We start from the raw sequence: 72,089 nt of genomic DNA on the forward strand, positions 1-72,089 counted from the left end.
GGGGTGGGGGGGAGGGGAAAAATAAAATAAACATCATTACCCTATGTAAATGTAAAAAAATAAAAAAAAAACTCAAAAAACTCTACACAAAGAATACAAATAATCCAATCAACAAATGGTCTAAGGAAATGAACAGACACTTCACAGAAGAAGAGATACAAGTAATCAACAGATATATGAAGAAATGTTCAACATCCGTAGTAATAAGGGAAATGCAAATCAAAACTACCCTAAGATTTCATCTCACCCCAATTAGAATGGCGATTATCAAGAATACAAGCAACAATAGGTGTTGGCAAGGATGTGGTGAAAAAGGAACACTCATACATTGCTGGTGGGGTTGCAAATTAGTGCAGCCACTCTGGAAAGCAGTGTGGAGATTCCTCAGAAAGCTTGGAATGGAAACACCATTTGACCCAGCTATCCCACTACTTGGCCTATGCCCAAAGGACATAAAATCAGCATACTACAGAGATACAGCCACATCAATGTTCATTGCTGCTCAATTCACCATAGCCAGATTGTGGAACCAACCTAGATGCCCTTCAGTTGATGAATGGTTAAAGAAACTGTGGCATATTTATACAATGGAATATTACTCCGCAATGAAGAATGATAAAATTATGGCATTTGTAGGCAAATGGACGAAATTGGAGAATATCATGCTAAGTGAGATAAGCCAATCTCAAAAAACTAAAGGACGAATGATCTCGCTGATAAGCGGATGAGGACATATAATGGGGGGTGGGAGGGGTTAGCATTAGGTTTAGGGTTAGGTTTAGGGTTAGGGATAAGGAGAGCGGTAAGAATGAAGGAAAGAAGGACTGTATAGAGGGAAAAGAGGGGTGGGAGGGGTGGGGGGGAAGGGAAAAAAATAAACATCATTGCCCTATGTAAACGTATGATTACACAAATGGTATGCCTTGACTCTATGTACAAATAGAGAAACAACATGTATCCCATTTGTATACAATTAAAAAAATAAATAAATATAAAAAAAAACTTATAATTTTCACAGGGATAGAAAAGAATTCTTAGGCTTGATTCACATCAAATATTTAAATCTAAAACATTGATGACATGTCCCTTTGGTGTTTGTCTAGAAATAATTTTAATGTATTTCCATATATTCCATTCTATTGATTTATGTTTATTATAGTTATAATAAAATATTATCAACAAAAATATGCACATAAAATTTATCTTACTAATGCACACTATATTTTACTTATTTTTAGAAAATAATTCTACTCATAAAAATGGCCTCCTTTAATACATACTATTTTATGTATGTGGAATTTGAAATACAGTATTACTTTAACTTTTATTCAACAAATATTTATCATATACCTGTGAAGGATACTATTTTAAAAAATTATTTTCTCTGAAATACTGTATTTGTTATGTATATAAAGTTTTGTTATCCTTGACTATATTGCAGTGAATCAGTGTTATGTAAATAGAAACTTTAAATTTTGTCTTCCCCACATTACAAAAAAATAAATTCCTAAAATAGTCTAAATTTGGTATATGCTGGGCACAGTGAATTATAGTATGAATTTAGAAATCTAAACCTACTTGTATTTATATAAATCTCACTAAAAAGTGGTTATTTGAATGTATAACTTGATTCTGTTGTAGTTATATGTGACATAATGTTACTCTACTCAGGAATTAAAATGCAAAAGTTCTTTTTTTTCTTTGCAAAAATTCTTATTTATAGAAAATGATAAAAAAATTTTATTGAGTACCATAAAATGTATAAAAATATACTATATATGTTATAATTTATCATAAATTGGTTTTATAAAATCTAATGAGAATTTAGAAGTTAACCTACATATCTTTTGACCTCTGATAATTAGAAATGTGTGAGTTTTGAATGATTTATTCAACTATAAAAATTAAAATTTAATAAATGCTATATACAGGAAGTTGAGTTGTGTTTTCTCTTTAATTTTTTCTGGTAGTATTACAGGCATTAAAAACTTCAGCACTGTGATTACAACTAAGGATATTCATTAATTTAGACATTCTGCATTTATATTCTAATTCTAAAGTTTACACTTTGCTCTTCAAAATGTCTATTATTCCTCTTTTGCCCATTTTATTCATCTTTAAATTTATGGGGTTTATGAGAATAATGCTTGTTGAGAATTCAAGTGTTTCTGATTGCTGTTGAAAAAATTATTACTTGTTTACTAGATTAAAATAAGGCCTAGAGACTGAAGAAAGAATCTCAAGCTTTGCTATTTCTATCTTCTAGGAGTTAGTGGCTTTCTTGGCCTGTGGCGTCTGAGGATCCTTTAACCTAGGACAACCAGAATGAGGCTTCACTTTGCATGATTCCAACTTTGCCTTCTATCATGTTTTCTCTTGTATCTTCTAAAATCTTTCAAGTTTGAAAATCCCTTGCAATTACACTGAGTTAACCTGGCTGTTCTAGGGTGATCTATTTATCATCTCATTGAAAACTTAATCCTCCCTACAGCCTTAATTTCCTCTGATCATATAACACTGAATCTTCTCTAATTTTGGGGAGTAGGATGGGAACATCTTTGAAAGGGTAATAATTTTATACCTGCCACAAATGCAAATGATGCAAGCACTATTCTATATCTTTTTATGTATTATATTTAGTTTAATTTATAAATTCACATAAATTTTATTGAGTAAAATTTCAGAGTGTAATTGTGTATTTCATATCCACAAGAACTTACTTTCTTGCTACTATTATCTCCACTTTACAGAACATTCAACTGAATAGTAATAATAATAATGGATATCTCAGAGTAAGCACAACTATTACTTGAGGAATGCTGTCAGCATTTAATAAACTGACCTTTGCAAAATTGTTAAATGGTGTTTAACATTCAGTATATTTTAATTATTAATACTGCATTATCTTGACTTTTATTATTGTTATTCCATGTTCCCTAGGATACTCTTCTCAAATACGAATATTCTGTCAGAGAAATGAAAAATTCTACTCCACTTGTGTACAAGAAAGCAAAATGCATTCTGCTATCATGTATAGCTAAACAGAATAAACAATAAAAAATCAAATCATGTTTATAATCTATCCCTCCTGAATCAATTCTGAATATTAAATGGACAAAAAGAGTGTAAGTTATTAAAACATAAAATAATAAAGAAAATTAGAGCAACAACACTTTTACATCTGGAAATGAAAAAAAAATTCATAAAGACTTATTAAGGCAAAAAAAATTAGACCACAAGCCAGCAAGAGGGGAAATTTTACATACAAAATAAATCACATCATAGACACTTAAAGAGTCAAGAACTTAAACGAGTAGATTCTTTTAAAAGTGTAGATGCCGTTAGTCCCAAAACTAAGACTATTGTTTTAAAAATATCTATCACATAATTAAAATCTTAGAACATTATTTACCCAGTTTACTCTGTGGAGCTGTTGAAACAGAATTTGAACACTAGAATATTGGCATTTGGATACTGCTCTTAGAAAATTTGGGTTGCTACAACAAAATACCATATTCTAAATCATTTATGAACAGTAGAAATTCAGTTTCTTACATTTTCTGAGACTGGGTAGACCAAGATCTGGGTAGCAGAATGTCAAGACTTTGGTGAGGACAAGTTTCCTGGTTTCCAGGGCCTTCTCACTGGGTCCTACATGGTGGAAGGGTTCCAAGTGTGTAGTTGTAAGCCTGTTTTGGGAGGACACAAATCCTATAGTTGACATAATCACTTCTGCCCCCCCTTCTAACATCAATACCCTGTTGGTTAGGATCTCAACACGTGAATTTGAGGTAGACATAAACATCAAGACCATTAACATTACTTCACCCAGCAAGATCGGTTTTCTAATGAGTGCTTTACTCCTACAGTGACAATGAGTAGCAGCTTACATCTATTACTAGGTCTGGAAAATTTCTCTTTGCTTACCCAGAAATGAATGAGAATCGTATTCATACCACCAGCTCTATGAAGACATGTGGCAATAAATCACTGGTAAAAATTAAAAGAAGTACAGGATCATCATATAATAAGATGTTCCAGATCACACATTGCTCTTCCACAGATCAGATAATTTATCAGAATCACATATATCCTTCTTCCTTATTTGCCTTTTTTTGCTCCAGTACACGTTTCTCCCTAAGAGAACAAACATCTCTCAGTAAGTACAAAACATCTGTCCTATTTCAGATTATGCTTCTATGATATCTCACCAATGATTTTTTGTTGTACGATACAATTTCATTTTTCTTTTATCTTTTCAGTCATATTTGAGTAAGCATCATGTAAACAATAAAATGGAATGGAAAATGGCTCCAGTACACCTTAATAATTATGACAAGGCAATTGTAAAAAAACTTTTCTTCATTGCTAATATACATTTCCTTTTTGAAGTATATTAAAGACTGGCTGTTATCTAGGGTTAGCTAGGAAAGAACCATAGTGACATCCTAGGAGCTCACCTCCCTGAAAATTTAGATGCCAACTGTGAAAATCCTTAGGTGTACTAGTTCCAGAATATATAGTTCAGCACAAGGCTACTTGGGTTAAAAGTATTTATTCTTGAAACTTTACAGAAATTTACCTATTAGTCATTGCACAAAACCCTTTCTTATTATTTCCACTCCATCTATGATTTTTCAGAATTTCAAGTAAACAGACTCTGGGATTTTCAAGTTTATCACTTTTAGAATAACAAATCCTATCTCTTAAAGAGATCCAAATCAGAGATGGGTATATAGTTAGCAACCTAACATAATGGCAACATTTTCATAGCATTCTAAATGTTCCAATGAAACAGTCCTTCCATATGCCACCTTATATAGAGGAAATTTTAGATCTGAAACTGCTCCCAAGGATATCAGCCTCAAGCACATTCTTCATGTGAAAGTTTACAAGGCACCTTCCTTTTCCAAGAGACAATAAGATTGTGGATTGCTTTTTAGGCAAAAAAAAAGCATCCTAGTTCATAATTCAGTCATTTCAAAAATTAAAATTTACAATTACAAGTATAGACCTGAAATTTTTGTTTAAGTAACAAGAGATCAACTGCAAGAAGCATATAATCAAAACTTTTTTTTCTTATAGCTAATATGTGTAAGGCACAAATATATAAAAAATAAAATTCAGTCAGTTTAAAAACAAGAATTTGGCTAGTAAATCTCTTTATAAGAATATTAATTTCTAAGTACAGCATAAAAGAAACAGTATTGTTAGATGAACAATTCAAGTATTATAACAGAAATAACAAAAATGAAAGGAGAAATAGGCTTCTGATAGAAAATTCATTTTGCTTCCAGTAAATAGGACCACATGAGTATATTTCAGATGCTTTTCATTTATGAGCTATCTAAACTGAATGCTAAGCACATTAAAGAGCTCTTGGAAAAATCAGCAGCTGTAACATTTGCTCATTTTCATATAGTGAATTGCTAGACAATAAAACAGAACTCAGAGTGTTAAATTTTTTAAAAAATATATTTTTATTCCATTTCATTGAAGTCAGTCTCTTTAATCTTCTGATTCTGCTGGGACTGGGAATGGGTGGTGTGAGGAAATGAACAGGGAGTGGGTATGGAGGGGGGCACAACAGATCAGAGTAATAGCAAGGGCCATATATCAGCTCACACGCAGTTGAGCAGACCCAATCAGCTTCACTTCATCAGGAATCTCTGACCCATAACAGCCAAAACCCAACTTAAGTATCAATATTTTTTAAAGCTTTGGGATAATTTACAATCTTCTGTAACTTAGCAGCCACTATAACTTCATCATGACCATAAACCAGGTCAGTAGTGAAGAGCTCCCAAGATACACCATCTGCTGTATCTCTTCCTGGAGTAAACTTAAATTCTATATCATTAAGTTCCTTGCTGAAGTTTCTCAATCTTAAGATGAGGTTTGTGATGCAAGAAGCTTCTCTGTAGCTTTACCCACATTGGGTTGGCCCTGAGAATCATGCACAGAGGAGGACTGTATTTGCTCTGGGCTGCTGGTGGTGTTCACTGAGAGCTCTAGATTTTCTTCTTTACTCTTTGTAACTTTTCCTGAGGAGCAGCTGCTTTCCCCTCTTCACTTTTCTCATCCATTTTCTCATCACTGTACTCCCAGTCCCTTTCTTTGGTTTTATGGAGGTGATTATTTGACCCTGGAACTCTTAGCTCTTTGGGTTATCTGGCATTCTGGTAAGCAGCTTCTCAATCAGGTATTCTCTTTTCCTGGCTTTCTGGAAGTAGTTGAATTTGAAAGTTCTGCTGCTGTGAGCCTTTTGTTAGGATATTTTTGAAAACACAGGAAAGTAATTTTCTAACAGACATGCCATATTTTTTCTTCATTTCTTTGTCTTCTACTTAGGTTTCTTAAGTGGGTGGATCATTTTTCAAAGTCTATATTAAGATGTGCATAGGAAGGTATTTGTGGTAAGTTGTGCTGTTCCTGTTGCTATTTCAATGGACAATAATCCGAAACTTCACATGTCAGCCTTGCAGTCATGGGCTCTCATCTGTTCCACAACTTTGAATGCCACCCAACATGGGATGCAAACAATGCTGTTCATACTCTATTCCTTGTAAAATCACCCCTTTTTGCTAAGAATGCACTTACCGCCAAATATGCAATTTGTACAAAACCATTCTCAACCAGAAGAATATTACCAGCTTTCAAATCTCTATGAATCTGACCATTTCTGTGTAGATAGCTAAGTCTCCCAAAGCCTCTTTAAGAATTGTTGCTGTTTCTGCCTCTTCCACTTCTTTCTTCTGCTTTCTTTGGTTGACAATGTATTTGATGATGTCTAACTCTGAGCCTCCACTTAGCAATTTCATGACCAGGCCAAGTTCAACTTTAATCACAAAAGAGGTGTAATAGGTCACTGGGATGGCTGCACTGAATGATGACATGAATTTGTTTTAATAGTTCATACATTCTGGTCTGGAATTTTTCCAGGTTGATCTACTTAATTGCTACATGTTCTTGACTGGGCTTGCATAGGGCAGCCTGAACCACAGCAGTAGCTCCACTGCAGATAAACTCTTGCAACTCATATGTATTCCTGCAGTTGTGCCAGTTCAAGGTCTGGGCAGCTGGGGCAGGGGCAAGTGCCCCTCTTGCAGCTTCCAGGATGCACCAGCCAGAGGACAATCTTCCACTTGAATCTTCCTTGCCTCACCACCAACACCTCTCCACTGGTGAGCACCCTCCCCACTCCTTGTGCTAAGGAATTATTGATCATTCTACTTAACACGTGCAATAAAATTCCTTCAGCTAAAGAGTGAGAAAACAGGCCATTCTCAGTTCCAAGAAGGATTGTTATTAGGTTTCAGTGCAAAAGTTAAGATATTGGAAGTTTTCTTTGTAGAGGAAATAATCAATTCAAGAAAAAGGAGCTACAAATGTTGAGCACTGCTGTTATTCCATCAGAAGAAAAAATAATCACCTTAGTAATGTTCACTAATTAAACATACTGCTGCTCCACTTGCATTCCAAGAAACTTTGTATTACTACTCTAAAATATTTGCTGGAAATAGCTTGCATTAAAACAAAACAAAATAAAACCAAAAGCAGGAAAGAAATACAATTTCAAAGATACTAAGATCAGGCCTTTCTGATCAGAACCAGCTCCAAGTCCCAGAGACAGTGCGACATGCTCTGGTCCGCAAGTGGCTTCAGGGACCAGGACAGGGCAGCCAGGGACTTCCCCAAGCAGCCCGGCCCCCTGCGGCAAGAGGCACCTTTCAAGGCTAGCTTCTCAGAGCAGACCGCCCAGTGAGAACCTTTCTACACAGAGCCAGTCACAAGTCCCCAAAACAACGGAGAGCTTCGATCTGCAAGCAGCATCTGGGATCAGGGCAGGGCAGCCAGAGACTTCTCCACTCAGCACTGCCCCCTCTGGCTGCAGGCTCTTTCCGCAGGGCAATCCAAGATGGCAGACAACAGGGTGACTGCATCTCCAGGCGCTCCAGACCCCAGGACTCAAGAAGGGGAGGCATCGAGAGACTCAGAATAAAATAGAGCCACGGGGTGAAATTCCCCCACTGGGTGAAGGTCAGCCTGGGTGGCAGGCACGAATAGAGGCAGCTTATCAGAGCAGGGCAGGGCAGTTAGAGTCTTCCCCAGGTAGCCCTGCTCCCTCCGTTGGTGGGTTCCTCCCACATGGCCAGCTTCTTGGAGCAGTCCACCGAGTGAGAGAGTTATCAAGTTCCTCCAAGACTTCAGGCTACTGAAGGCTGGGAGGTGATACACTGGAAATCTACAGGGACACTATAAGCCAATAGAGGAAATCTGCAATATCTCAGGGTTCCACTGACATCTGATTAATATGAGAAAACAAGGGAAGAAAATGTCCCAAACAAACCTAGATACTATATCAATAAAACCCAATGACAGCACAGCAGAAGAAATGTCAGAAAGGGAGTTCAGAATGTGCATAATTAAAACAATCTGTGAAGCAATTGAGGAGATGAAAGAGCAAATGCAGGCATTGAAGGAGGAGATGAAAGATCAAATGCAGGCATTAAATGATTGCACCAATCAACAGTTAAAAGAGCACATACGGGAAGCAAAAGATCATTTCAATAAAGAATTAGAGATACTGAAAAAAACAAACAAACAGAAATCCTTGAAATGAAGGAAACAATAAACCAAGATAAAAACTCCATAGAAAGCATAACCAATAGGATAGAACACCTGGAAGACAGAACCTCAGACATTGAAGACAAAATATTTAATCTTGAAAATAAAGTTGGTCAAACCGAGAAGATGGTAAGAAATCATGAACAGAATCTACAAGAATTATGGGATATCATGAAAAGGCCAAATTTAAGAATTATTGGGATTGCGGAAGGCTTAGACAAACAAACCAAAGGAATGAACAATCTATTCAATGAAATAATATCAGAAAATTTCCCAAATTTGAAGAGAGAAATGGAAAACCAAGTAAAAGAGGCTTATAGGACTCCAAATACACAAAATTACAACAGATCCACACCAAAGCCCATTATTATGAAAATACCTAACATACAAAATAACGACAGAATTTTAAAGGCCACGAGAGAAAAGAATCAAATTACATTCAGGGGGAAACCAGTAAGAATATCAGCAGATTTTTCAATCCAAACCCTAAAAGCTAGAAGGGCCAAGAACAACATTTACCAAGCCCTGAAAGAAAACGGATGCCAACCAAGAATCTTATACCCAGCAAAACTTACTTTCACATTTGATGATGAAATAAGATCCTTCCATGATAAACAAAAGCTAAAGGAATTTACAAAAAGAAAGCCAGCATTACAGAACATTCTCAGCAAAATATTCAATGAGGAAGAGATGAAAAACAGCGATGCAAATCAGCAACGGGAGGAACTAGCCTAAAGGAATAGCCAAATAAAGGAGAAACCAAATCATGTCAAAAAACAAAAATGAGTCAAATGACTGGGAATACAAATCATATCACAATAATAACACTGAATGTTAGTGGCCTGAACTCATCAATCAAAGACATAGACTGGCAGTTTGGATTAAAGAGAAAAATCCAACAATATGCTGCCTGCAAGATTCTCATCTCATAGAAAGAGATACCCATAGACTAAAGATGAAAGGATGGGAAAAAACATACCATGCACAGGGACACAGCAAAAAAGCTGGTGTATCCATCCTCATTTCAGATAATGTGGACTTCAAGCCAAAACTAGTCAGAAGGGATAAAGAAGGACATTACATGCTGCTTAAGGGAAGCATATATCAGCATAACAATCATAAATATATATGCCCAGAACATTGGCTCATCCATGTACGTCAAACAAAACCTTCTCAATTCCAGAAATCAAATAGACCACAACACAATAAAACTAGGCAATTTTAACACACCTCTCTCACCACTGGATAGATCTTCCAAACAAAAATTGAATAAAGAAACCATAGATCTCAATAACACAATCAACAATTTAGGCTTAACTGACATATATAGACTATACCTTCCAACAGAGAATGAATACACTTTCTTCTCAGTATCACATGGATCCTTCTCTAAAATAGACCATATTTTATGCCACAAAGCTACTGTTAGCAAATACAAGAAGATAGAGATACTACCTTGTACTCTATCAAATCATAATGGATTGGAATTAGAAATAAATGACAGAATAAAAAACAGAAACTTCTCCAATACCTGGAGATTAAATAATACGCTATTATATGATGAATGGATAACAGAAGACATCAGGAGGGAAATAAAGAAATTCTTAGAAGTAAACGAGAACAAAGACACATCATATCAAAATCTCTGGGACACTATGAAAGCAGTACTTAGAGGAAGATTTATTTTATGGGGTGTATTCAACAAATGAAGTAGAAATCAACAAATAAATGACTTAACACTACAGCTCAAAGCCCTAGAAAAGAAGAGCAGACCAACACCTAAAGTAATAGAAGACAGGAAATAGTTAAAATCAGAGCCGAAATCAACGAAATGGAAATAAAAGAAACAATTGGAAAAAATAACTAAATAAACAGTTGGTTCTTTGAAAAAATAAACAAAATTGATAAACACTTAGCCACACTAACAAAGAGACAGAGGGAGAAAACTCAAATTACTAAAATACGGAATGAACAAGGAAATATCACAACAGACACAAGTGAAATACAAAACATAATTAGAAGCTATTTTGAAAATCTATACTCCAAAAAAACAGAAAACCTCGAAGACATCAACAAGTTTCTAGAGACATATGAATTACCTAAACTGAATGAGGAGGACATACACAACTTAAATAAATCAATTTCAAGCAATGAAATAGAAGAGGTCATCAAAAGCCTACCAACAAAGAAAAGTCTGGGACCAGATGGGTTCTCAGCCGAGTTCTACAAAACCTTTAAAGAAGAGCTCATTCCAATACTCCTCAAACTCTTCCATGAAATAGAAGAGGAGTGTACCCTCCAAACTCGTTCTGTGAAGCCAATATCACCCTAATACCTGACCTAGACAGAGACACATTGAGGAAAGAAAATTTCAGACCAATATCCTTAATGAACTTCGACGCAAAAATTCTCAACAAAAGTTTAGCAAATTGCATACAAAAATATATTAAAAAGATAGTGCACCATGATCAAGTGGGTTTTATCCCAGGGATGCAAAGTTGGTTCAACATCCAGAAATCAATAAATGTCATTCACCATATCAACAGTCTTATAGTTAAGAATCACATGATTATTTCAATAGATGCAGAAAAAGCATTCAATAAAATACAGCACCCCTTCATGCTCAAAACACTAGAAAAAATTGGCGTAGTGGGAACATTCCTTAACATTATAAAGGCCATCTATGCTAAGCCCATGGCCAGTATCATTCTAAATTGTGAAAAACTGAAAGCATTCTCCCTAAAAACTGGATCAAGGCAGGGATGCCATCTTTCACCCCTTCTATTCAACATCGTCCTTGAGACTCTAGCCAGAGTAATTAGACAAACCAAAGAAATTAAAGGGATATGAATTGGAAAAGGAGAACTCAAACTATCCCTGTTCACTTATGACATTATTATATATTTAGAGGAACCTGGAAATTCCACCAGAAAACTTTTAGAACTCATAGGTGAATTCAGTAAAATAGCAGGTTACAAGATCAGTGCTCATAAATCCAATGCATTTTTATACATAAGTGATGAATCTTCAGAAAGAGGAATTAGGAAAACTACCCCATGCATAATAGCATCAAAAAAAATAAAACATTTGGGAATCAATCTCACAAAAGAGGTGAGAACTACGGAACACTAAAGAAAGAAATTAAAGAAAACCTTAGAAGATGAAATGATCTCCCATGTTCTTGGATAGGTATAATTAATATTGTCAAAATGGCCATACTACCTAAAGTGCTGTAGAGATTAAATGGAATTTCAATTAAAATCCCAATGATGTACCTTGCAGAAATAGAGCAAGCAATTATGAAATTCATCTGGAAGAGTGATAAAACCAGAATACCTAAAGCAATCCTCAGTAGAAAGTGCAAAGCAGGGAGTATCACAATACCAGATCTTCAACTCTACTACAAAGCAATAGTAACAAAAACATCATGGTACTGGTACCAAAATAGACAGGTAGGTCAATGGTACAGAATAGAGGACATGTACACAAACCCATATAAATACAATTTTCTCATACTAGACAAAATGTCCAAAAATATGCAATGGAGAAAATATAGCCTCTTCAACAAATGGTGCTTGGAAAACTATGTGCAATGGAATGAAATTAAACCCCTATCTCTCACCCTATTCAAAACTCAACTCAAAATGGATCAAGGACCTCAGAATCAGACCAGAGACCTTGCATCTTATAGAAGAAAATGTAGGTCCAAACCTTCAACTTGTTGGCTTAGGATCAGACTTCCTCAACAGAACTCCCATAGCACAAGAAATAACAGCAAGAATCAACAACTGGGATAGATTCAAACTAAAAAGTTTTCTCTGAGCAAAAGAAATTCTCAGTAATGTGAAGAGAGAGCCTACAGAGTGGGAGAATATCTTTTCCACTCATACTTCAGATACAGCGCTAATTTCCAGAGTCTATAAAGAAATCAAAAAACTCTACACAAAGAATACAAATAATCCATCACAATGGGCTAAGGAAATAAAGACACTTCACAGAAGAAGATGTAGATGCAATCAACAGATATATGAAAAAATGTTCAACATCTCTAGTAATAAGGGAAATGCAAATCAAAACTACCCTAAGATTTCATCTCACCCCAATTAGGATGGTGATTATCAAGAACACAAGTAACAATAGGTGTTGGCAAGGATGTGGGGAAAAAGGTACACTCCTACAATGCTGGTGGGGTTGCAAATTAGTGCAGCCACTCTGAAAAGCAATATGGAGATTCCTCAGAAAGCTTGGAATGAAACCACCATTTGATCCAGCTATCCCACTCCTTGGCATATACCCAAAGGACTTAAAATCAGTATGCTACAGAGATACAGCCACATCAATGTTCATTGCTGCTCAATTCACCATAGCCAGATTGTGGAAACAACCTAGATGCCCTTCAGTTGATGAATGGTTAAAGAAACTGTGGCATATTTATACAATGGAATATTACTCCGCAATGAAGCATGATAAAATTATGGCATCTGCAGGCAAATGGAAAAAACTGGAGAATATCATGGTAAGTGAGATGAGCCAATCTCAAAAAACTAAAGGATGCCATCTTGAAAACCACTTGGCATCCTTTAGTTTTTTGAGCCAGAGCAATTAGACCAAAGAAATTAAAGGAATACGAATAGGAAAAGAAGAACTCAAACTATCCCTATTTGCTGATGATATGATTGTATACTTAAGAGGAACCAGGAAATTCCACCAGAAAACTTTCAGATCTCATAAGTGAATTCAGTAAAGTAGTGGGATATAAGATCAATGCACATAAATCTAAGGCATTTTTATACATAAGCGATGAATCTTCAGAAAGAGAAATTAGGAAAACTACCCCATTCACAATAGCATCGAAAAAAATAAAATACTTGGGAATCAATCTCACAAAAGAGGTGAAAGACCTCTACAATGAGAACTACAGAACACTAAAGAAAGAAATTCAAGAAAACCTTAGAAGATGGAAAGATCTCCCATGTTCTTGGATAGGAAGAATTAATATTGTCAAAATGGCCATACTACCAAAAGTGCTATACAGATTCAATGCAATTCCAATTAAAATCCCAATGATGTAACTTACAGAAATAGAGCAAGCAACTATGCAATTCATCTGGAAGAATAAAAAACCCAGAATAGCTAAAGCAATCCTTGGCAGAAAGAGTGAAGCAGGGGGTATCGCAATACCAGATCTTCAACTCTACTACAAAGCAATAGTAACAAAACTGGCATGGTATTGGTACCAAAATAGAAAGGTGGATCAATGGTACAGAATAGAGGACACGGACACAAACCCAAATAAATACAATTTTCTCATACTAGACAAAGGTGCCAAAAATATGCAATGGAGAAAAGATAGACTCTTCAACAAATGGTGCTGGGAGAATTGGAAATCCATATGCAACAGAATGAAACTAAACCCATATCTCTCACCATGCACGAAACTCAACTCAAAATGGATTAAGGACCTCAGAATCAGACCAGAGACCTTGCATCTTGTAGAAGAAAAAGTAGGTCCAGAGCTTCAACATGTTGGCTTAGGACCAGACTTTCTCAATAGGACTCCAATAGCACAAGAAATAAAAGCAAGAATTAATAACTGGGATAGATTCAAAATAAATAGCTTTCTCTCAGCAAAGGAAACTATCAGCAATGCGAAGAAAGAGCCTACAGAGTGGGAGAAAATCTTTGCCAATCATACTTCAGATATGCACTAATCTCCAGAATCTATAAAGAACTCAAAAACTCTACATCAAGAATGCAAATAATCCAATCGACAAATGGGCTAAGGAAATGAATAGACACTTCACAGAAGAAGATCTACAAGCAATCAGCAAACATATGGAAAAATGTTCAACATCTCTAGTCATAAGAGAATTGCAAATCAAAACCACCCTAAGATTCCATCTCACCCCAATTAGAATGGTGATTATCAAGAATACAAGCAACAACAGGTGTTGGCGAGGATGTGGGGAGAAAGGTACACTCATACATTGCTGGTGAGGCTGCAAATTAGTGCAGCCACTCTGGAAAGCAGTGTGGAGACTCCTTAGAAAACTTGGAATGGAACCACAATTTGACCCAGCTATCCCACTCCTTGGCCTATACCCAAAGGACTTAAAATCAGCATATTACAGAGATACAGCCACATCAATGTTCATAGCTGCTCAGTTCACAATAGCCAGATTGTGGAACCAACCTAGATGTCCTTCAACTGATGAATGGATAAAGAAAAACTGTGGTATATATATACAATGGAATATTACTGAGCCATAAAGAATGATAAAATTATGGCATTTGCAGGCAAATGGATGAAACTGGAGAATATCATGCTAAGTGATATGGGGGGTGGGAGGGGTTAGTGTTGGGGTTGGAGTTGGGTTTAGGGAGGGGGGCAGGAATGGAGGAAGGAAGGAGTGTATAGAGGGAGTGGAGGGGTGTGAGGGGTGGGGGAGAAGGGAAAAAATGGCAGAATGAATCAAACAACATTACCCTATGTAAATTTATGATTACACAAATGTTATACCTTTACGCCATGTACAGGCAGAGAAACAACATGTATCCCATTTGTTTACAAAAAAAAAATAAAAAATAAAAAAATTGAAAAAAAAAACAAAAACAAACTAAAGGATGAATGATCTCACTGATAAGCAGTTGGGGACACATAATGGGGGGTGGGAGGGTTTAGTGTTAGGGTTAGGGTTAGGTTTAGGGTTAGGGATAAGGAGGGTGGTAAGAATGGAGGAAAGAAGGACTGTATAGAGGGAAAAGAGGGGTGGGAGGGTTGGGGACAAAGGGAAAAAATAATGAATCAAACATCATTGCCCTATGTAAATTTATGATAACACAAATGGTATGCTTTGAAAAAAAATTTAAAGATGAAGAAAAAAAAAACTAATGAATATATATACCCTTTGGCCCATTAAAAAAAAAAATAATGTCGACCTGAAAGTAAATAGTGATTACTAGAGAATTGAAAGGCAGGGGACAAAGGGAGGGAAATTTGGCTTTTATTAGGTCACACTCTATGCATGTATGGAAATATCACACTGAACCCCATGAATATTTATAATTAATACATGTTATTAAAAAGAAATAAGAATGTTTTCTTAAAAAAAGATACTAAGATCATGCAATAAGAAAGAGAAACGTATAAATTAAGATCCTAACAGTTTTAAAACATCATATGGTTTTTATCACACAGAAAAGTATGTCTTTATAATATATATTTCAGATTAAAAAACCTAGTAGCCAAAAAGGAAAACTTAACTAAAGGTGTATGTCTTAAGGCAAAGTAACTAATGCAATAGAAGCCAAAAAAGATAGATATTTCTCATATTTATTGTTTCACACAGGTGTCTCCAGCATGTAGTTAGTTTTATTTCATTCATTAAGTTAAATATAGGTAAGCTATCATAGAGTTTTGTGCTGAGGAGGTTATAGTTCTATTTGAACATACCTGTCTGCTAAATTCTGTATACATTTTTTCTGAAGATGTAATATGTGACAAAGTAAAAAGAAGAAAGAAAGAAGAGTGACTTCATTAGGATAATAGCCAACACTAGGATGGGCATGTGATCCTGTCTCTATAGAAAATATAAAAAAGGGCTGGCACCCAAAAAAAGCCAACACTAACACATTTGAATAAAGTATTATGGTGGAATAGGTATATGTGTGTATATATGAATCCTGTATCAACTTATGTAAATTTTACAAAATACATAAATATAACATTGCATGTATGATTATGCCATGCATAAAATATAGTGAATGTTATATTACAAATGTATATATGTGAAATTTAAATAAATACTAATATATGAAAAATATAATGTATTCATTATAACATTACATTGTATATTTTATACTGTTATAAATTTACAAGTGTGTTCCTATTGAACTCTAAAAATAAAATTAGCTATGTACCAAATCTCAAATTTTCTCGAAAAGCTGAAATTTATAAAAATTGATAAGAACATAATTGGAAATACTATCATTCAGTATAATGAGAAAATTCATAGAAATTTCACAAGAACTGCCCATAACCAAAATACCATTCTACTTTATTTGAATAATGATTTAAAGAGATAATTATAATTCTAATATTAAATAACATACACAAAGAAATGTTTATGATTCGAATATACTTTAGACTCTACAAACCCCCCAAAATAAGCATAAGCCTTAGAAAACTTATTGAGAAATACTCTGAGCCCTTTGTCTAAGAGGAATTCTTGATTTTTTTTCTTTTCTGTTTTTCTCTCTATGTTCTATCACATCCTCTGCTGCTTATACTACATCTGCCTGAATATTAGTTACTCCATATTTACATGTCTTAAGAGACAGTGGTCTCTCTGACCATGATGCAGTACACTCTGTATGTAAATACATAAAGCAAACAAGGATGTAGAAGATTACACTGTGGAGTCCAGTTTGAAATAAACTCACTTATACAACAAACCTAAGTCACACTGACAAAAGAAAGTTGCATACTGTGAAGGTACCACATGAAATTTAAGAAATAGCCATCCTAGCAGATGAGCAATCTAACCATAACAATACAAGCAATACAGAAAAACAAGATAATGTGTCATCTTCTGAAATATATAGTTCCATACTATCATTCCAAAAATACCAATGTGGATGAAATGCCAAAGAATTCAAAGGATGATTTAAAAAAAACTCAGTGAAATCTGAGAGAATACAAATAATTCAGAGAATTAAGGAAAAAGATACAGGATATAAATGAGAAATCAAATAGAAAATTTTGGGGAAAAATTGGGGAAATAATGTTGTCAGATAAAAACTCAGCTGAATACCAAAATACTAGACTAGATCAAAAGGAACAGAGAATATCTGAATTCAAAGATAATTTTGCCAACATATTATATTCAGACTGAAATAAAAGAAATCTCCCCTCCAAAACACCATTAAAATATCAAACATTCATATAATTGGCATACCAGAAGGTGAAAAGCTAAGTTGAATGCATAGAAACAATATAAGTTGAAATAAGAGTCACAAATTTCTCAAATATTAGGAAAGACATGGACATCCATGTTTGAGGGATATTTAGAGCCACAATATAGAAATAATCAGAGATTAACATCTTAATGACATGTTATAGGTAAACTGCCAAAAATGCAGAAGAAAAGAATATCAAATTTGCAAAAGAGGGTGAGCCATGACACATTAAATGAAAACCTATTAGACAAACAGATTTTACCGCCAAATCTCTAAAGGCCAAAAGGGCATGAAATAATGTGCTTCAAGTCCTGAAAGAAAATAACTCAAAGAACATTAATATAAGAGCAAGGTTATCATTCATAATTGAAGAATAATCAAAAACATGTCAAAATAAGCATAAGCAGAGGGAATTCATAATCACTAGGACAGCATTATTAGACGATATTTAAGAGAACTCTACACTAAGAAGAGTAATAAAGACAACTGCAGTCATGAGAACATGTGAAAGAATAAATCACAGTCAAGGGGTAGACATGCTAAAGAGATATAGGAAGGAATCAGATATTTATGTAGTAGACCATCAAACTTATGAGAGAAATAAAAGATGAGTAAATGAACACAAAATATTCAAAACAACCAGAAGAAAAATCACTGAAATGGCAGGAACACATATATTTTAATAATTCTGAAATTAAATAGCCTCAAATTCTCTGATTAAGTAACAGACTGACTAAATACTTTAAAAAATAAATAAGACTTAACAATATGCTACATATAAGAAACTTATCCAAAATGCAAAGACAGACTGAAAGTGAAAGGATGGAAAAAGTATTAAAAGCAAATGGAATTCTAAAACAAGGATAGCAATAATTATATTCAACAAAATAGACTTTTAAACAAGATCTGTGAAACAATTTCACTATATATTGATCCAGCGAGCAATACATCAAGAAGCTATAACAAGCTGGGCACAATGGTGCACGCCTATAATCTCAGCAGCTCAGGAGGCTGAGACAGGAGGATTGCAAGTTCAAAGCTAGCCTCAGCATGGTGAAGTGCCAAGCAACTCAATGAGACCCTGTCTCAAAATACAAAATAGGACTGGGTATGTGGCTCAGTGGTAAAGTGGTAAAGTGACCCTGATTTCAGTCCCCAGTACCAAAGAAAAAAAAAGAAGCTATAACAATTACACATGTAAATGTCCTGAAATTTGGAGGCCCTGATTTCATAAAACAAATATTACCACACATAAAGGGTGATATAGGCCTTGATATAAGAATGATGAATAACCTTAATACCACACTCTCACCAACAGAAATCCAGACAAAAATCAATGAATAAATAATAGTTATATTATATTACACATCAAGTTGATTTCTCAAATGTCTACAGAATATTCCATCTACCATATGCAGAATACACATTCTTTTCATCAACATGTGGATCTTTTTCCAAAATCTACCACATATATTCCACAAGCACTTCTTTACAATTTTTTTTGAATTGAAGTAATTTATTACATCTTATCTCATCCCAAATGGAATAAAACTAGAAATCAGTAGCAAGAAAAATGCAGAAATTAAACAAACACATGGAAATTTGGCAGCACACAATTGAATGAACATTGTCTTTGAAAAAACCAGAGGGGAGATTTAAAGTTCCTTGAATTAAATGAAAATGGAAACAAAACACACATCAATCTGTGAGACATACCAAAAGTAGCCTAAAAGAAAAATTTATAAAATGATTACATTTAAAAAGTAGGGTGCTTTTACATAAATAACCACATGATACACCTAAAATTCGTACTAAAAGAACAACAAATCAAACACCCAAATTAATGGGAATAAATAGAAAGGCTCAGAGTATAAATGAATAGTGACTAAATGAACAATACAAGTGATTAGTAAAACTGAGAGTTGGTCCTTTGAAAAGATGAACAAAGATGTTAGCTCAATAACCAAAATAAAAAGTGAAAACTCAAATTAAAGATGGAGAAGATGACATTATAACAGACATGAATAAAATGTAAAAGGTCACTAAGAAATATTTTGAAAGACTATGTAACAATAAATTTTAAAATCTTAAAAAAGTAGGCAAATTTTGGAGACATAAAACCACTGAAATTGAAATAAGAGGACAGAAAATCCAATACATCAGTAACAAGCTACAATATGGAAATAGGAATAGAAAGATTGAGCAAGAAAATCCAAGTTCAGTTAGATTCACTGCTGAATTTGAACAGATTTTGGGGGGGGAAAAGGCACTAATTCTCAAACTACTGTATAAAATTGAAAGGAAAGTATCACTTTCCAACTCATTTTATGAAGACAGTATAATGTGGTACTAAAATATGACAAGGTCACAACAAAAAAGACTACAGACCAGTATCTTTCATGAAAATGAATTAACTGAAGATGAGTAAAACCTTTACAATGAAAATTACAAAACACTGAAGAAATGACTAAAGAAAACACTTCAAGGTGGAAAGACCTCAAATGTTCATGGATTGGTATAATTAACATTTTTAAAATGATTACACTACCCAAATCAATCTACAGATTCAGTTTAGTCATTGAAATGCCAATATTATCTACAAATGATTATAAGTTTTATTTGTAATTGCAAAACTCAGAAAATCAGGTGTTTTTGAAAGAAATAAGGCAAATGTGATACCTTCATTTTATGTATAATAAAAAGATGTACTCCATTAATATATACAGATTCATCAAAATATTTTTTATAAGTTAAAACTCAAAAGTTTATATACTGTATAATTCCAGTTATGTAACATTTTGAGATGAAACATTCTGGAAATAAACAACAGATTATTGATAATTGGAGTTTGAGTGCAAAGGGAGCTGGGATGGAGGTGATGGAAGTTATAAAATGACAGCAAAAGAGAAATTCTTGTGATGAAACCACTAATTATGGTATCTGTGTTAGTAGCACAACAAAGACTCGTGGAAACAAAAAGCTAAATGTACACCACAGACATGTTCACAAATGTGTGCTGTTAAATTGAGAAAAATAAGACAAGTATATTGTGTCTGTCAGTATCTTAGTTGTGACATTATCCCATAATTCTATGTAATGTTCTCTTCTTTAAGAATTTACCATTTATTTATTTTTAATGTGGTGCTGAGACTCCAACCCAGTTTCTCACCTGTGCTAGGTAAGCACTCTACCACTGAGCTACAATCCTCTGCTGCCAGGGGCTACTGCCACAAGCTGCACCTGGACCTCATCAAGGAGATGTGGCAGTTCTTCCTGACGGTGGCCTAGGCCTGCTCCTTCATCCCCACCTACCACAGTGGCCAAATCGGCTTCATGCTATGCAGCAAAAACCAGAGCACCAATTTCGAGGAGCCCCAGCAGCGGCTGATACAGACACAGGTGGAGCACATGAAGCTAAGAACTACAACATGGATGTGCACCTTGCTGCCTGAATTCACCCACAAGGCCCTGAACAAAGTGTGCTGAATCCAGGTGACACTGCAATGTTGCCCAGGATCTCAGACTAGACTGGGAAGTCTCTGGGGTGCCCAGGACCCACCAGGCCTGGACCAGATCCCCTGTCTTCTCACATCCACCAACCAAGTGTTCTGCCCCAGAATACTGCCCCGCCTGCCCTACTGGGTGGACTCTGTGCATCTTTCTCTCTGGCATTGAGCCCCGAGCCTATACCAGCTCTGTACAGCACTGTCTCTCTACCCTCTCTTGCCCCTCAGCAAACATGTGTATTTATAAAAAAAAAAAAAAAAAACATTTTGAGGTGAGTGAAGGTTTTTTTCCTCCTTTCAAGATAATGTAAATATAAAAATGTATTCCACTCTCTTCATTCTTTTTGGTCAAAGTTCCTTATAATCCCTAACCCTTTTTCTATATATGCAATCATGTTTTTCTCTTACTTATTTCAAACTTTTCTCCTTTCAGTGGGTTTCAGCAGTTTTAATACATATACCTACAAATAGTTTTTTTGGTTGTCAGATTTATACTATATATTCTACTTGATGTTCTCTGAGTTTCCTGAACCTGATTGTTGACTCTCAGTGATGTTTCAAAATTCCAAGCTGTTATTACTTGAAATATTCCTTCTGCTGCCTTCCTTCTCTATCTCCCCTGCCTCTCTTCATCTTCTGCCTCCTCTTATTTTCCATTGGAACATGTGCTATACTGTCATAATTCTCCCATAGTTCAGGAATGCTCTGTTCATTTTTTCCCATCCTTATTTTCCTTTCCATTTCACTTTGAAAAATTTCTACTGGCATACTGTCAAGCTCACTTTTCCTCCCATGTGTGTTCAGCCTACTAAGGATTCTCTTTGAGACATTCCTCATTTATGTTTCCTGTATTTAATTTCTGTACTCTCCTTTGGATAGTCTCTTAGAGGTTACCTTCCTCAACTTATAGTATGACACTTATATTGTATGCTATTTCTTTAGAGGTCACAACAGCAATCATCAATTTCCCATCCAAAATTTCCCAAACCCGTTCACATGTGACTATCAGTCTCATATTTTTTTTCCCTTTAACCTGTATTTTACTGACCATAAAACTTTGATTAATATGACTTTACAGTAAATGTTGAAATTGGAATTTTTTTTGTCCAAATTTTTCTTCAAAATAAAGAACAGCTGGAATAACTGATGATAAACACCTAAGTATGACTCTTTCTTCACTAACAGACATAAAAATATGACATCTATGTGAAAAAGACAGGATATATGTATGAGAATATGTTTTACATGAGATGATACAATATTAAATGTGAATGAACTTAGAAAAGTAAATATTAAATCCCTAAAATTAAATTCCTAATATTACTGGAACAATTCAAAGAAGCATATTTACAAAGTTGACAGGAAAATTAAAGGTAATTTTAATACAAATTTTAAAAGTTTTGATAAGAAAAAAGAGAAACAAAATGGAAGATTATTTAGTAGTATATACTTAATAAGATGGTAGACCAAATATAAATATGTCAACAATTTTATTAAAGCTTAATGAATTCATGGCAAATTTAATGGCAGAAGCTGAGAAGATAGGCTTAAAACATTATTAAATATATGCTGTATGCAGGTGAAGTGTTTCACATATAAAGAGAAAATGAATTCTAAATAAGTAAATGGAAAAATGTGTCATGAATTCAGTAAATGAAAGCACACCCAAACGTTTGACAAAATAGATCAAGACAATGGGTATTAGCAAAGTTATGGAGGAATAGATCATCATAATAATGTGTTAATTCATAAGGACACAATAGCAGTCATACCCACTTTACAGATTTAAATATAGTTTCCAAATACAGTGAAAAATTTTACAGAATTAAAGCAAAAAATAGAATATTCTGTAATTATAGTTGGAAATATTAATATTCAAAAGACTTCATGAATAAATTAAAAGTTATGAAGAAAATTGCCAACCAACAAGTTATTTTTGCAAAACACCATATCTAACAATAGCAGAGTTTTTTCCCTTTTTTTAAGTTTTTCAAATGTTTGGCACACTTACTGAAATGACCATATACTGCGCTATGAAGTAATAAAATTAAAACCATTGAGATTATATCAGTTATATACTCTGGCCACAACAGAATTATTATATTCAATAGCAATAATAAAATGATATAGCACACCACAAAATATTTAAAAAAATTAACACCTTCTGAGTAACTGATTGGTCAAAGAAGAAATGACAGGGGCTATTAGCAAACAGCTTCAAGTGAACAGTCACTCAATATGCAGACCTAAGCCCAGACTGGGTCTGGAAAGCCCAAGTTTAGCCTGTGCAGAGACTAGTAATGAACCTCAGCAAACATTCACCTCTCATTGCTCTGTGACCCTCAGGGAACAGGTGAGATAGATCATTCAAGTGGATATGTAACTTTTTTCTTACACACCAAAGTTTAAACCTAGTATCACAATGAAAATAGCAGTAGAGAGTTCCTAAAATATTGAGATAATTCAACATTTTCAATATTTCACAGACCAACTCTCTATCAGTCTGAGTTACAAGCAAATACTGTAGTGCTTTAGTCTCCTCAGACATTGGTAAATTCACCCTATCACACTAACCCGTTTTGATTTAGGAAAAAAGTTCCAGGCCTTAAGATGCATAAATTAACAAATGATATACTTTAACTTGTGGGGATAAATCCATAAAAATCCTGATAAAACTGGAGTTAAAACATTTGGAATAAATTTTAATTATATGATTAAAAATGTGTGTACGTTTATGTATATAAGCACACAAGCACATGAAAATCAAGACTTAACACATTATTTCATTTACATTTATTTTTTGTGTGTGTATCCCCTGCACATTATTTTTTGTTCTTCCTGAAATTGGTATCTAACTACTTCAGATTTCCTTACATCAGATTCTGAAAGTCTACATTTCAGATATCTTCACCCATAAACAAACAGGGTTTTGAGAAAATAGGAATTTTCACAAGACAAAACACATTTTGCATTTTCCCTTAACAAGGAGAAAACAAAAGTAAAAAGTCAGTACAGGATCCTTCAGTGCATACTGACCTCTGGAAGGTCAGAAAGAAATGCTGTGAAACTGGTCGCACCCCACTCCTCGGACATGCTGCACTGCAGCAACTCACCCTCTTTTTCTTCCAAATTTCTTCTCTCTTGAATTTGCAATCCACAGGCGAGAAAAAGCATTCAATGAAGATGAATGGTAGAAAACCAGCAGGTTGACAATGGAGCTCCTGGTAGGTATTCTTCCTCCAAGTGTGTTCGGCAAGTGGTGCCAAGGGGTCTATATAGCACTTAGGTTACTGTGATTGGTCCACAGTTATGCTAATTAGGGTTTGCAAGTGTACCAATGCTATTGGTCCAAAATATGGAAATGCTATTGGTCAATTCTTGAGTCAGGGATTCATTCAGCTCTGCTCACTTCCGTTTTCTCAATGCCAGTGGAGAAGTGAGAGGTTGAGGTCCCAGATGGCCCACAGGTGCTGTGTGGGGCAGGCTACTGCAATAGGCCTCCCTACTCTTTCTGTGTCTGATGGCTACAGGGTGACAGGTCAGCAAGCCTTAGTTCCCCTTGGTGCTGGCTCACTGTGCTTGTGTGGCAGCATTCATGCTGCAACAGGGCCTCCAGTGCTCAGACCCACCCAGGCCTGACTCCACCACTCCATGGTTCAACTGTCTCTCTCAGCTGGAGCCACTCGCAGGCTGTGAGACCCAGAGCCCTATCAACAGTACAGCATTCATTGAAGAAAATGTACAAAAACTGATATTTCCATCTCCTGGGCATCTTCAAATTTTATGTACTTATAGTTTATATTGTTCTTCATAGAGAGATAAGACTGGCTTTCAAGGTGAGCATCCCAGAGAGCATAGACAAAATAGTTTTCATTCAGAAGGCAAGGCTAGCCACTTGTGTTTTATAAAAGAGTATATGAGTAGAGCAATCAATTGTCAAACAGAATCCTTCCTATGAGGAGGAGAATGACTCAGTTTTTGTAAATAAGACCAGAGCAATTCTATTAAGGCAGTCATTCTAGTGGAATTCTTCTATTTATTTCTAAAACACATTGACAGTGTTCACTCACTGATGTGAATTTATAGTAACAACAATTATATGAAAGTTCTCTGACTGAATTTGAACAGTGTGATACAGGCTAGGTTAATAATAAAGCTACAGTTACTGAGGTGAGCTCATCTAGCTAATACAGGAGCTTTAATGTAAACAGCTTACCATGAAAGAGACATAGACATGCAAGTATTTGCCAGGAAATTTATTATGTTCTCTATTGGAAAACACATTAGAGAAAAATGTACATAAGCTTTTCAACAGTAAAGAATATCAACTAGAAAACAATACTATAAAAAACCATATTCCCAAGGAGGCAGAGGGTGATTACAGGTTTCCAGAACTGCAAAATGAATCAAATAAATTTCATTTTGTATTTAGTTTCTGTGAGTGAAAGTTTGCTACAAGAGCAGGAAATAAATTTTCTTCCCTTCTTAATTGTTACCTTCATTTTATTTATTTGAAGCATCTATTTTGAAACAATAAAATTTGGAGTGGAGTTGAAGATAACAGATTTTTATTAACCAAAAATTTATTTGCATATGCCAGCATAACACACCATCCTGGGAAATTAGTATGATAGAACAGATGGAAACACAGTGTTCTGTGTATAGATCGTACAGCCCTGAGAAAGTTCAATTCCAGGTATGGCACTCAGCTTTGTCATCATCAACTTTCTCCTAATATAATAATGTGATTTAACTCTGAAATTTCAAATTATATGGGCGATTTAACTGAAATAGTTTATCCTCTCATTACTCTGAAAGAAAACCTTCTGCATGTGGTGATCAATGCAACAATACTTTCTTAAATTCACATTTTCATATAATATCCAAAGCTAAGGCAGGTCTGTACCAGTTTAATCATTCATGCACAATACACAGTATTTCAATGCCTAACTAAAACAGATTTAATTGCTAAATAATATTTCAAAGAACAGAACTTCACTTTAATCAAAAATAAGCTTACAAGGCAATTTTCAACTTCAGCAAGCTTTTTATTTTTTTCCAGCTGTGTGTCCCTGTTGATTGTCCCTGTTGATTCCTGAAATTATATGAAAAGTGTTCCAGATTTTGAAGTAGTGTACATACAAAGGTTTTTCTTTTATCAGTTGATGAAGGATCTGTGATTAGAACTTAATTGACATTTATAAGATGCATTACCCCACCTGGTATATTTCAGAACATGATGATTGAGCATGAACAAAGTCTGAGATATCCCCCAGCAATGGGAGTGTTCCTAATTAGGCATCTGGTTTTGCAAATACTAACCTCATCTGCAGGAACATCAAAAGATAATGTAGGGACACCAGCAGAGCAGCTGAGGTCAACATTAAATTTGAAATATTTAAAGTAGATACAAAACTTTTCTGCAATGCAAACAAATAAGTTCATTCTTGTGGGTGATGGTGCTATTGGTAAAACATGCTTCCTGATATCCTACACAGGAAACAAATTTCCATGTGAATATGTTCCCACTGTTTTTGAACTATGCAGTCACAGTTATGATTGGTGGAGAGCCATATACTCCTGGACTTTCTGATACTGCAGGGCAAGAGGATTATGACAGACTACAAACACTAAGTTATAAACAAATGTATCTCTAGTTTGTTTTTCAGTGGTCTCTCCATCCTCATTTGAAAATGTGAAAGAAAAGTGGGTGCCTGAGATAACTCAGAAGTTCAAAGACTTCCTTCTTGCTTGTGGGGACCCAAACTGATTTCAGAGATGGCCCATCTACTATTGAGAATCTTGCCAAGAACAAACAGAAGCCTATCACTCCAGAAACTGCTGAAAAGTTGACCCATGATCTCAAGACTGTCAAATATGTGGAGTGTTCTGCATTCACACAGAAAGGCCTAAAGAATGTGTTTGATGAATGTTGGCTGCCCTGGAACCTCCAGAACCAGAGAAGAGCCACAGATGTGTGCTACTATGAACATCTCTCCAGAGTCCTTTCTGCACAGCAGGTGGTTGGTATCATACTGAAAGCAATGTTTAAATCAAACTAAAGATTAAAAATTAAAATTCACTTACACAATAATGACAAATACCCTGCACCTACCCACATGCACTCGTGTGAGACAAGACCCAGAGGTATGCCCCTCGACATCATATATCCTTATAATCATAAATTTTAATGTATTTCACTTCTGCTTCATATCTATTTTTAAATCATAATCTCTAATTTCATTTGCTATTCTTGAGATAAAAATTTTTAAGGAATCATACTTTCATAATTGAATAAATGTACACTAAGTGAAATACAGAAATACATAATATTTAGGCATTTAAATGCATCACACGTATACGTGGGTATGTATGCTCTTAAAAATGAAAGTGAGATGGTACCAAATACAACACCTAATAACTATGAAGAAGTCACTGATAGCTGAGCATACATTTAATATTTTAGTTTAGCTAAGTATTTATAAGAAAGTACCTTTTCTTTTTGCATTATAACCCTAGTTACTTTCCCATTGCTTTCTAGATTTTTTTCAACTAATATAGGTGTCTGAACTAATTCAGCTCCAAAGCATATTTATGCAAAAATTAAAACCCAATATTAATAAACTGTGATTTATAAAATAGTGTGCATGGATATGTTATTTTAAAATCATTGCCTTTGTTACTACTTCATGAGTTTCAATCACTTACTATATGGCACGCATCATTCACCCAGATTGAATATTCATCCAAAACAATTTAAAACATTTGTACAAGAAATGTGTCTCAACTAGAGTATTGGGACTTTTGTCCAAAATGTTTTCATTCCCCACTAATTTCTATTATCTGAAAACCTATCAATTAGGTATTTTAAGTTTATACAATATATAAAAAGTCAATATTTATATCCACATTAGTATATGAAATTAATCTCACGAGAATGTATATATGACTACCAAGAGGCACAGAGAGCCATTTCCTTAGTCACTTCAGACTCAGCAGACCCCAAGTGTCCTAGATGCCTGCTGCATGTTGGGCTGTGGCTCAGTGGTAGAGCACCTGCCTAGCACATGTGAGGCACTGGGTTCAATCCTCAACACCACATAAAACAAATGAAAATAAAATAGAGATACTGTGTCCATGTACAACTCAAGAAAATTTTTAAAAAGAAATAAAAGAAAAGCCTGCTGAAACACATCATAAATCCAAGATTTACTAAAGAAAAACTAACATTACCTAACAAAAATTGGTGTTCAAACCTGTTAACCAGGACAATTGTCATAGGATATGAAATATTCACTTGATCTGGAAAAAGGTATCCTATCCAGATAGAAGAAAAGACCATATTCTTACCAAAAAATCATTTGGTTACTACACAATCTATAAAAGAAAATTAATTGTATGGCCATAGTGTAGGTTTAAGACATGATATTAACCTGGTATATGGTATAAAACTACTTAAGGTAACACTACAGAAGCCAATTAAATTCAGTGCCTTCCTTCACTAGACACCCAACAATTATGTCAGTGACTATATTCCAATATTCACTTCCCTCACCCTCCTACCTCTTTTTAATTAATAATTTAATTCTTCTTGACCAAGCTTTTTCTTATGACTTTTTGACACTTTTCAAATTGAATCTGACATAAAATAAAATGAATGTTATTGTTTTTATATTTCTATGATCAGCTTACTGTGTTTCTCAAGTTCAACACAATGTGACATCTTCAGAGGTAACTCCTAGAATTTCAGTAATAGTGTAAAACTGGGAGCAATGTAACATTACATCAACAGTATAAAAAATAAATCTCAACATAATTTACTCTCACTAGTGAATGTAGTGAAATATTTCACTTTATATTTCTTTCCATAGATATGTCATGGATTTCAAAATTTCACAGTTAGATATATGTGATGTTTGTAATTAATTTTAATTTGAAATACACCACCTTATATTACTCACCTTTTATTTTCTTTTGTTCATAATGTTGCATATTGACTACAGTTTTTCCAAGTGTCTTTAAGGTACTATGTTTTGCAGTATACCAGCTGATGCGTTTTCCAAATGTTACTTATCTTTATTTTTCTGCCTCATAATTTTGTTTACATTTGCTGTGGAGATTTTGGAAATCATCAAGATTGTTTGGTATAGGAAGGAAATCAATCCTGGACTGGTTAATTACTTGCAATCTTCCTGTTTTTCCTTGGATACATTTTCATCCTTACATACATTGTAGATTTTTTTAACCCTTTCTAATACAGCTCAGCTAAATTTCCCACAGTAGTTTGCTTATATTGTCATACTATTTTATGTTGAAAGTAAATCATGATATTCAGGAAGAAAAACATTAAACTCAATATTGTAAAATAAGCTACTGTTTGAAATTTTTGCATGCAGATTTAACAAAAAGAATTGAAAGAAAGAGTAAGGTTTACATGAAAAAATAGCTTTAATTCTGATGAATTGCTTACACATCTCAGTCTTTTTGTGCTTTAAAATTGGCTTGGACATTTAGGTACAAAGACTCCTGTTTTATTCACATCTAAAAATGAAATAGAAAAGAGAAGGAAAACAGAATAAAATATAAAACGTTATAAATCTGGAGGTGGCTCACACTGCAGTTCCTGTGTGGGACCACCAAGTGGCTGCTAGGCTCACCCAGTCCAGAGCACAACCTGTGCACCCAGTGCCAGCATGGAGGCTTGCCACGAAAGGGTCTCAGAGTATAGAACCTAAAGAAATTCAGATACTTGAAGTTGATTTCCATGGAAACCTTGTCATTCTTTGATGACAGTTGTGGCAGCTTTGCTTCTGATGGTTTTGCAAAGGAAAGACTGTGGGCAAACCACCAAGGCTGTAGGCCCTGCAGACAGTACAGACCCTCTGGAATTCTCAGGGTGGCCATAAAGTTCCCAGTACAAACCACCAGGGGGGCAGCCAACAAAACACAGCACTCCCAAGCCCTCCGAGAATTTTTAAAAAGGAGAAAAAAGAAAATCTACTGTATAACAGTCATATACTACTGAAACCTCCCAGTGTTCAGTAGCCTGACGCATGAGAGGTACCTGACAATGAGCTTCAAGTCTCTAGCAGGCCTCTCAGGATGGGATTTGCCCCACCCAAAGATCAGAGCTAAGGCTTCCAGGATTATCCAAGATGGCCGCTCTGGCTTCAAAATGTGTCGGCAAATGGGGAGCTGCAGCTCAGGGGTGGACGTGGTCAGCTGGAGGTCCTGGAGAAGGGATGCAGTTGGTCCAGCAGGGGTCCTGGAGGTCCAGTGTGTTTGGTGTGGTTGTGGGATCCTGGAGGCTGGGTGCAATCAGTCGGTCTGGGGTCCTGGTGATAGGGCGCAGTCAGTTGGTCTGGTGGTCCTGGCTGCAGGGAGCAGTCAGTTGATGTGAGAGCCCCAGAGGCAGGGAGGGATCGCTCGGGCTAAGGGACCCTGGAGACGGGGCTCAATCAGTTCAGCCAAGGGTCCTATGGGGCCTGACTATTGTCTCAAAATGGCCCTCCAAGAATTATGCCACTGATTCCAATTCTGATTCAGAAGATGAAAGCAGCACGGACTTTCTTGAGAAAATGGCTTTAAATATAATGCAAAACAAAGCAATGCTCACAAAAATCATGTCAGAATTAGAAAACTTCCCTCGTTCCTTCCCTGGAAGATGTTCCCTTCCAGACCCAAGATCAGTAAGTGGATCACAGTCACCACAAAGGTGTAGATTCCCAGGTGTGGCTTCCAGGAGGAACTCTGACTGGAGATTTTGTCTTCTGACTAGGTCAAGGTCCTGGATCTTGGGGTCCCTAGTGCTCTTCCCACAGAAGGGGAGGAAGAAGAAGAGGAAGAGGATAAGTTCATGTTGATGAGGAAGTGGAAGACTGTGGACAGCTACATGGAGGATGATGATATGCCCAGAAGTCAGAGACCAGGATCCATGTCTCTTCTGCATATAATTCATCCAGTGGAAGGAATCACAGAGGAAGACCTGAAGAACATCTGTAGCAACTCTTGAGAGAAGATGTATAACCATTCACCAGGATAGTAGAACCCCAACTGCTAGGGCATTTGAGGCCAGTTCTGTGGGACCTGCCTTTGAAACTGTTATGATGAAGAGGTCAAGGATGCTTTGCTCAATCCAAACTGGCATTGCCCATGTTGTTGAGGAATCTGCAACTGCAGTTTCTACCGCCAGGGAGATGGATGGTGTACAACTGGGGTCTTTATGTATTTAGCCAAGTATGATGGCTTTGGGAATGTGTGTGTTACTTCAAAAGCTTGAAACAGGAATTTGAAATGCAAGCATAATACCCACAGATACTGGCTATCTGGTTTTCACACTGTCCTTAAAGTTCTCAGTTTTGTCATTGACTGGAACCTGGTTAAGCATCTTGACGATCAGTCTGCTTTATGGAAAACTCAAATCAAGTTCATATCATTAGATTGGCATGTGTTTCTGGACTATCATGGGGGAGGGAGGGAAGCATTTGGATAGTTACACTTCACCCTCCTGTAGTTTCTCCTCTGCTTCCCCTGCCCACATCTCATAGCCTCCCTCTCTTTTTCCAGTGGTCCTATCGGTGCTCACTCAGTTTCAAAATTTTTTTAAGTGACAATTTTAAAAGCATATTTTATTTAACTGGTGTTGAAATTGCCCTGAAATTCACCCATAAAACCTGACACTTGGAAACAGGATACCAAAGTGTTTACTCTTCCATCAAACTCCAGAGAGCAGCCCTCTAACTTGCTTATACAGAAACAATCCTTATGATTTTAATGTTCACACTAGTTATTTTCAGCAGAATTAAGGCATGAAAATCTTAGAACTATCTGGAAACATTAGATAATTGTTGTGAAATGAAATACATTACTTTTTATGGCTCTCATGAGACTACCCCATGTATTGAAGTTTCTGTAAAACTCCTTGCAGCTGAGACTTTGTTGCCACTGGTTTCTTCCACCCTGAGGTTAAGCCCTGCATCCTGTTTACAGTCGTCCATAGGTCCATGGGCAACATTGCACTGCACTACTTAAAACTACTGCCTTAGGAGACATTCTGGGAAGTAAGGAAGGAGAAACCTCAGAGTAGTCTTATTCATATTCTTGCTAGAAAATTTTTAGAAACTAATAATAATTAATCATCCTTTGCAATTTCTTATATTATCCCTGGGAGTTCCTGTGCTCAGGGATTTTAATCTGGTTTTAAGCATTTTATCATAATGAAAAGTACCTTTTCAGAGATAAGTAGCTTCCAATGTTTTTTTTGTTTAATATCGCTGCCTTTTTTTAACATTTAATAGTATTTTTAATAGTAAAGAAAAACAAAGTTCAAATGCCCAACAATAGTTATGTTTAACATTTGATATACATATGAATAAAGATAAAAGGCTGCTGAGTAAACACTGGAGTTAAATAAATGCATATACATATGATTAACTATAATTTATTTTATGAATAAATAAGAAAAAGTCACTGGCTAAAAAGGATTTGGTTTCTAATATTATTTAATTTGGAGTCCTCCACTCCCCAGCAAATTTCCCATTAGGCCAAACTGACAACTCTCCCTGCCAGGCATCACAACAAACCATTCCACTGGTCCCACAGATTTGGAGGAAAATGTTTGGTCTGTGGTTCTACAATCTTTATTCTAACCTGGTACCAGCTTAAGAAGCAAACCCTTGCTTTTGGTCACCTGACTTTTTTTGGTACTGGTGATTGAATCCAGGGGTTCTTAAGCACTGTGCCACATCCCTAGTCCTTTTCAAATTTTGAGGCAGGGTCTCACTAAGTTGCTGAGGCTGGTCTCAAACTTGCAATTCTCGTGGCTCAGCCTGCTGGATCACTAAGATTACAGGCTTGAGCCACTGTGACCAGTTTGTTTTTCAATTTAAAAGAGAAAGGGAGGGAGAGAAGAAACTTACCAAAATTAAGACCATCCAGTAGGAATGGAAGAACATTCCATACCATTCCAGTAGGAATGTTCTTCCATACCATTTCAGTAGCAATGTTCTTAACCTCTTTATTCTTTTGGCTGACATATGCAACCACAGAATAAATATAACCTTCCCACAAAAGGGCACGCTAAACCAGCAGCTTCTGCAAGACCGTGTTGCCTAAAGGGTAGGGCTAGTGATGTGGCTTGAGTAGACTCTGCAAATGAGGCCTTGCCAACAACCAGTGGATAGACACATAGTATCCAGCACCATCCTTGGGTCCTTCTCCTGATTTTCACAGGCAGGACCTGTGTGAGGGGAGTAGCTGATATTGCTGTTGGAGAATGACTGTAGTACTTTCCAGGGCACAGCCTGGACAAATCATGCCAAACCTTCCAGGCACAGATAAGTTAACCACAGTAGAATGGAGGCGACCCCCCCATCAATGACTAGTGACAAATGAGGCCAGAGATCTTGGAACTTCTCAACATTCAGAGAACTTGCCTTGGGAGCTGAGACTGGCACTGGTGAGAGCAAGAGGTCTCTCAAACATCTAGGCCAAGTCCTGCATGAAGGCATGGTCAGGAGGAATCCGGATACCTACAAGAGTGGTAAAAAGGTTCAGGTCTTTGTTGAACTCTTCAGAGCATTCCATCACCAGGGTCACTGGACCTGGCAACAGGTCTTTGAGGATCTCCTCTGGTACACTCTCTTGGCAATACCTGTAGCTGTTGGCCACGTGGCCCAGGCATACGGCCAGCGGCTTGGCCTTGCTGTGACCCTTGAGGCAGTACACATTATCCAGTGCTGTCAAACAGCTCACAGAACAAGCCAGGCCATACAGCAGGTCTGTGGGGACTGCCACCAGGGCGGCCCACAGTGCCTCAGTCCAGCCAGCGCACTCAGGGTTCATGGGCTGCAGGGCCCCATTACCCCAGAGCTGCAATAGCTGGGCCCCCGGCGCCAGTAAAGCAGGGCTCGGTGGGCAGAGGAGACGTCCATTGCGAGCAGAGCCCATCTGCCCCTCACCCAACCCTATGCTGACAGCCACTCTCTGCCATTTTGTTTCTGGGGAGATTTCATGTGTCACCCTTTCACTTTCCTTTTTCATAAATCATTATTTGGTAGAAGTAGAATTTTAAGTGTGTGTCCAGTTTATGTACATGTATAGCTTGCTGCTTTACCCATTCATAGTACAGCTTTTTATCTGAAATGCTTTTATACAAAAATTTTAATTTTAATAATAAAACACTTTGTTATAAACTAATATGAATTTAGAGAACCCTTGTCTTGGCAGACATGGAGAAACACAGAATGGAAGGAAATCATTGGGCATTGAGATAAGAAATAGTTAATTATTAATTAAGACCAAAACCTTAATGTTTATTTCCAATTTTCATTTTATATGTTTAAGCCTTGATTTATGAGAGCAAGGATTTTTTTTTGTTTTTATTTTTTAGGGCCTAGCAGTATAAGGAATGATTACAGCAATGCTTGTTATGTGAACTGGACATTTAGCAGACTAAAAAAATTGGCAAATGGAGTAAAATAATTTAATATACAATTTAGAATAAGCTGCATAGTAAGCTCATATATTTGTTTTCACATTTCCTTTAAAATGTTTTCTTTCTCTGATTTAAAACATAGTATAAACATATACAAAACATATAATACATGAATTACTTGTGTTTTCTAGCTAGGCAAAACTTTGGATATATGCCACTAAAAGACATTTTCTTCCTTTCCCTATATCACCAATCATACTTATTTATAAATTTTGTTGCTTAACTTTCACTTTATTCAGTCTTCCTTTTCTTATCTAAGAGATTCCATATGAATAACTTTAAGGGAATCTTGAAGTAATGTTCTATCTTATAAATATAATTTTCCATTTCTTCCATAGTATTCCAGTTAAACACACACATGCCACAAATCTTCCCTGTGTTTCACCACTCAGACTTTTCCAATTGATCATTGATACACCTAAAGAGTCTGTTTTTTAATACACTTAATATCAGGCTAAATCTTTAGAGATTTGATAGACATTAGATAGATTTCTTTTTAATTTTCAGAAGAAAAATCAGAATGTCTCATAACTATCAAAATGAGGCTCAGTGGAAAATACATTTAAGACTTTGACTAAGGGGAGAAAAGAATCTCTTGTGTCTAAGTACTCCAATGATAAATTTCATAGGGCAAGAGGTTTTACTTGAGTGAGTTACTTTCCAGACTTTAAATAGATAATATACAATGTCAGACACTTTGGTATTCTATGTAAAATTGGTAGGCTAATAATGGACTTTAAAGAAAATTGGCTCATTTATATTTGGTATGACAGGAGATGCTAAAATTAATTAAGTAAAATAGATTTTACTCAATTTTACTTAAATATTTCAAGTATATCTTTGGGGATTTCATTTTATAAGAAAATATTTTCCCTGAGTATTAATGGTGCAGAAAACTGGCAATAGATACTCTTCATTATTGTGAAATGATGCCTTGGCTTTTGATTGAAACATTTACAAGATTACTATGTCCCTCATGATGAAGTTATGATCAGCAAGCCCTCAGGAGAACATTTAGGCAGTTTTATTCTTTGCAAAATGCAGTCATTGTATTTGCTTGTAAAGAAAAAATTATAAGACTTCTATTGTTATATACAAAATTGTACTGAAAGCACTTAGTGACTTTTCCTTTTTGGTTCATCTTTAGGAATTCCTTTAGTATAGGTTCATCCCCTACCTTTTCCATTAAAATATCATGCTATTAATTCAATCCTTCATCTATAAGTGTATATTGAATCAGACCAATTGATACAGATTTGAAAATGAATTAAATATTATTGTTGTCAACTATAACTAAGAGGAAAGTTATAAAAGTATTTGAAGTGCTATAATTGTTATAATAGCTATCACTGCTAAGTAATAAATTGGCACAAATTGGTCTTGACGAACAAACTCCAGAACAGAGTAAAGGATGATTTCACAGAAGTAGAGACATGCTGGATTTTGAAGGTTGAGAAGGTTTTTTAGAGAATCAAGGGAAGTTTGGCAGTAATATGCAAAGTCTAAGAAAACTGTGGTCACATGGTGTAATTGCATGTATTTGTACAATTCATGAATTAAGGCTTTAAATTTGGAAAAAAGTGCCAAATATAAGAATTTAAGTCAGGATATGTCTGACCAGTGTTTGGAGGAGTTCTGAAATTGGCAGTTGGGGGAGTTGTATTGTCTCCCAGGGATAGACTAAAAATTTTGGTAGGTGGAGGACTGTGAAAGTTTTTATTTTTGTATGCATAATGTATAGATATATGCAAAATAAACAGAGAGAAAGTTTATATATTAGTGATATTAAGATTTCATTGAGAACGATTTTTGAAATATAGTGTATTTATGAAGAACAATAGGATGGGAGGAATTTATAGTAACAAAGTTGGGAAATCCTGGTCTGATAGAGGGTGCTGTGTTCCATTATTTCATGAAGATATTTCAGTGTTGTTCATGATTTGTGAAGTCTTGAATGTCAGTTCTCATATCAAGTGTCATTTAGTGACTACAAAATCACAAGGACAGGCCATCTCCCATTCTTGCACTCCTACTCCAGTCTCTTAGTCTGACATTTTTACATATTCAGCAGCTCTGTCATCGTGGGTTTAATTCCTCTCTGCTGAGTTCCTGTCCCTGAGGGACAATAAGCTTTGATTTTTGAACAAACTATGAACTTGGTGCCAAAATAATGAGTATTGCATATTAAAATATGATTAATGGAATTATCATCAGATATTGCTTCAATTGTGAAAGTTTTCTTTCTCCTGTGATGTTCCATTTTATATTTGTTCTTTTACATAAGATGACTGACCAAATTGGTTGTTTTTATTTAAGCATTTTAAGTTTGCGCAGCGCATAGTTGGTGAGGCCGCCAAGTGAGGAGGTGCCCGCCAGCGCGCAGCAGAGGCGGGGCAGTTGAGTCCCACGTAACGCAGCGGGCGGCACACCGTGGCCCCTGGGTCCAGCGCCATCACCGCCAGGAGGACGCACTCGGTGGAACCCAGGGCCAGTGACACGAACAGCTGGGCCGTGCAGCCGCAGCGGGGCCGGGCCACGCAGGTTGGTCAGTAGCAGGGACACCAGTTGGTGATGAAACCGGCGTCCACCAGGGCCAGGAGGCAGAGAAAGTAGTACATGGGCGTGTGCAGACGCGGGTCCCGCATGGCCAGCAGTAGCAGCGCCCGCGTTGCCCATTAGAGTCAGGAGGTAGCAGAGGAGGACAAGGGCGAATAGGGAACAGGACCGGCTGCACCGAGGGCCAGTCTGTGAATCCCAACAGGAGGAAGCGCTCTTCTTTGCTGTGATTGGCCTAAAGAAGGAAAACTCCAAGAATATTTGGAAGGACAATATAAAGGGTGGCACTATTCTTACAAGTAAAAGGATAACCCAGGAATGTGGGACTGTGGAAGAGCTGAAAGCACACAATAGTATAGATAATAATTTACTTATTGTAGTCCCATTTATCAGGTCTGAACCCTTACTTTAGTTGCTACATGCCAATATTCTTTGTTTTTATATATTTACAGGGTCCTATGGGGGAGACAAAATGTCTATTTTATGGGTAAAGAAATAGGGCCTCAGAAATGCTAATTAAGTTGTCCTAGGGTCTTAGCTGGTCAGTGGCCATGTGTGACTGTACTCAGGTCTGTCTGTTTCCAGATCAGTGCTATTTTCAGCTGCCTCCCTGGCTCTGTTTGTACTCCCAGGGGCCAAAGAAGAAATCTAATCTCTCTCCCACATCAGAGTCTTTCAGATTTATGAAGACAGATTTCACTCTGAGCCTCCTTTCCCCAATTTCCTGGAAAGTGTGTAGTACCTAAAAATTAGGGCAATATCCCATGCTTGCCCCAAATAACAATTTATAGATCAGAATTATCACCTTCCTTGATTTAGGTGCTTCACTTTTGTGGACCTGGGGAAAGAAGAATTTCTGAGCAGACAAAACCTGTTAGACCTCATAAAATCCCTTAACCTTGTTTGATTTGTGAACACATCAGATTTATTTCTTGTAAATACCTAAAGAAAAACAAAACTCAAATCCAATCAATTAGAAGCAGACAACATATTTGTGTATCTAGGCTCTTTCTAATAGGACAGACCAAATAGTGCAAATATATAATTATAAGCAATCAAATATTTTCTTTGTTTTACTTCTCTGTTTGTTCTATTAAACTCTTCCTCTTGTATTGCTGCTTTGACGTTACTGAAATACTTCTGGACTGGAGCTGCCTGATTCATGAAGAGCTGTTTATTGAAATAAACTTTAAAATTAAAAAAAAAAAAATAGAAAGGCAGTTAGGATGACTTAGCCAAGGACAACCTAAATCCTAGCTGAGGATGATGGAAAGGAGTTTGCACATTTAATTCCTAAAATCTAGCAAAAAATAAGAGTTTAAAGTTGAGGTATCTTAAAATGACATTCTGACTTTAAATTGTACTTTTACTGAATTATTTTATGAACAAGAGAATTTGAAACTTAAAAAGTAATTTATAAGCTGACACTCTCATCAAAATATCCCAAATGACTGTAGTACAATATAAACCCTTGCATGAAAAGTTCTCTCTTTTTTACCTTTTAGTTTATTCTAAACTTTAACTAGAGATCTACAGTTCAAAAAATGATAGAAAAATTAATAATGTGTGTTCTTTTTTTAATTTTCCTCTTTAGGAGATATTTCATTGAAAGAGTTCTTCACCTGCACACATGAGCACTTCATCTGGTGCTTTTCCATCTCACTTCTTCCCCTTATGTTTGGAGGAACTGGTGTTATTCTTTGGTGGGCATGGAAAAGAGAAAAGTGTCCTCTGTTACACATTTCCATGCCTCCCCTTTGGCTAGGCTAATGCTTAGCACAGTGAGAGCCAGTTTTATGTGCTCAGCTCAGGAAGAGTCAGGCTGCCTCATCTTTGCTCTCTCTCTACCCAAATACTCTTGCACCTCATCTTTCTGGCCATTGTTAATTTATTTTCATCTAAAGAATCCATCAGTTCTTACATAAAAATTCCATGTATGCAATTTTAAGTAAGCTTCCTTTTATTAATAATAAAACATTTTCATGTTGCATGCATTATGATGAATTTCACAATATTGGGGTAAAACAACTGAAACATATCTGTGATGCTAATATTTTTCTTAAGTGTAATACGATTAGTTACTCAGTGTTACTATGGAATTTATTAAGAAAATAAAACAAAACAGTGTATGCTAGCAGAACATTATCTTTTGTATATTTGAATATGGATGAAATGAAGTGAACATTTCTTAAAAAGACAAAAATGATAGCAATCTTTGGGGATAAACAAAGTATGAACTTTTGCTATAAGTGATAAAAAATTTACATCATAATAATATGATAACTTCATCTTTTATAAGCTAGAGAATTTGAACACTGTGCAGTGTTGCTTTTTAATAATGAGTAAATATTCTGAATGCAGAGAGTTCATCTTGAGAGTGAGTAGCAGCTAAAGCCATGTAAATTAACTGAAGGAAATGACAAAAATATATGAATAGATAGCATGTTCTCCATTAAGGAGAGGAGAAAAAGAATATTCACAGAAAAGTAATCACTATGAAACTTGCTGATGTATGCAGAAAAAATTGAAAGGAATGTTAATGAGTTAAATAGAAAAGAGAAAAATGGCAATAAGAAAAATATGTTGTTAAAATGTTGAACTTATAAACAAATTCGAATCCATAGATAGCATCTGTGGATCATCTGTTTCTTGAATCCATTCTAATGCACATCTTATTATTTCCACTAGATTGCAAATTACTTAAAAACCAAATATGTGTTGTGTTCATTTTAAAATTACAGACATCTCCTGTTAGAATGACTAAGCTGTAGTTAGAATTTCAGAAACATATTTGATGGACAAGAGAAATTTCATTGCATAACCAGTGTCTGTTTGGACTTCCAGAGCCCATGAAAGGCAGGGTCTAGAAATGTTTCCTGAATTGAGCCTCAAGTTGTCACAAAGTCTTGTATACTTCAGAACATAGCTGAAGAAACTCTGGATAACTTCTGTTCCTCTGTGTTCAAATCTCTTACTCTGAAAGCCCAATTATCTCATTCATATAGGAATACACATTCAAAACTTTAGCAAAAAGTTTTTTCTCTTAGCCATCCTGTACAAGAGCCTCCCACATATTGGTGGTATTTAAGGAAGTAAATCTATTCATTTACTATGCATTTTAATGACTTATGATATTCTTCCATTGGGAATATAAATATTTTGATAATTTGGGTTAATTTCTTAAAGTCTTGCCCTAGTATTGTGCCATAAGTTATCATTACAGGAGATCAAGGTGGCTTCTACTTTTGACTAATGTTAAAACATGTTTCTTCCTGATTTTGACCCTCCATTTTCTTAGTTCTATTATAATAATCTCAATTTTCTTATTAATATTAAACTAAGAAAACATGTCTTTCTGAAGATACCTTGGCAGGTTAGAACCTAGGCATGTCATCCTGAAGAGCTGGAAGGGTTGTCTTGAAATATAAACATGTAGGATGTGTCACCCCAGTGCTCTAAGCTCTATGGGTGGACACGAGTTTAACGTCAATTTTTATCAGTTGTCCAACACACATTGTCTAATCTCTGAGAAAATTATTAACAAAAATGGAATGTACCCAACATTGTTTTCCAGGGCTCATCCTGGAGAATCTTTAAACAATGTTACCTCAGTGCATCAAAACCCTCTCAGCTTTTGTTTCATCTGAGTTGAGATCAGATTCAGTTGTGGCCTCTATCACCTATTGCAATAGTATTGAGTATTCCTTGCCTGTTCAACTTTGTGTAGGGCAAATTTTGCTTTTAATTTGCTGTGAAATTACTACAAAATATATTATCTTTGGGTTTGTATTTAATTATATTTAATTTAGAATCCCCAATATTAGTTTTACATACAATAATCTTTTTATAAGATGATGATAAAATTTATTTTGTATTTTTCAGAGGCAAAACTTCATATTGTTGTTATTGCTATAGTTAAGTAGACTTCATTTCAAACAATGGCTACAAGTATAAATTGCTAATATTTTGTAGAAAGCAACTTATTAATAGGTATTAAGGATTTTGACATACACATACATTTTCACCAAATAATTTAGTTTACACCAAAAGAATAATCAAATATTTATACAATTATTTATTAAAGTGGTCCTAGATACAAAACAATTAAACAACAGTTTAAGTTATGTTGTACTTCGAAGACAAATATAAAATATCAAATAGCATTAGAGAAAAGTAATAGTGCATAGTACTGGTGCAGCCATATGTTGACAATGAAAAAGAAATTATCTAAGGGAAAAATGATTGCAAATCCTTAAGAAGAATGAAGCCTATATTTGAGAGGTCAGTGACACAGACACAGAGGAATAAATAGCTTTGTGCATTAGGTAGCTATTTTCATAAGATGTCCCAATGACCCAAGTCTCAGGGAGAATTTTTGGAAATGTATTCCTCCTGCTAAACTAATATGGAGATATTGATGTACTTTCCTGGTTTAGAAGTTGGTAGATTCAATCAAGTTCCCTTTGGAAAGATCGATCTCAAAAATCTGAAAACAATTATAATTGAGTTAATGGAAAAGCTCCTCTTGTATTGGATCAGGGTGATTTTTTCTATTCTAGCCAGGATGTATAAGTACTACTCTTTTAAAATTTTTATATTATTTATTCTAATTAGTTGTATGTGACAATAAAATGAATTTACATTTTGATAGATCATACATAAATAGAGTGTAATTTTTCTGATTATTACATATCGCAGGATCATATTGGTCATGTAGTCATATGTTTACATTAAGAAATAATGTCTGTTTTAATCTACTGTCATTCCTTACCCTGTACCACTTCTCCTCCATTCACTACCCTCTATCTAACATAAAATAACTCTATTCTTCCTTATCCCTAACAACCTTTATTGTGAATTAGCATTGTCATATTAGAGAAAACATTTGGACTTTTGTTTTTTGGGTTTGGATTATTTCACTTAGCATTATATTCTCTAAATCCATCCATTTAACAGCAAATGCCAGAATTTTATTCTTCTTTAATGCTGAGTAATATTCCATTATATATATATATATATATATATATATATATATATATATATATCACATTTTCTTTATTGATTCATCTGTCGAAGGGTATCTAGGATGGTTGCATAGTTCAGCTATTATGAATTGAGATGCTGTAAACAATGATTTGGCTGTGTCACTGTAGTATGTTGATTTAAAGTCCTTTGGGTATAAACAAAGGGATGAGATAACTAGGTCAAATGGTGGATCCATTCCAAATTTTCTCCATTCTGCTTTCCATAATGGTTGCACCAAAGTGCATTCCCACCAGCAATGTGTAAGTGTACCTTTTACCTCACATCCTCAACAACATTTATTATTGCTTGTATTCTTGATAATGGCATTCTGAAAGGAGTGAGATGAAATCTGAGAGTAGTTTTGATTTTCATTTATCTCATTGCTACAGAAGTTGAACATTATTTTCATATATTTGTTGATCAATTATATATCTTCTTCTGTGAAGTGTCTGTTCAATTCCTTAGGCCATTTATTGATTGGAGTTTTTTTTGGTGTTAAGCTTTTAAAATTCTTTTTATATCCTAGAGTTTAAAGTGTTATCTGAGGTACTTGTGGTAAAGGTTTTCTCCCAAACTGTAAGCTCTCTTTACATTACTGATTGTTTCTGTTGCTGAGAAGTCTTTTAGTTTGATTCCATCCCATTTATTGATTCTTTTTTTTTATATATTTATTTATTTTTTTTAATTGTATACAAATGGGATACATGTTGTTTCTCTATTTGTACATAGAGTCAAGGCATACCATTTGTGTAATCATACGTTTACATAGGGCAATGATGTTTATTTTTTTTCCCTTCCCCCCCCAACCCTCCCACCCCTCTTTTCCCTCTATACAGTCCTTCTTTCCTTCATTCTTACCGCTCTCCTTATCCCTAACCCTAAACCTAACCCTAAACCTAATGCTAACCCCTCCCACCCCCCATTATATGTCCTCATCCGCTTATCAGCGAGATCATTTGTCCTTTAGTTTTTTGAGATTGGCTTATCTCACTTAGCATGATATTCTCCAATTTCGTCCATTTGCCTACAAATGCCATAATTTTATCATTCTTCATTGCGGAGTAATATTCCATTGTATAAATATGCCACAGTTTCTTTATCCATTCATCAACTGAGGGGCATCTAGGTTGGTTCCACAATCTGGCTATGGTGAATTGAGCAGCAATGAACATTGATGTGGCTGTATCTCTGTAGTATGCTGATTTTATGTCCTTTCGGTATAGGCCAAGGAGTGGGATAGCTGGGTCAAATGGTGTTTCCATTCCAAGCTTTCTAGGGAATCTCCACACTGCTTTCCAGAGTGGCTGCACTAATTTGCAACCCCACCAGCAATGTATGAGTGTTCCTTTTTCACCACATCTTCACCAACACCTATTGTTGCTTGTATTCTTGATAATCGCCATTCTAATTGGGGTGAGATGAAATCTTAGGGTAGTTTTGATTTGCATTTCCCTTATTACTAGGGATGTTGAACATTTTTTCATATATCTGTTGATTACTTGTACATCTTCTTCTGTGAAGTGTCTGTTCATTTCCTTAGACCATTTGTTGACTGGATTATTTGGATTCTTCGTGTAGAGTTTTTTGAGTTCTTTATAGATTCTGGAAATTAGCGCTCTATCTGAGGTATGGTTGGCAAAGATATTCTCCCACTCTGTAGGCTCTCTCTTCACATTTCTGATAGTTTCCTTTGCTGAGAGAAAGCTTTTTAGTTTGAATCTATCCCAGTTGTTGATTCTTGCTTTTATTTCTTGTGCTATGGGAGTCCTGTTAAGGAAGTCTGATCCTAAGCCAACAAGTTGAAGATTTGGACCTACTTTTCCTTCTGTAAGATGCAGGGTCTCTGGTCTGATTCCGAGGTCCTTGATCCATTTTGAGTTGAGTTTTGTGTAGGGTGAGAGATAGGGGTTTAATTTCATTCTATTGCATATGGTTTTCCAGTTTTCCCAGCACCATTTGTTGAAGAGGCTATCTTTCCTCCATTGCATATTTTTGGAACCTTTGTCTAATATGAGAAAATTGTATTTATTTGGGTTTGTGTCCATGTTCTCTATTCTGTACCATTGATCTACCTGTCTATTTTGGTACCAATACCATGCCGTTTTTGTTACTATTGCTTTGTAGTAGAGTTGAAGATCTGGTATTGCAATACCCCCTGCTTCGCTCTTGCTACTGAGGATTGCTTTAGCTATTCTAGGTTTTTTATTCTTCCAGATGAATTTCATAATTGCTTGCTCTATTTCTGCAAGGTACATCATTGGGATTTTAATTGGAATTGCATTGAATCTCTATAGCACTTTAGGTAGCATAGCCATTTTGACAATATTAATTCTGCCTATCCAGGAACATGGGAGATCTTTCCATTTTCTAAGGTTTTCTTGAATTTCTTTCTTTAGTGTTCTGTAGTTCGCATTGTAGAGGTCTTTCACCTCTTTTGTGAGATTGATTCCCAAGTATTTTATTTTTTTGAGGCTATTGTGAATGGGGTAGTTTTCCTAATTTCTCTTTCTGAAGATTCATCACTTATGTATAAAAATGCATTGGATTTATGAGCATTGATCTTGTAACCTGCTACTTTACTGAATTCACTTATGAGTTCCAAAAGTTTTCTGGTGGAATTTCCAGGTTCCTCTAAATATATAATCATGTCATCAGCGAACAGGGATAGTTTGAGTTCTTCTTTTCCTATTCGTATCCCTTTAATTTCTTTGGTTTGTCTGATTGCTCTGGCTAGAGTCTCAAGGACGATGTTGAATAGAAGCGGTGAAAGAGGGCATCCTTGCCTTGTTCCAGTTTTTAGGGGGAACGCTTTCAGGTTTTCACCATTTAGAATGATATTAGCCATGGGCTTAGCGTAGATTGCCTTTATAATGTTAAGGAATATTCCCACTACCCCAATTTTTTCTAGTGTTTTGAGCATGAAGGGATGCTGTATTTTATCGAATGCTTTTTCTGCATCTATTGAAATAATCATGTGATTCTTAACTTTAAGTCTGTTGATATGGTGAATGACATTTATTGATTTCCGAATGTTGAACCAACCTTGCATCCCTGGGATAAAACCCACTTGATCATGGTGCTCTATCTTTTTAATATATATTTGTATGCGATTTGCTAAAATTTTGTTGAGAATTTTTGCGTCGATGTTCATTAAGGATATTGGTCTGAAATTTTCTTTTCTCGATGTGTCTCTGTCTGGTTTAGGTATCAGGGTGATATTGGCTTCATAGAACGAGTTTGGGAGGGTTCCCTCCTCTTCTATTTCATGGAAGAATTTGAGGAGTATTGGAATGAGCTCTTCTTTAAAGGTGTTGTAGAACTCGGCTGAGAACCCATCTGGCCCTGGACTTTTCTTTGTTGGTAGGCTTTTGATGACCTCTTCTATTTCATTGCTTGAAATTGGTTTATTTCAGTTGTGTATGTCCTCCTCGTTCAGTTAAGGTAATTCATATGTCTCTAGAAATTTGTTGATGTCTTCGAGGTTTTCTGTTTTGTTGGAGTATAGATTTTCAAAATAGCTTCTAATTATGTTTTGTATTTCAGTCGTGTCTGTTGTGATGTTTCCTTGTTCATTCCGAATTTTGGTAATTTGAGTTTTCTCCCTCTTTCTCTTTGTTAGTGTGGCTAAGGGTTTATCAATTTTGTTTATTTTTTCAAAGAACCAACTATTTTGTTAATTTTTCCAATTGTTTCTTTTGTTTCAATTTCATTGATTTCGGCTCTGACTTTAACTATTTCCTGTCTTCTACTACTTTTGGTATTGGTCTGCTCTTCTTTTTCTAGCGCTTTGAGCTGTAGTGTTAAGTCGTTTATTTGTTGATTTCTGATTCTTTTTTTGAATGCACCCCATGAAATAAATCTTCCTCTAAGTACTGCTTTCATAGTGTACCAGAGATTTTGATATGATGTGTCTTTGTTCTCGTTTACTTCTAAGAATTTTTTTATTTCCCTCCTGATGTCTTCTGTTATCCATTCATCATATAATAGTGTATTATTTAATCTCCAGGTATTGGAGAAGTTTCTGCTTTTTATTCTGTCATTTATTTCTAATTTCAATCCATTATGATCTGATAGAGTACAAGGTAGATTCTCTATCTTCTTGTATTTGCTAACAGTAGCTTTGTGGCATAAAATATGGTCTATTTTAGAGAAGGATCCATGCGCTGCTGAGAAGAAAGTGTATTCGTTCTTTGATGGATGGCATATTCTATATATGTCCGTTAAGTCTAAATTGTTGATTGTGTTGTTGAGATCTATAGTTTCTTTATTCAGTTTTTGTTTGGATGATCTATCCAGTGGTGAGAGAGGTGTGTTAAAATCGCCTGGTATTATTGTGTTGTGGTCTATTTGATTTCTGGAATTGAGAAGGATTTGTTTGACGTACATGGATGAGCCAATGTTCGGGGCATAGATATTTATGATTGTTAAGTCTTGCTGATTTATGCTTCCCTTAAGCAGCATGTAATGTCCTTCTTTATCCCTTCTGACTAGTTTTGGTTTGAAGTCCACATTATCTGAAATGAGGATGGATACTCCAGCTTTTTTGCTGTGTCCGTGTGCATGGTATGTTTTTCCGCATCCTTTCACCTTTAGTCTACGGGTGTCTCTTTCTATGAGATGAGTCTCTTGCAGGCAGCATATTGTTGGATTTTTCTTTTTAATCCAATCTGCCAGTCTGTGTCTTTTGATTGATGAATTCAGGCCATTGACATTCAGGGTTATTATTGTGATATGATTTGTATTCCCAGTCAATTGACTCATATTTGTTTTTGACATGATTTGGTTTCTCCTTTATTTGGCTATTCCTTTAGGCTAGCGCCTCCTGTTGCTGATTTGCATCGTTGTTTTTCATCTCTTCCTCATGGAATATTTTGCTGAGAATGTTCTGTAATGCTGGCTTTCTTTTTGTAAATTCCTTTAGCTTTTGTTTATCATGGAAGGATCTTATTTCATCGTCAAATTTGAAGGTAAGTTTTGCTGGGTATAAGATTCTGGGTTGGCATCCATTTTCTTTCAGGGCTTGGTATATGTTGTTCCAGGCCCTTCTAGCTTTTAGGGTCTGGATTGAAAAATCTGCTGATATTCTTATTGGTTTCCCTCTGAATGTAATTTGATTCTTTTCTCTCGCGGTCTTAAAATTCTGTCTTTATTTTGTATGTTAGGTATTTTCATAATAATGTGCCTTGGTGTGGGTCTGTTGTAATTTTGTATGTTTGGAGTTCTATAAGCCTCTTGTACTGGGTTTTCATTTCATTCTTCAGATTTGGGAAATTTTCTGTTATTATTTCATTGAATAGATTGTTCATTCCTTTGGTTTGCTTCTCTAAGCCTTCCTCAATCCCAATAATTCTTAAATTTGGCCTTTTCATGATATCCCATAATTCTTGTAGGTTCTGTTCATGATTTCTTACCATCTTTTCTGTTTGGCCAACTTTGATTTCAAGGTTAAATAATTTGTCTTCAATGTCTGAGGTTCTGTCTTCCAGGTGTTCTATCCTATTGGTTATGCTTTCTATGGAGTTTTTAACTTGGTTTCTTGTTTCCTTCATTTCAAGTATTTCAGTTTGTTTTTTTTCAGTATCTCTAACTCTTTATTGAAATGATCTTTTGCTTCCCATATTTGGTCTTTTAACTGTTGATTGGTGCGATCATTTAATGCCTGCATTTGCTCTTTCATCTCCTCCTTCAATGCCTGCATTTGCTCTTTCATCTCCTCATTAGCTTCCCTGATTGTTTTAATTACGTACATTCTGAACTCCCTTTCTGACATTTCTTCTGCTGTTCTGTCATTGGGTTTTATTGATGTAGTATCTAGGTTTGTTTGGGACATTTTCTTCCCTTGTTTTCTCATATTGGTCAGCTGTCAGTGGGACCCTGAGATATTGCAGTTTTCCGCTATTGGCTTATAGTGTCCCGGTAGATTTCCAGTGTATCACCTCCCAGCCTTCAGTAGCCTGATGTCTTGGAGGAATCTGATAAAGCAGCGCATCCGAAGAAAATTGCCCCTAGCCCCCTACTGGTTCCACGGTTTGGAACTGGTTCTGTGCGGAAATGCTCTCACTGTGGGCCTGCACCATGCAGCTGGCCGTGTGGGAGGAGCCCACTGCCAGAGTGTGGAAGGCTACCTTGGGAAGACTCTAGCTGCCCTGCCTGGCTCTGTTAAGCCACCTCTATCTGGGCCTGCCACCCGGGCCGAGCTTTGCCCAGTGGGCAGACTCACCTGTGGCTCTATTTCAGTCCGAGTCTCTCACTTCCTCCCCTTCTTAACTCCTGGGTTCTGGAGTGACTGGGGGTGCAGTCACCCTCTAGGCCGCCATCTTGGATCACCCCGTGAAGAGAGCCTGCAACCGGAGTGTGCAGAGCCACCTGAAGAGTTTTCTGGCTGCCCTGCCCTGATCCCAGAGGCTGCTTGCAGATCGAAGCTCTCTGTTGGTTCGGGGACTTGTGGCTGGTTCTATGTAGAAAACCTCTCACTGGGCGGTCTGGTCTGAGAAGCTAGACTTGAAAGGCACCTCCCACTGCAGGGGTCCAGGCTACTTGGGGGGGTCTCTGGCTGCCCTATCCTGGTCCCTGAAGCTGCTTGTGTGCCGGAGTAGTTGGGCTGCAGTGGCTCCGGGACTCGGAGCTTGTTCTGTTCAGAAAGACTCTCACTAGCGGGCCAGTTCCGTTCCGAGAACCTGGAGAAGCTGGCTGTGTGGGCTGGGCCCACCGCCGGAGTGTGCAGGGCTGCCTGTGGATGACTCTAGCTGCCCTGCCTGACTCCAATAAGCCACCTCTATCTGGGCCTGCCACCCGGGCCGAGATTTACCCAGTGGGCAGACTCACCTGTGGCTCTATTTCAGTCTGAGTCTCTCAATGCCTCCCCTTCTTAACTCCTGGGTTCTGGAGCGACTGGGGGTGCAATCTCCCTCTAGGCCGCCATCTTGGATCCTCCCCATTTATTGATTCTTGATTTAACTGCTTGGGCTCTAGGGGTCTTGTTAAGGAGATCAGGTCCTAGGCCAACATAGTGAAGATTTGGGCATATTTTATCTTCGAGTAGTCTCAGGGTCTCTGTTCTAGTGCCTAAGTCTTTGATCCACAGTGTGTTGAGGTTCATGCAGGGTGAGAGATAAGGGTTTAATTTCATTTTGTTGCGTGTGGTTTTCCATTTTTACCAGGATCTTTTGTTGTGTAGGCTACCTTTTCTCCAGTGAATGTTTTAGGCAACTTTCTGTAGTTTGAAGTAACTGTACTTATGTTGGTTTGTCTCTGTGTCTTCTATTCTGTACCACTGGTCCGTGTGTCTGTTTTGATGCCAATACCATGCTCTTTTTATTACTATTGCTCTGTAGTATTGTTTGAGGTCTGGTATTGCTATGCTTCCTGCTTCACTCTTCTTGCTAAGGATTTCTTTGACTATTCTGGATCTCTTATTTTTCCAAATGAATTTCATGTTTGCTTTTTCTAGTTCTATGAAGAATGTCATTGGAATTTTAATAAGAATTACATTAAATTTGTATGACACTTTTGGTACTATGGTTATTTTGACAACATTAATTCTGCCTGTCCAGGAGCATGGGAGGTCTTTCGATCTTCTAAGGTCTTCTTCAATTTCTTTCTTTGGTGTTCTGTAGTTTTCATTGTAGAGGTTTTTTAACCTCTTTTGTTAGATTGATTCCCAAGTATTTTACTTTTATGAGGTGATTGTGAATGGGGTAGTGTTCTTCATTTCTCTTTTTGTGATTTAATTTCTGATGTATAAAAATGTGTTTGATTTTTGGGTATTGATTTTATATTCTGCTACTTTGCTGAATTCATTCATTAGTTCTAGAAGATTTTTTGGTGGAATATTATGAGTCTTCCAAACATGGAATCATATGATTTATCAATAATTATAGTTTGTTATTCTTTACCTAATTGTATAACTTTAATTTCTTCTGATTACCCTGGCTAGAGTTTCAAGAACAATGTTGAATAAAAGTGGTGAAACAGGGCATCTTTCTCTTGATCCAGTTTTTAGAGGGAATGCTTAAATTTTCTCTATTTAGAATTATGTTGGCCTTAGATTTAATAGTATGGCTTTTATGATGTTGAGATATGTTTCTAGTATCCACAGTTTTTCTAGTGTTTAGTACATGAAGGGGTGCTGTATTTTGTCAAATGCTTCCTCTGCACCTACTGAGATGATCATATGATTATTGTTTTAAATCTATTGATAAGATGAATTGCATTTGTGGATTTTCATATGTTGAAACAACCCTGCATCCCTGGAATGAACTTCATTTGATCATGGTGCACTAACTACTTAATATGTTTTTGTATGTGAATTGCCAGAACTTTTTGAGAATGTTTGCATCCATGTTCATCAGGGATATTGGCTTGACATTTTCTTTTCTTGGCATGTCTTTGTTTTTTGTATCAGGGTGATACTAGCCTCATAGAATGGGTTTGGAAGGGTTTCCTCCTTTTATATTTTATGGAATAATTTGAAGAGTATTGGTGTTAATTCTTTTTTGAAGGTCTTGTGTAATTTAGGTGAGACTCAGTCAGTCCTTCCCTTTTCTTAATTGGTGGGCTTTTAATGGTGTTTTCTATTAAATTGCTTAAAATTGTTCTGTTTATGTACCAGATGACCTCCTGATTACTTAGGTAGGTCATATGTCTCTAGATATTTTTCAAAGTCTTCAATATTTTCTATTTATTGGAGTATAAATTTCCAGAATAGTTTTTAATTCTTTTCTGTATTTCAGTTGTGTCTGAAGTGATAATTCCTTTTTCATCAAGTATTTTACTTCTTCGGGTTTTCTCTCATTTTCTTTTTGTTAGTGTAGCTATCATTTATCAATTCGATTAATTTTTTTCAAAGAACCAATATTTTGTTATGTTAGTTTTTTCAGTTGTTTCTTTTGTTTCAATTTCATTGATTTCAGCTCTGATTTTAATTATTACCAGTTTCCTATTGTTTTTGGTATTGATTTTGTCTTCTTTTTCTAGTGCTTTGAGATGTAATGTTAGGTCATTTATTTGTTGACTTTTCTCTTTTAATGAATGAGCTCAATACAATGAACTTTCCTATTATTACTGCCTTCATAGTGTCCCAGAGATTTTGGTATGTTTTATCAATATTCTGATTTACCTCTAAGTATTTTTTCATCTCATCCTTGATTTCTTATAGTATTCCTTTATCATTCAGTGGTATATTATTTAGTCACCATGTTTTAGAGTAGCTTCTATTTTTAAATTTATCATTGATTTCTAATTACAGTCCATTGTGATCTGATGGAATTCAGGGTATTAACTCCATTTTTTGTACTTACTAGAAGTTGCTTTGTGACATAAGATATGGTCTATTTTAGAGAAAGATCTATGTGCTGCCAAGAAAAAAGTGTATTCACTAGTCAATTGATGAAATACTTAATATATGTCTGTTAAGTCTAAATTACGATTGTATTATTTAGTTCTATAGTTTTTTTATTTAGATTTTCTTGATAAGATCTGTCTAGTAGTGAGAAAGGTGTGTTAAAATCACCAGTATTACTGTGCTGTGATCTATGTGATTCTTGTAATTGAGAAGGGTTTGTTTGATGTACATAGAAGCTCCACAGTTTGGGACATAAGTATTTACAATCATTAAGCATTGCTGCTCTATAATTAATTCCCTTCAGTAGAATGAAGTTACCTTCTTTGTCCCTTCTGATTAACTTTGGTTTGAAGTTCACTTTATTTGATGTGAAGAAGGAAATCCCTGTAGTGCAATCCATAAGAGTGATGATTTTTCACATTCTTTCACCTTCAATCTGTGGGTGTCTTTGCCTATGAGGGAGTCTCTTAAAGACAGCATATTTGTGGGTCTTGTTTTTAATCTGATCTACAATTCTATATCTTTTGATTGATCAGCTTAGGCCATTAATATTCAAGTTTATTACTGAGATATGACTTGTATTCCCAGTCATTTTGGTTTATTTCTGGCTTTTAATTTGATTTAGATTCCTTTTTCACTATTCCTTTAGTGTAGTTCCTCCATTTGCTGGTTTCCACTTTTTTTTTTCACTTCATCCTCATGGAATATTTTATTGAGATTGTTTTGTAGTACAGGTTTTCTGATTGTGAATTTTTTTAACTTGCATTTATTATGGAAGGTTTTATTTTATTTTCAAATCTGAAACTTAATTTTTCTGGATATAAAATCCTTTGTTGGCATCCATTTTCCTTCAGAGCATGAAATATGTTGTTCCATGACCTCCTTACTCTGAGGATCTAGGCTGAGTAATCACATGATGTCTGAATTGGTTTTCCCCTATACATAATTTGCTCTTTTTCTCTCACAGCCTTTAAGATTTTATACATACACTGTATTTTAGTCACTTTGATTATAATGTGTCTTGGTGTGGGTCTGATGCAGTTCTGTATATTTGGTGTCCTGGAAGCCTCCTGTATTTGATTTTCCATTTCATTGTTTAAGTCTGGGAAATTTTCTGATATTTTTCTTTGAAAAGATTGTTCATTCCTTTGGTTTTTACCTCTGCTCTGTCTTCTATCCCCAAAACTCTTAAATTTGTTCTTTCGTGTTATCCCATAATTTTTGGAAGTTTTGTTCATGGATTCTTACCAACTTCTCTCCATGGTCAACTATAATTTCAGTATTATATATTTTGACTTCATTGTCTGATGTTCTGTCTTCCAAATAGTCTAATCTGTTGGTGATGCCTTCCACTGAATTTGTAATTTGATTTTTTAAATCCTTTCTAGGATCCCTGCTTGGCTTTTTTCACAATCTCTAACTCTTTATCATTCACTTCATTTTCTCTTTGATTTCCCTCTTTATAGCATCCTTTACATCAGATTAACTATGTACATTCTAAACCATTTCTTGAACATTTCCTCTATTGTGTCATCAGTGACTTCTCTTATTGGGGCATCTTGGTTTGTTTGTGGTATTTTGTTCTCTTGTTTTTTTCATGTTTCTTCTGTGTTTTCCCATCAAGTTGTATGGATCTGATTCTACCCAGTAGATGTATATTGTCACTGAAGATTTTCAGTATTCCACCTTTAAGAGTGAGCCCAATATCAACAACACTCAGTGCTAATAATGTACAGCCTCATATCTAGTAGCTCACAACAAGGTCTCCACTGCCCTCTTGTTATCAAGAGCAATGATGAGTTCAATCATTGTCACAATAAAAACAGAAAATTTGCCAAACAGCTTTACGATCTCAAATAGTGAACAACAAAAGAACAGAAACAGTGTAGGACATGGGTTTCATGAGAGAGAAAGAGAGAAGTCAGAAGCAAAAATCCACAGGAGAAATGGAAGAGGAACCAACACAGATTGGTTGTTAGGTGAAGAAAAGATAGAAAGGGAATCTAGGAAGACAGACAAGTGAGAGGAAGAATACATATAAAGAGAAGAAAATAAGAATATAGAGCAGAACTACAAAACACCATGCATATATCACCATCTTCAACAAACTGATGCACAAGAAACACATGGAGACGTCTGCAGCAGTGGCCTATGAATTTCTTTTAACCATTTATCGTTGCACTTAAAATTTCCTGCTAAATGCAGGCCTAAATATCATGAGTTAAAAATGTAAATGAAAATGAGAAAAAATCATTTATAGAAGAGGTGTTCAACATTACACCAGCCAATGATGCTTGTCTCACTTAAATTTACACAATATGCACACTATTCCTAAGAATTACAGATATTAATGGAATCAAAGTTTATCTCTCATTCATCTGGTGCAAATCAGATTTCAAAGTATGAACTTATTTGCTGTGTTCTATTGGAACCTGTTTCATCTGTAATAGCATTTTACTTTTCATGGTAATTCTGCTTTCCAAAAGCAAACTGTGTATTCTATTTTGTTTCTTTAAATTGAATTTTTGTAGAAAATATTGAATTCTCTTCTTTTCTACACTGTAAATTAATTCCTTGAATTAGTACTGCAATAAACTGTTCATGAAATCATTAATATTGATGATTAAAGCTAAAATTTTATTGTGAGAAATATTAGTCACTATATCTTCATCATTTTAAAGGTACTAAAAACTAGACCTTAATCAAATCTTTATTTAGGACATGTGTATCAAACAGTGAGGATAATTAATAGCATTATATAATTAAGGTCCCATAAACATTAGTTAGTGAAGAAGAATCTGCAAATATAAGGCCAATAGAAAAATCTCCACACTTTAGATGGAATACAAGAAGGTCAACAATGGTAGAATGTGCATTCATAATTTAAACTCTGAAATACAAATGAATAAAATTATAAGTTCTAAAACAAAATTAGTCACAAGTGTGCTTCATATTTTAGTATCATGATGCTAAAAATGAGCTATATTATATTTTTACAAAAAACAATCATTTTTTCTACTTCATGTTCCTTTCCTTTCATTGTTTCTCTTTCCCTGATTTCATGTATTATAGTTTCTTGAGTTCTCTGTATCTCACAGATATATATGTAAATGTTGCAAGGTTGTCTCCAAGTCTACCTTATACAAGAGTATGCTCCTGTTTCAAATCTTATACATGGGCTCTCTTCAGACTATTCTGTTTTCTGTGAAACACAACAGAAAACATCAGATTAGGGGAAAGAGTAGCTCAGGGCCCCAGGTAAGTAAATGAATTAAGTAAAATGACTACTGGATACTTGATGTACAGCAGTGGCTCTGTGGATGAAGAAATATAACTGCTAGCCACACCAGTGATGATTTCCACTGTGGAATTGAAATGATCATGAGTAAATATAATTACTTGACCTATTTAATAAACATTGTCTGGGGTTCTAAAAGAGCACTTGGGTCTACAAATTACATAATGATGAATATGGCAGTACATACTCAGTGGTAACTTAAAGGTAGAAACTTTTCTAGAACACATAGAGCATCCTGAAATGCAGCAGAAAAGAATATGGGTAAGGAAAAATGACAAATTGCGGCAAAAACTGAATACAAATCCATTTGTTCTTACTTATCCTCTCATGCATTGCTTTGAAAATGCAATTTTGTTAGAAGTATTTTTTTCTAAATCTTCGAAAGCTTAGATGCTCAAGCTGTTAGCCTGAGTTGCAAATGTCTTTTATTCCTTGTAAGAAATTAGTATTTTTTAAAACTTGAAGTGAAGTGCCCTAAATAAGTCTATAATTAGAAAATAAAACACTTACTGCACTTGGACTATGGTGATTGGCAGTAAATGATTTGTAGGATTTAATACACATAGAATTACCATAGAAAAGTAGTAAGAGGAAGACATTAAGCTGCACTTTTTATCCTAACTTTAATTTGTATACTCTTAAGCATCATAAAATGATAAGAATTTTAGAAAGTGAATATGAAGATAAATATTCACTCATCTCATCTCATCTTTGAACAACTATGCTAACCCATTTAGTCATGATGGATAAAGAAAATGCAATACTATTTACTTTTATCAAAATTATACTATTTACTTTTATCAACACTTTATCAAAAGTGTTTAAGTCAAACTCAAAAAAACCAAAGACTGAATGTTTTCTCTGATATGAGGAAGCAAATTCACAATAAGGGGGAGATAGTGAAGAATAGAGTTACTTTACATTAGGTAGAAGGAAGTGAATGGAGGGGAAGGGGTATGGGGAAGGAATGATATTAGAGTGAAACAGACATTATTACCTCATGTACATGTATGACTGCATGACTGATGTGATCCTGCAATATGTATAATCATAAAAATGAGAGATTACAGTGTACTTATGTATGATCTATCAAATTGTATAAGTGCATTCTACAGTCATGTACAATTAATTAGAACAAACAAAAAAATTAAAAATCAGTCATAAAAATGTGTTTGTTCTGCAAAAATGCCAGATGGTAAGAACCTATTTGGAATATCAGGCTTTTGTTACAATAGTAATGAATGTTAGACTTCTACTTCAAACCAATAAGATATTAGAAAAGAAGTATTCAATAATTTGAGGATCTTTTAATATTTTATCAAAATGCAGTAAAACATGGTACTAGTTACCAAAGACCAAGTATGACAGACAGGTGACTACCTACTAGTAAACTCATTTGAAACTGTCCAGCACATTAGAAATAGAAAATCAAACTTTCTGCCTGTGGCTAGCAGTTATACCTGACTCTGATGAATAGAAGAGCTATAGCAATTTTCAGCATGAGCCTAGCTCTGAGTTCCTCCATTTAGTAAAGCAGCACTTTGCCATGAGTTACTGTTTTGAATATGAATAACAAGGTAGAATGACTCTACACCTTGCTTGTACAATTAAACAACCATATTCTGTACAGCAGAACTATAAGTAGTAAACTGAAAAATCGATTGTGTTACTAAATTTAACCACCTTAAAGTTATTGAATTAAACCAGCAATATAGATGCATGGACTTATCAATAGGCCTGCTAGCTTATCAAATATACCAGAGCACCAAGGGAATCAGCCCCCTCAGCTGAGACCCATGAAAGTGGGAGCACCTCAGAACTGGACATGGCTGCACACTGACCCCATTTTCTGGTCACTCATCAACAGTCATGCTCAGGAAAATTGCCATAGCAACAAATCTCTGATTCTCTGTCCCTGAGTCAACTCAGAATGGTTTCTCCTGCACAGGACAATAAAACATGACTCCTCTGATTGACTCTTTAAGTTGATATTGTGAAACTGCTCACCATTAGAACTCTTGCCTTGACAGTCCTGAGGAACTTATTCCTTAAAACCCTTATCTAATAATCAACTACAGTGACTCTGAATTTATATATGCTTTATGCCTTTGCTGTTACCACAACATTCTGTGTATACACACACACACACACACACACACACACACACATATCTTTATGTGTGATGTGAGTGTTACAGATATTAGAAATTTAAAAAGGAATGGAATAAAATAACTGTGATTGCCTTAGTCATGACACCAAAAGAATCACTAGCATTTTTGGTGAATTGCAATAGATGAAAATGATATAGCTTTGAGTTTATGATTATTCTATAGATCCCAAAAATGTGGAAAGAAACAATCAGGTTTGGTGAATGTTAGTAGGATCGCTCATTTATGACATGGCTGTAGATCTTTCCAAATGCTCTAGGGATAAATCAATCCTTGCCTCTTCTACTTTCTGGTGTTTGCTCTCAGTCCTTGGAATTCTCAGACTTGGTATTCTCTTTATGTCTTTACATGGTCTTTCCTTTGTGTATGTGTTTATGTCCAAATTTTCCTCTTCCTTTTGGACACGGTAATGGTTTGTGACTTCCCTGTTTCAGGATGACTATATCTTTACTTACTTATGAGCAAACACTCTATTTCTAAATAAAGCCAAATTCACAAGTTCCAGGTAGGCATGAATCTTTGGGAACTCCATCCAATCCTGTAGAAACAGGAAAGGTTAAATATTCTGTTCAGTTCCCTAGTTTTGTGAATGTCTTTCAATAAGCAAAATTCCCCACTAAAATATTCACCTATATCTAAGACAGAACATTTCTACTGCACTAATGGAGGAATAAGAATACTGTTTCTGTGACCAGTGATACATACTTTAAGATTCCCATACAGGAGGAAGTCCACAACTACTTACCTCTGATGTAACACAAAAGAATTCAAAGCTATAGGTAATGGTGGGTATCATTATATTTGGCTGAAAGCCTGAGATTTTAACTTCCTTTGTTATTGTGGAAAAAATATTTCCTTTTATGGAATAAGTTAAAAATAATATCACAAAAAACTGTTCTCTGAAAACACTGTCCAGAATTTTTTAAAACTCCATCTGTATTATTAATGCTATTTTAAGAGCTAGAAATCATAACATGTCTTAAAAAGTCAAACTCATATAGAGAATCAGTGGAGCCTAGAGAAAAAAATGTGGGTTTGGGGTGACAGACACAGCCCTTCTGAGAGAGACAGAGGGTGACTGCATAGTTGTGTGCCCTTGAAGTTGACACTGAAGGGGAGTATTTTTTGAAATTGGGTTCTTTCAACAGACTCAGTTTTAACAAATAGTATTTTTTAAAAAGTCACTAATAATAACTCACAAATGGCTCAAATCAATAATATAATTCATAAATTGCCGAATATAGTGTTTTGTACTTTGACTGATGTCCAAGTATAAAGTTTTTTTAGATGAATTTAGTTATATACTTAATAGTATGGAGTTGTGATTATAGCCCCAATAAGGTTTTTTAAATGGAACTTATTGTATAAGTTCAATAATATTTTTGTAATAACAGTAATATTGTAGTTAGCCAAACATGAACAAATAAGTTGTTACTCAGTTACTGATATTTTGTACAAATCCTTAGTTTTAGGCATATATGGGCAAAAATTAACATTTAGTAAGATATTTTGTATTAAGAGAAATTAAAGAACAGTAAATAATGTGGAACTGCAAATACCATCCATTTGTTTGATTAGGAAATAAAATTCTACATAGCAGAAAATATTTTTTTTAATTTTTTGTAGTTGTAGGTGGACAGGATGCCTTCATTTTTTTGTTTATTTATTTAGTTTTCCTTCTTTAGAAAAGCTACACTTTAATCACTTAGTGTTACAATGAAAATAGGTACCCGAAGACCATCTTGAATATTCTCAGCTGTACAAAAGACATACAAAACTCCCAGGCAGGAGCTGATGGTGGTGAGACCTGCTGTCTCCCTCTGTGGCATTGCCAGGGCAGTCCCCCCGCCCCCAGCATCACCAAGTACCACCTCTGATCCCTCAACCTTGTGGGGCGGAGCATGTACTAGCAGGGGGACAAGCCCTCACACTCGGTCAGTAGAATTTCTTTAAGAAAAAATAAAAAAGTTAAAAATTTAACAGGCACTAAAACTGGGAAGTTATAACTCTTCTGGTTAACTTTAACATTTGAAACTCTAATATTGAATCCAAAAAAGTATTTTAAATCACAAAAATTTAATCCATATTAAAATATAAAAATAAGCCCAAAACACTCCAGAGAAAAGATCTAAAACTTAAACAACCTGGGGCTCCACAGCACTGTGGGTGACTGAGCACAGGCAAGGACCTCACCCTGCCAGCATTTACCCCTGGCTGCTTAGCCAAGCCAGAAAGCCCTTGTCCCTGGGAGCCTTATGCAGTCAGGGCCAGTGGCATGGGCAGGTGGCCCTCAGGACACGTTGGTCATGGGCTTGTACTTCTTGAAGTGCATCCACTGGCCTGTGGCATAGTTCATCTCAAACATGGTGTCCACCAGCTTTGTGGTGCTGTCCTGGCCACCAGCCTTGGGCAGATTCTCTGTGGCTCACTCAGCTTGATCTGAATCACCATCCCCTTGCTCCTGGCATGGGTTCTCATGAAGGGCAACTTCTTAGGCCTCTGCTGGGCAGGGGGCTGGGTCTGTGGGACCACCATGGCCACCAGGGGCATCTGAGGGGCTGGGGTGACAGCTGGGGGTGTGGTGGGCGTCAGGGGTAACGTGGGTGCTGTAGGTGTGGGCACAGCAGGGCTCAGGCTGCTATTGTACATGGGTGCCCTCTGCTTAAACTGTGCCGGCAGTGTGGGGCTCAGGGTGCTGGGTTCCTCAGGTGCCCGGGTGGCTTGCAGGCTGTTTTCCCAGGAAGTTGGTGCTGGAGGAGCCTCGGAGCTGGGGACATAGGAGGAGGCTGGGACCATGCTGGGTGTGAAGGGCATTTAATTCGTGGAGGGCAGTTCAGGCTCACTGTTCAGAAACCCAAGTTTCTGTGTGGACACCAGGCCAGCTGTGTAGTCCGGGTGGCATTCTCCACCACGGTCTCCTCTTTGGCTGGCTTTTCCACCACTTCTGCTCCTCTTCGCCTCTCAGCCAGCACCAACCATATCCAGGTCAGAGATGTTGAGCAGCTTCATGCCCCTTTCTTTCCACAGAGGGGTCCTCAAAGGTGGGATGGGGTCCAGTTCCCTGCAGGACTGAAGACACTGGGCGTGGTAGGGTTTCTGAAGGGTGCCTGCTATGGGATGCCTTTGAGCGGGGTTCTGGTGTCCATGTTGCAGAGCGGCCCCCGGCCCTTGGCATGAACGGCACCCCTGCGCTCCTCTTCAGCTGCTGCCGGTCTCCAAGGACTTCTGTAACCGCCCCTCCCACAGTGTGGCACTCTTGGGCTTCCGCTTTAACTGAAAATGCTTCACGGGAGGAGTGAGGGGTCCAGCAAGCGTGGTCAGGGGATTTTCATCCAGGCATTCCAGGGGCAGCATGGCAACGTCTCACACTAGCCCTCCTTTCCTCTAAGTTCTCCTAAAGTATCTTGAACGTTGCGGTTCTGTTCCTCAAGGTCAAGGTTAAGGGACCTCTTGTCAAGAAAGGACTTCAGAATGTCAGCAACCATGAGGACCCAGGGTTAAGAGTGCAAGGTGGCGAGCTGGACGATCTCCATCAGGCCATTCTTCATCTCGTCCGCTGTGCAGCTCGGGCGGCGCAGCGTCTGGAGCAGCAGCTTGAGCTTCACAGCCAAGGAGAGGCGGTGGAATCAGAAGCGGATGTTGTCCATGACGATGGCCATGAGCAGGGTCGTGATGCTGGGCGGCGCCCACAGCTCTTCCTGGGCGCCCAGCTTGTTGTGCAGCCATAGGCCCGTGTCGCTCTCTGCATGGACGCCATCCTGGGGCCTTGTTTATTTTTCTGTGGTGCTAAGGATTGCTCCCAGTGCCTCACGTATGCTCGGCAAGCACTCTTCCACAGAGCCACAGCCACTGCCCAATATTGTAAATTTTAAATGAGTTCTTTCCCTACTAATAAAAATGTTAACCCTTTACAATTGTCATTTTAAATATATGACTCTTGCTAGAAAAGAGATGTCCTGAACTTACTGTTAAAACAATAGATTATATGTTTACGATGCCATCAATTCACTGGATCAGAACCTCATTGCCTGAGCAAATTTTACTTATGATTTACATTAGACTTGGTATTCTGAACAACACTTATTACCCTATCAGACCTAATAGTTAAACAAACCTTGTTGCATCTGATCAGTACTTTTTTGTAGATTGCAGACTTAGCCTCTCCATTTCTAAAACTCTGTGATTTGCACTTCGATAAGTTTACTCTTAAAGTACAAATGACATGAACTCTCTCCATCATATGCTTCTACCTTTCCAAATTGTTATCTGCATTTCCCCCAGAAATAACATTTTAAACTCTGTATCTAATTACTAAAATGTTTACTTAAATTTATTCAAAGATTGCCTTTAAGGATCAGAAATAAATTCAAACTTTCTTAACTGTACTGAGATTTTAAAAATCTTTATATATTGAAAATATTTATTTTTATGATTGATTTATACATCTGTGAAATGGTCACAGCAATCAAGGTAATAAATACCCATACTTCCGTACTCCTTTGTTATTATTTTTACTGTTTTGGGATTTTTTTTTTTTTTTTTTTTTGGTGATGGAAACACTATCTAGTGGTATACTTTCTTTAAAAAATTGTTACAAGTCACTATATATTTTTGCTCACTATTGGAATACTGTAGTTCAGGAGATCTCCAGAACATATTAATCTTTCATAAGTATCTATTACACTGAACAGGTCTCCATCAATGTGACACAACATTCACAGAAAGAAGGATAAAATCTCATGATCATCCTAAAAGATGTAGAAATAACATTTGAAAAACTTCAATACTATTGATGGATTAAAACATTCAGTGAATGAGGTATAAAAGGAATTTACCTAAACACAATAAAGGCCACATATGAAAACTCATAGCTAACTTTTTCACTCAAAGGTGAAAAAATGAACACATCCCCTAGATGATCAGGAAAAAGTAAGAATGCCCACTCTTACATCTTCCACTTTACGTAGAACAGGACATTCTAACCAGAAAAGTGGACAAGGAAAATAAAAGGCATCCAAAGTGCAAGAAAAAACAAAATTATCCCTGCTTGCTGATGAAAAGATCTTCTCATTATCCTTTAAGAACTTGCATACACACACACACACACACACACACACACACACATATTTACACACATGCAGTTTGTACTTAATATATATTTCATATGTGACAGTAGGTCACAGTGTGTTTAATGGGAACAATCACAAATTTTGCAGAGGCAGGTTGAGATCACATAATAAAAACATTACACCTCAAGGACAGAGAATTTTAGTTGTCAATATAAGTGATTTAATATAACTGAAGGATTTTTAAATATAACTACATATTAGGAAGTTTGATGAGAAAATAATGACAAAAATAAACTGGAGAAGTGCAAAGTAACAAATGAGAACAATCAGAAGATACCAGCATTAGTGTAGGCCATGTGAAACATACTTGAACTGAAAAAGTGGCAGTTGGAAAGGTGATCATTTGGACTATTGTATTGTATTTTATTCATTTTTCCCTGCATGAGTTGTGTTTTTTTCTCAGCTACGTATCCTTGTGACCTTTGAGGAGTATTATAATAAGTTGAGAAAATTTAGGAGTTTTCGCCTATGTAGCAAAATTGGAATTCATCTGTGAAACATTCTTCACAACTTCCTTTTTCCTTGTCCTTTTTTTTATGTTTTTATCTGAAGAACATATTTCATATTTATGAATGGAATTCTTCCCATTAACTTTGTCAAGCTTCAAATTTAAATGGAATTTCAAAATTGGAGGCTATGAAAGATTTTATAACCCAGAGTTTATTATTCCAGTGTTCTAATTGTACTTAACACTACTGTTTACTTAAGGCTTATGAAGATCCAGCTGAGAACTTTAAATGCAGTATGTATTTCAATTCTCCACACAATGTAGAGTTATAAGTCCTATCTTCAGAAAGGAGAAAGTGAAGGCAGGTTATCAGTGATGTAACTTGACAAAATCATGTAAATAACAAGCACTAAAGAAGTAATTTGAGCTTAAGTCAAACAGTAAACACTGTGGGCTTAATTACCAAAAACTACCAACTGATAACTACCCACATTCCTGAACCAGGATATATGTATACATTATATGATAAAGTTAATTATAAGTGCAGAACTGGAAATTATAAGACCAGGCTTTTAGATTTGCCATGACAGAAGTAACAGTTTATGACTGATTTTGTATATTTTTTGAAGTGAATCTAACAAGTTTTATGTAGGGAAGGTGAATGTATTTGGATAATGGAAATATGGTTCTGATTATTTAATATTTTTCCTACTTAGAATGGCAAGTATAAATTATTTTAACCACTAATGCAAATGTGTAGTATTTTGTTTTCTGTTTTATGATTATTTTTAATACAATGCCTGAGTGGTAAATAAAGAACTTATTCTTCAAAAGACCACTGAAATTTTTTCTCAATTAATAAAAATATTACAAGTAAATTCATTTTAGGTGATCATGCAGATAAACATTTAAATATTCATGTTTTCATCCGTGGAACTGTTTTTTTTTTTTGATATTTAAAAAATAAAAACATTTTACCTATAAATAACCTGCAATTATGGTAGGTAATGTGATAAAACATAGTTTCTCTGTATTTAAATTTTAAACTTACAAGAAAAAAATTAAAATAAAAAATGAGACTAAGATTTTATGACCTAGAAACAATATTTTGTTATAGGCAGAAAAGCACATTTTCAAGATTAAGAAATTTGTATTGTGATTCTCTTAGAGAAAAATTACTGCATACTCTTAGAGAAAAATTATTACTCTTAGAGGATTACTCTTAGAGAAAAATTATTTTTTTTCTTATTTAAGCATAGCAAATACTTTGCTGTTTTGCCTGGTTTGGTTTCAAATTTCATTTTCTAACTTTGTGTGCATTCTTAAATTCACATGAGTCTCTTGTCGGGATTGTACAGATGAATCTTTTGGATAGATGTCCAATCATTTTGTTTATTTAATTGGAGAATTCGATCTCTTTTATACATCTTTTCAAAAAGACAGATGTACCAGTTTTAATATTCTGTAGCAAAACTTTACTAATAGAGGTGGAGTCTCTTCAATTATTATCAATAGTGAAAATTCAAACTTCTTATTTTTAATTGATATTTAGCTTATTGTTGCCTATTAATTTTGCAGACATTAAGAAAATAAATTTTGTCATACTTTTTTATCTTATGTGCTTAATAATATTATCTCCCTTTTATTGAGTAGTTATTTAAATCTACTTGTCAGACATGAGAGTAGTACTGATCATCACCATTACCATCATCATCATCCTTACTTTACATTTTTTTTAACAAGTATTCATTTTTTGTGGGTCAGACTCGTGCACAACTCAAGAGAAAGAGAATACATATTCAAGTACTCAGTTCTTGGGTCAAGAAAGTTTAGCAAGACCCAGATCTGAGTCTGAGGGTCCAAATTTTCCTCACTGTTATCACCTAGGAGACAACAAAGACCCAAGCCAGCCCTATGTCTACAGAGCCTGTTAGATGCCTCTGAAGAGGGTCCAGGCATGGCTTTTCTGTTAGCCTCCCTGATGATTTTCTCAGCTGCCCAGTATCTTCAGTGCCCACTGGAATCTTGAAGTTCAGAGGGGGTGCTGGGTTTGAAACCATTTTAGGCCACCTTCCAGACCCTCAGTGACATCAGCTTATTCCTACCACAGGGTCTTTGCATAAGCTGCTCCCTGGGCCTTCATGATTTGAGACTTCTTATGCTCCCTCTGGCCTCTGTGGAAACACCACCTTCCATGCTGCCATTCCTGACTATGCTGCCTACCTCCCCTTTACCCTCGCTGCTGCTCTTCACTTCCTCAGGGAAGTGAATCTCCAATTTTATATCCATGATGTCTTTTTTGTTTATTGCAGATCCCACCACTCAAATGGGAGCCAGAAGGGTTCAAGATGGTAACTGTGCTATTCACCAGTGGCCCCATTGCTGAGCATGGAGCCTAGCACATAAGTCCTCAATAAAATACCTGGTGAATAAATTTAGTGATCTGAACACTCAGTACTCTAAGTCTCACAGTGCTGGGAGGCTTAAATGAGTGAATTGCTGTAAAGTGTTTAGAAAGTTCAGTCCCATGTCCATTAAATGAGCTGGGGCTGACCACAGGCAGTGCACAAGGCCTGACCTAGAAGAAACTTCCACAATTGGCAATTACTATTATTGAGTTGTCATTTTTGTTTATCCTGTGTAGATAGCACAGAGTAGGCACTCTGTAAAGCTGTGAACTACCAAACAGACACAGCCCTGGAATAGGCACAGAGACAAAGGATGCAACTGCCACCAGAAGCATCCAGGATGGTCTGATGTGGTGAGAAAAGCAAGACTCAGAGAGATAAAGTGCCCCAAGGGCACCCAGAACTCTGAGGTCACCTAGCACAAGAGCTCTGGTCTTTATTTTCCTTTCATGGCCATGTGTCCCTGAGTAGATTTCTTTGATTGTGGACTTTGCTACATTTGTATAAAGGATCTGGGGCCTCCAGCAGTGTTGAAGAGGTCAGGTACACCCTTTATCCCTAACCCCGGACTCAAGCCTGCTCCATGGTGATCTGGAGTTGCAGAATAATCTCAATAAAAATACAATTCCTAATTTAGTTTTCCTCTTGAGAGAAATACAATTTCCCTCAAACTCAAGAATGTGAATTGCTGCCTTGGAATATCTTTTACAATACTTTGCAGGTGGTTATCTCAAATGTACTGTACAATCTGTAACATGGTTTTCAGAAGATGATGGCAGTAAGTATTTATGATAGTTTTTAATGTACTGATAGTACAAAACTCAGAAGTATCTCAGGTCTTACATAAAACAGATGTGTTAGATTTATGTCTTGAATACAGTGACTAAAATTTAGTATTTACCCTTTCAAATCCTAGAAATTAAGTAAACAGGAGAAACAATAGCTCTAGTTTTAGAAAAATTGACACTTTACACATCAAATAAAGGTATAGATGGGCACAGGTGAGAGGGATCCTGCAGGAAGAACCTGAGAGGACACACATGTCATAGAGAAAATAAGCATTTCCAAGAAGGGAAAGAGCTGGCAGCAATAAACTTCCTTACAGTGAAGGGCTGGCTCTGTTTTTTATCACAGGAATCTCCAAATGCATGGCCTAAAATATACAAATGTATAATAATAACATGTGACCTGGAAGCAGATTAGCAATAACACATTTATTTTTTTTTCTCTCCAGAAGAACCAAATAAAATTGCAGAACACAAAAATGGTCAAAAGAAAATTTTCTTGGGCAAAATAGGAAAACTTGGAATAGTGCTCTAGACTTTTCATCATCTTTCAGAAACCTCCTCCAAAGTAGAACAGAAAAATTTTTTGTCTGCCTTGAAAATGAGTAGTTAATTTTTTTAAAAAATGAGCACCTGTATAATTCCAAAAGGAGGAAAAATAAAAGAATAGAGGAGAAAATGTATAGTCCAAACTAACAACAGAACACATTGAAGAAAATTTGATGGAACAGAAAAAAATAAAGTATACATGTAGGACCTTGAATTTAATAATAATTAATCAATCACATTTATAAATAAGACAACAGAATAGATACACAACAATCAGGAAACACTGCAAAATATATACATGTATATGCTCTAGAACTAAGTGAAATAAAGAAAAGAATGGGAAATTGATTACCTATTTTACAAGAAATAAGACAAACATACAAAGAAAAACAAATCTTATGACATAGTCAATTATTCAAATAAAGACAGTAAGGGTAGAAATAAAAGTATTAAAGGAAAACAATTTTATAATGATTATGGGAGGAGGGGAGAGAAAGAGAAGGTATTTGGGAATGAAATTGGTCAAATTATGTTGTGTACATGTATAACTATGTAACAACAAATCCCACTAATATGTGAAACTGTAATGAACGCTAAAAATTTTAAAAAACTTAGATATCATATTGTTTGGTTCTTTGCATCATGTGTATGATGTATCAGTGCCTGATTATTTGAAATTAATAAGTAAATAAAGTAAAACTTCATCTCAACAGTGTGTGAGAGATTTATAGTGACGGTTACAGCTGCTCAAATTTATTCATTAAAATTGCTACATATTGTTTTCATCAGCAACTCTATGGTATTGTATTTATTCATTCTTATTTTGACAGTCATGTGAATAGTTTTCAGTTATATGCTATTATGAATACTGTAGCTGTAAACATTGTTTTATATATCATCTGTTGCAAAAGTATGAATTCCTTTTAGTGATTTATCTTAAAAATAATACATATATACATATGTAAGTATTATAATAGTAGTTACTTTATAACTTCAGATTGAGAAAAGCTTTGTAATTATTACTTGAATTGATAATTTATAAACAATAGATTGGTTACTTTTTAAATTTTTTTAAATTGTAAACAAACGGGGTACAACTTGTTTCTCTTACAGTTGTAAACCTATAACTTAAATTATAAACCAACAGGAAAAAAAGAATGATTAACCCCCTCACCCCAAAATTATAAGCAATGCTTCTTATAGACAAAATAACTCATTTTTAAACACATGATGTGCTTCTGCCAATTCATTTTTAATTGGACCAATAGAAAAATAAATATATGGACATGAATGGGAGCTATTTTATTCTACCACTTTCCCCAGTTATGGTGGCAGAGATCCTAAAGTTTGACAATACCCTATGTTGGGGTATGTAAGGAAAAGTTCATGGGGTAAAAAGCATATGTAGCTGATAAGTGTACACTTAGATAGAATTTCTTTGAATAATCACTTGTTAAAATGCATTATAAACTCAATAAATTTTTTTCTAAAAATTGTCTTTTAGACACATATGCATTTTCAAAAGAACTACTAAAAGTAATTTATGACATTGTTTATAACACCAAAAATATAATTCCACTTTAAGCATGGGTGCACTTTTAATATATATCAATATAATAGCATTTTATGCCTAAAAATAAGAAATCTCATTAAACTCAATATGAAAATATCACAATCATTCTTTGGAAAAAGAAGCTACAGGATATTGTGCATAGTATGTTATTGTTTTATTTGTAGCAAATAGAAAAAAGACATTACCTCCTTGAATTTGCTTTCACATGAATTAAATATATATATATTTATTTATATCCTGATAATATAAATATATATACATGAATATATGTGTAGTTATTTTTACAGAATACAAATATGTTAATAAATGTATAAACCCATGAATTTTTATATTTCAGTCATTTGACATTCAAATATCAATTAACCTGTTAAGAAAACTATGCTTATCAAGTTATAGATCTTTTCTTGGGCTGTGCTAGCCTGATAAATAATATTTATATAGATCAGCACTTTACCCAGTTGGCTATACAGGAATATTTATTCAACCACAGAATTCTTAGATTTTAGGATGATTCCGTGACAAACTCTCTGAAGAAAAATCTGCACAGGATTATTGAATTTTTTATTAATAATAATAATAATTACTGAATTCTGATATCAATGGTGAACAACCCCAGAAGAAGGAAAGCAAGAGCCATCAAGCAAAATCAATTTAACTTCATGAGGAGGGCTCTCATAAGTTCAGAACCAAAAGGTCATTCTCTCAAAATGGTTCTGGCCCTTTAGTGCATAACTGCTTCCATGTGCCTTCTCTTATGGTCATCTGGTTATATGCAGAAGTGGAAGGAGAGAATGCAAACTCAGAAGGACTCAAGAGTATTGGTGAGGCTCAGTAAAGAACAAAGAAAGAACAAAGAATGTGTGAGTCTGGAATGATTCAAAGATCAAACCAGTGAAATTGAAAAACACTTTATTCTAATTAGAAAATTGTATGCACTGAGTATAAGTTGTTCAGCAAATTTAGACTGATAAAGGGAAAAAAATAACATTCCTTAGCCACCATTCATAAAATAGCATGAATGTAATATGTAAGAATTTGTGAATTGTGGCAATATAGTATGTTATATTTTTACTTACAATTATGTAATAAATATTTCTGATGTCAACACTTAATTATAATGCTAACTTTGTTTTTCATATTTATATAACTATAATTGAAATAGTCAATCTTTTATTTTGAGCACTCATAAAATATTTTGTTTTCACTATTGAAAGCAAAACTTTGATGATAAAATTTTATAATTGCATTCATGGAAATCCAATTGTTATGTTAATATGTTATAAAGTTTCAAAAGGGTTTATTTAAGGAGGATGCAGAAGACGATATTTTAAGAATATACTTAAATTTCAAATTCTTGATTGTTTTCTTTGCTGTGAAGAAGCTTTTTAGTTTGATTTGATCCTATTTGTTGATTTTGATTCTACTTCTTGTGCTTTCGGAGTCTTGCTAAGGCAGTCAATTCCTAAGCTGACATGATTTGGGCCTACTTTTTCTTCTATTAGGCACAGGGTCTCTGGTCTAATGCCAATGAGAGAAAATCTTTGCCTCTTGCACTTTAGATAAGATATATAAATAACTCAAAAGATTTTAAACCAAATAACCCAATTAATGGATGAGCAAAGGAACTGCATGGCCACTTCACAGAAGAATTATAATGGGTCAACAAATATATGAAATATGTTCAACATATCTAGGAGTTAGAGAAATGCAAATTAAAACTACACTGAGATTTCATCTCACTCCAGTCAGAATGGCATTTATCAAAAATGCAAGTAACAATAAATGTTGGCAAGGATGTGGGGAAAAAGGTACACTCATAAATTGCAGGTGGGATTGCAATATGGTGCATCCACTCTGGAAAGCAGTACACAGATTCCTCAGAAAACTTGGAATGGCACCACCATTTGACCCAGTTATTCTACTCCTTTATATATACCAAAAGGGCTTAAACTCAGCATACTACAGTGACACAGTCACATCAGTGTTCATAACAGCTGAATACACAATAGCTAAACTATGGAACTAGCCTAGGTACTCTTCAACAGATGGGAAAATTTGGTATATATACATGATGTAATACTACTCAGTAATAAAGAGAAATAAAATTATGCCATTTGCTGGTTAATGGATGAAGTTGGAGAATATCATGCTAAGTGAGATAAGCCAATTCCAAAAAAAAAAAACAAAGGATGAATGTCCTCTCTGATGCACCCATACTAACTCACAATATATGGGGCTGGTAGGGAAGAATAGAAGTACTTTGAATTAGACAAAGAGGAATGAAGGGAAGGGACAGAGAATGGGAATACAAAAGATAGTAGAATGAATCAGATATCACTTTCTCGTGTGCACATGTTTACATGACCAATGTAATTCTACATCATGTAAAATCAGACAAGTGAGAAGTTATACACCACATATGTATACATGTTAAAATATATTCTGTCATGTAAAACTAATAAGAAAAAATGTACTGTAAACTTAATTTTAGGGCAGTTTTAGAATCAAAAGAAAATTGAGCAGTAAGTATAGACCTCCTATAAATTTCTGCCTTTATACTCTGCAATCTTCTCTAATATTGGCATCTCACACCACAATGGTACATTTGTAACATGGACCATTGTCCCTGAAGTCTAGAATTTTCATAAGGGTTTGTCTTGTGTGTTCTGTGGGTTTGACAAATGAGTACTGATGTGTTCACCATTATCGTATCATACAAAAGAGCTTCAATGCCCTGAATGTCCAGTGTGGTCCACCTATTCTTCCCTTTCCCCAAACCTCTGGAATAACTATCTTTGTACTATCTCCATAGTTTTTTCTTTTCCAGAATACCAAGTAGTCAGGATCATAGAGCACATAGCCTTAACAGATCGACTTTTTCACATAGTAATAGGCATTTAAATTTTGTCCACGTCTTTTGAAGGATCGAAGATACATCTCTTCTTAGCACTTAATTATATTCCTTCGTCTAAATATAACATTATTTGTTTATTAATTTACTTTCTGAAGAACATCTTGGTTACATCCAAGTTTTGGCAATTTACAAATATTGCTATTGTACACATTTGGATGCAGGTTTTCATGTAAGAATAAGTTTTTAACTCTCTTGGGTAAATTTTATTATAAAAGCATGTTCAGTATTATAAGAATTTTAAAACTCTCTTCCAAAGTGACTGTACTATTTTAGAGTTTTATGACAATAGTGATTACTTTTGCTTCACTTTCCACATAACTTTTAGGTTTGTGTTTTGGGTTTTGCTTCTTCTTCATAGATGCATAGTGATGTCCAATTGTTTTAATTTGCAATCCCATGAATCACATGATGTTGACTATTCTTTCTTATGCTAATTTGTATATTCTTAGCTGAGGTGTCTCTTCAAATATTTTGTATATCTTTTAATTTTGTAATGTTTATTTTTGAACTTCAAGATTTATTTGCATATTTTAGATAACAGTCCTTTATCAGATTTATATATTGCAAACATTTCTCCTTATCTGTGGCTTGTACTTTTATTCTTTTGACAGTGTTTTTCACCAATATGAAGTTTTGTTTTGTTTTCATTTAAATGATGATAAGCTTGTTAATGATTTATTGCATGTATTGTAGCTTTGATATTGTATCTTGTAGGGGTTTCTGCCATGCCCTGCGTAGAGGAGAAAAGAGTTAACTGCCAGAGGATGATGTTGGCTATAAATCAATTAATTATGAATAAATTTATCTAATCAATAAATACACAAGAGTCAATACTCTTTTTAAATGAAAGGGGGTGTGGCAGATCAGCCCATACCAGATCTGGCTTCTAACAACATGGAATAGCCCACCAGTCCTTTATTTATAGTCACAAAGGTAAAGTGTCCTGAAACTGAAGGAGCTGCTTCTGTGATTAACAGGATTGGTGGAGTTAGGGGAGTCAATTTGCTCAGGGAAACTATCATAGAACCAGAAAGGGAACTACTCCCACACAGTGCCACATAGTGCCCAGGGTTCTGGGACAGTCCTTAGTGGCTGCCAGTTCCTAAGAGTCAGGCCTCTGGTTTCCATGGCTAAACCACATCTAATTCTGCTAGATAAGAAGGGCTCCCCACAGTATTTAAAATGTTATTGCCAAATTTTGAATCAAATTTTGATCAAATTGTGATCTTCTAGAAATTTTAGAGTTTCTCCTTACATTTAGGTCTATAATCCTTTCTGTGTTAATTTTCGTAAAGCATGTAAGTTC

The 72,089-nt window shown here is 35.6% G+C and overlaps 5 pseudogenes; 2 read left to right on the forward strand and 3 right to left on the reverse strand.

The window, feature by feature from the left end:
* Positions 1-5,616: 5,616 nt before the first annotated feature.
* LOC124973840 (STE20/SPS1-related proline-alanine-rich protein kinase-like) lies at positions 5,617-24,185 on the reverse strand (annotated as a pseudogene).
* A 2,332-nt stretch (positions 24,186-26,517) lies between these two features.
* LOC124973851 (cell division control protein 42 homolog) lies at positions 26,518-27,081 on the forward strand (annotated as a pseudogene).
* Positions 27,082-27,185: 104 nt separating this feature from the next.
* Positions 27,186-31,397, forward strand: LOC124973841 (cell division cycle-associated protein 7-like; annotated as a pseudogene).
* A 1,920-nt stretch (positions 31,398-33,317) lies between these two features.
* On the reverse strand, positions 33,318-34,133 carry LOC124973842 (yrdC domain-containing protein, mitochondrial-like; annotated as a pseudogene).
* A 25,134-nt stretch (positions 34,134-59,267) lies between these two features.
* LOC124973843 (negative elongation factor A-like) lies at positions 59,268-64,843 on the reverse strand (annotated as a pseudogene).
* Positions 64,844-72,089: the final 7,246 nt, after the last annotated feature.

This window comes from Sciurus carolinensis, unplaced genomic scaffold (genome assembly GCF_902686445.1).
Source record: "Sciurus carolinensis unplaced genomic scaffold, mSciCar1.2, whole genome shotgun sequence".
NCBI lineage: Eukaryota > Metazoa > Chordata > Mammalia > Rodentia > Sciuridae > Sciurus > Sciurus carolinensis.